Raw genomic sequence first — 72,089 nt, 5'->3', positions numbered from 1 at the left:
TCCATTCAAAAAAAAATTCAAAATTTGATGAAACTATAGAAACATCAAACTATAGAAACATCAATATGTACTTTTTTATCCTTTCAATTGCCTTTAGCTATTCTAGTATTAAACTCTTGAGAGATTCGAGTCTCCATATGATTAGTATGTCTCTATGTTATTTTAAATCTCTATCTAATGATGACCAGCTATATCCTTTAATCTACTCCCTGTAGTTTAAATTAATTTTTAAAGAGAGAAACAGAAGAAATGCTTCTCCTTAAGATGGGATTTTTTTATTAATTACATCAATAATTAAAAAAAATATTGGAGAAGCATATGCATCTATATCAATATTTATAAGAATTAATTTAGCATAAAATTTTAATAATTTCGGACTGCACAATGCCCCTCTACTACACGACACTATACAACCCTTCGCATACAATCATTTCTCGTATTGCGGTACAAAAGATTATATAGCATACACATGAAAAATTTCATCCATAAACAAAAAAATTAGTATAACTTGAAAGAATTGGTACAAAATAAATAGCCAGTACCAAATGGCCCAAGAAATTTTGGATATGGGAGCACATTAATTGTAAAAATATTTAACAAAAATAGATTTAACTTATTAATATTAATTTAAAATATTCGATATAAAAGGAAAAAAAAAAGTCAAACAGAAATAAATAAAGCTTTTCCTGATCGCTAGAGTTTACTAATTACAGACTTACAGTGGACCACCTGTCTGCCGTCGATCTCGCCTTGGACATTGTACTTTTCGAGCTTAGTTTTCCCTCTCAGACAGCTTGATTGCCGCCTCCTGCCGACGACTTTTCCTTGGACTCTTTCCGACTGACGACTCCTTTCGCCTCTCTCTCTCTCTCTCTCTCTCTCTCTCTCTCCTCCCTTATTTTCTCCTAACCCTAAAGAAATTTACCGCATAATCGGACAAAGGGTAAAAAGATCTCCCTCGCAGACCTAAAAATCCCTCCTTTTTAGCTTCGGCTCACTCGAGTGGACGAGACCGCACGAAGCCGTGGCGGGAAGTTCGAAGTGTTCCCCCCAACGGTCCCCTCTTCGTTGCTTCCATGGACCGGATCGAATCCGTGAGTGTTTTTTTTTTTTGACTGTTGATTGATTTTCCGATCCGTTTTTGGTTGTTTCTTGCCTGAATAATTGGCGAGCATAGTTGATTTATTTGGAATTGTTTCTTGCCTGAATCATTGGCGGGCATAGTTAATTTATTTGGAACAGTGGCGCCTTTGGCCTTTTCAGTTGGTGGGATATAGGGATTCATCGATTTGGCATCGGTCTTCCAAAAGTTTTCTTGGTTTAAGTTAGATTTCTTAGATTTTATCTGAGATACAAAGGTAAGAATTGGGTACTTCATGATTTTGGTTCTGTTAAATATTCACCCGTAGTGGCTTTGTTCTAGCACTATAGCAATTAATGGACTATTTATGATCTTGGAACTTCTAAATTTGGCCTTTTGGAGTAAATTTTGCATTATTGATGGTGGTTTCAGGAGTTTTATATCGTTGAAATTTGGTACTGGCTTATGGAGTTTAGATTACGATGGTAAAGGTCAGGTTTTTAGTTGGAATATCTGTATCTTTTGGGCCGTTTTAGTTGGTTTAGCTGAAGGATCTCTCTATTTAACTTTGCACTTTACTTGTCTTTTCTTTTATTTTCTGGATTGGATTACTAATCTGAATGGGGAGTTCGGTTTCTTTTAGTTACATAAGCAGAGATATTTCCGTTTTCTTCTGGGTTTTGTTTCTTTTTTGTTTTTTTGTCTTTTCTTTTGTGTCAGTGGGGTTCGTACTTAAAACAAGGTTAATTGATTTAGGATCTCCGAACTTCCTGCATTTGGCATTTTGAATTAATATATGCATTATAGAGGGCAGCTTAATTACTTTTGTACCTTCAAATTTGGCATTGGCTTGTGGAATTTGTATTAGGATAGTAAAGAAGGGGTCTGTTGTTGCTTAAATTCACTGTTTTTGCTGTGTTGGTCCGTTTTTCTCATAATTGTTGTTTTTCTGCCGGATGAGACATGCATGTCTTTTTTTATTAAGGACTTGTTAGCATTTTAGTTTCTTTTATTCAGAAATTTGCATTAAAAGCATAACTATTTCCATTTTTGAATGAGACTAGTGGAGATTTTAGTTTTGTTTATTCTGGAATTGGCATTAAAATTAATTTATTTTCTTCTTTTTTTTATTGGAATTGTCGATGTTTGGAACTTCTTTTTAGTCAGAAGTGCAGTTACCGGTGGAGAATTCTGAGATCTGGGATGAAAGGGCAGGTACTTCAGCATATAGGTCTTTGTCATCAAGTAGAAGTTTTAAGGGGAATGGGAACATCGAGAATGACTCGGTTTTTTATGAAAAGTTTCTCCTTGATGATCTGGATTCTTACTGGGATGAGATAAACGACCGGCTCAGCATTTCAAGAATGGTGAGTGAGTCGGTCTTCAAGGGTATAATAAATGCTCTGGTTGAAGAAGCTGCTGAGAAAATTGATTCAAAGGAAGCAGAAATAGCTATCTTGAATGAGAGGTTGCAGTCTTGTAAGTCTGATGCAGCTATAAGCAACAGGTTAGCATCATTTGTGATGTTGCCAAAATCTTCTATTGAAATTGACAAAACAAAATCAGAGTTGCATCAGAGCTGTTTAGATGCAAGTGTAGATTTGAATTATCCAAAGCGTTTAGGCAGATTAAAGCTTGCAGCAGAAGAACAGCTTCATAGACTTCAGGAGGATCTTCAGGATTTAAGGACCTCGAACTCTCATGGTAGAATAACTGTAGGCTCCACGGATTCAGGAATGTTTAGTATATTTCCTATGATAAAGGCTGAGGAAAAATTGCTTGAAATAGATGAACAAATTGATGGTCTAAAAATAATGCTAGAATTAGGATTTGCACAAATTAATGACATATTCTGGTCGATGAAGGCTTCAATGTGGGAACAGCATTGGGTACATGAATTTCAGAGAGAAATCAGTAATTTCATGATTCAGTATTATATTAAGGGTCTACACGATGAGTTTGAAACAAAATTGTATGAGCAAAGAGGACTGGTTAATACCTTAATCAAGAACTCGCAGGAGAAATTTACAGAGCTAGCTAGCGTGTGTGAAGAACTTGATGCTATTTCTAAGTCATTATTCAGCTCAGATAACAGCCATGAAAGTTTCGAAGAATGGAGTGTTTCAAAAAGAAAGGAACTCTTTCCTGGAAAAGTGTTAGGAAATCATCATTTTCCATCTCATGCTGAGGAAAACGGAACCATCATCATGGAGAAATCTGGGGACTCTGGCACATTCATGATGGGGGTTGCTGATTTATCCCAACTGAAGCACATGACAAAAGAAGAACTGGTGTCTTTCTTCAAAACTGAAATGACCAAGTTGAGAAGACAACATGAATCAGCTTTGCAAGAGAAAACAGAAGAGTTGTTCAGACTCAAGAGGGAATTCCTCAAGGAAAAGGGTTCATCACATTTTAGAAAAGATAAGGAGTCTGAACTTTTAAAGAGAAAAATTCCAGAAGTCATTTTGAAACTCAATGGGATTCTCTTGGAGAAAGAGAAGCTGCCCCCAATCCGTGATGATCATGACGAAATATGTCATTTGAAGTACAGAATTGATTCCTTGTTTTTAGAAAATCAGGGCCTACAAAGTTTGCTTTTGGATAAAAATAGGGAGGTCAAACATCTATATTCACAGGTCTCCGACACAGCGAGCCAAATGTTGCTTCACTCGTCAGTGGAGGCTAACTTTCTGAAACAAATTATGAAATTCAAAGGGGATCTGGAAGACGTGAAGATGGAAACCAACATTAGAGATGAATTTTATAATGTTGTTTTAAGGGAGTTGATTTGTGAGCATCAATGCAGGATGGAGGATATAAAGATTGAGACCATTTGTCTGCAAGAGATTTACTCTGTTATAATTAAAGGAATTGCTTGGGATGTTATTTCTACCATAAATCCTGCTATATCAAAATATTATACAGAAAAGGCTTCTCTTGAAACAAGAATTTTGGAAAAAGACAAGGCATTAAGATTAGAAATTGAAGAGAAACAGAAGTTAAAGCAGACTATAGCATCGATATCCACAGTGATGAAGGAAAAGGAAAAATTAGCAGTAGATACTGGATCTACACTGATGCAGCAGAAGAAGCAGTTTGACCTAGTTCACCAGGAACTTAGTCTGCTCAGAGACCAGGTATGCAAGCAAGACGTATTGATATCAGATTTCAAGAAGAAATCACATTCAATGGAGAGTAGATTGAATGAGGCTTTGCAACAAATTCATCAATATGAGTTGGAGACAAACAAACTGAATGAAAAATTGAAGAGCGCAGCAGATGCCTTGGAGAAAGCAGGAAAGCAGAAAGCTGTGCTTCATGATATGGTTGAGGAGAAGCAAAAGTCACTATCATTATCTGACGCTAAGGGCAGAGAGCAAGCAAAGGAGTTGGAATGCATTATTGTTGCTGTGATGGAGTTATCAAAAGCAGCTGTAGACTTTGAAAGCATATTGGCAGAGAAAATCAAAAGCACTGAGTCTAGGTGCTTATTTACTGCTTTTGTTACTCAGCTTTTCTTATTCTAACTTGAATGCATCATAGTGTTTTGCCGGTTAAAGTAGAGTAAGTGGATTAAATTGGTCTTATTCTACTTAAGCCTGAAATAAGAGTAAACCTAAATGAATAACACATATGCAACAAGATTTTAACATGCATGTGTATCTTACATACATTATGGTATATATTCTGTGTCCTTGCACTGTTCTGTGTACATATAGATGAAATTTCATTCTTGGAGATCATTCTTGGATGCTCCAGAATTGATATGGGAGAGTGCTGGATTGCACTCAGAATAAAATGGTTTATGGGCGGTATTTAGCTTCTATTATTGTTCGATAGGTAGTTATATACAATAAAGGAAATCAGAATATGGTGTTATGCCCATTTTCTTGAAGTCATATTATGGCTGCATAATTGGAAGAACTAAGAGTTTGAGATTTCAATATTGAGTTTTACCCAGTAATTGCTTGTGAAGTCCTTTGTACAAATGGAGCTAATATCAGGAATTAGATTTGTGTTGTGTCTGACTTGGTCTGAGAAGAGAGTCTGACAGGTTATGATGCAAAATTTTGAAAATATTTGCATGTTTTAGGGGAAGGCATCCAGAAAAATTATTTTGTATTTTCAAAAAATAAGGTTTTGTATGCTAAGACTTCACTCTCTACTTCACTTCCTCTTTGAAAGTAAAAGCTGTTATAACCTGTGAGGCTTTAAACAATTCAGATCGGGCAACAACTGCACTTGGATTGAAACATCTCTGACTTTGATTTAATAATTCTATCTTGGTCTTTGCATCTCATGAACTGAATACCTTGTAAGTAATGTTATCTGCTTTTAACAGGTTAAAAATACTGAGTCATCAGTTCGAGCCACTAGTGAAACAGGCTATCCTTCTAGAGAAAAAGGAATCTTGGTTCAAACAAATGCTTGAAATCAGATGTTCTAACTTCCAAAAGGCTGAAGCTGAGGTATATGTATGAGATTTGCTTGCTGATTATGTTTTTATTCCTACAAGTTTGGCCCGACCTTTTCTAAGGTATAATTTGTTAAGTCTGTCTATCATTAATGTTTTCCTAACTTATAAAACACCATTAATAATAAAATCACCATAATTAGCAAGCCTTTTCATATGTATGCGCGGCTGGGATAATTTTTTTTCTGGTATTCACCCTAATTTTTGGGCCAAATCAACTGCCATTTAAAGTTTATTCTCACTTCATGCTAAACCAGCATCATGTTCTATGTGATGTATGTGATTTTTTGCTTACATAATTCTACTCAGATTTTTGGTCTCTTCCAACACTGGAGAAATGAATCTCTACATTATCCACAACTTTTTTATTAGAAAATTTAATAATCATATTCTGAATGTTATTCTTTTATAGAGCCAAATTTTACTGCATCTATTTTTCATCATGAAGCCTCATCTCAATAAAATTTATCACTTAAATTGTATTTATATACTGTTTGTTAGTTCTTTAGACCTTTAGATTCCGTTTCCCTAGAAAAGCATAACCATAACCAACAAACAATATTTCAATGATTCAGTTTTGGCCTTGGGAAAACTTTGGTGTCCATTCATATTAAGGGCTAAATATGCTAGGATGCCTAATCTTCAACTTCTAGCTATGTTATCTTGATCTTTTCTACTGCTGGAGCTCAAGTCTTTTATTCTGCGTGTTCTCCTAGTTTTTCCATTTTCTTTAGCAATTTAGAAGAACAAAGCTTGATCGAACCTAGTCCTAATCATGCATGGCTTGAAATAAATTTCAAGCTTGAAATTCTGGATAAATTTGACTCTTTCTTATCTTGACAAGCTTGATCATGCCAGATTTCAATCTGAACTGAGCAAGAGTCTTCTCGAAGCATCTTGATTAATCTGTGGCTCTTTAATTGAGCCAAACTTGCTTCAAGGTCAAATTAAACCCTTAATTTAGATGTTAGGGGTTTGGTACCAGCTATTAGATTGATTAAAGGAAAATATATGTAAATTTTTATATCTTCACATCTTATAAGGCAGTTCGTCTTTTATAATTACATTTTTTTAAGTTTCAATCAATGTCGGAGTAACCGATACCGGGCATTGTACTGGTTTTCCGGCAGCACACTCTGTACAGGCCATGCCGGGCCGGTACTGACAGAGGGCACGATACCGTGGAAGAGAGAAAGAGAGAGAGAGAGAGAGAGAGAGAGAGAGAAGGGGAAGAGAGGGAGGGAGGTCAGAGGAGGGTGTTCGAAACAGGGAAAGCGGCCGCGGCCTAGCTTCCCTCCGTCGGTATCTCAACCTCTCCCTCTCCCTCCCCCTTCCTCCCCCATTTGCTCTCTTTCTTTTTCAACTCCGGCAATGGGTCTCGTTTCTATTGTCGGAACCATACTAGTGGCGGTATGGCTCGGATCAGCCGGAACCGCCCGGTTCGGGATGGTTCCGCCAACTTTGGTTTCAATGCTTTTGGATTATGGATTCCCCTTTATCTTTCTGAAGTAGGAAATAAACGGTGTCTTGTTTCTTGCATTACAAATATAGCATTGGAAAATAGTCTTTAGAGCTGACAAGAAGAATCCGTTTTGACATCCTTAGTTTTAAATCATGTTTCTTTGTATTTGTTTCTTTCATATTTAAAAAAATAAGTATTTTGGAAGATAATGTTATGAAATAAAATTAAAAAGGAAACTTCAATGTATGAGTAAACAAATACTCATTCTAGAATTTCCACTTTTTGAAGGGATCCTTAAATTATCAAGGCACAAGAAAACTTACTCTTACAAAAGTGATAGTTTCTCAACGAACATGGAAAATCATAAATTAGCTTGATTTCTGCTCCATTTAAATTTTAAACACAGTAATAATTATTAAATTTTGACATGCCTCGTCGTCAAGACATTTATACCAGGAATTTAGCCATTGCAATTTATAATTTGTCTCACTTATACAAGTTGCTTATTGATATTTTATTTGGACATAGGTTGATCTTCTAGGGGATGAGGTTGATGCTCTTCTGGGTCTTCTGGGAAAGATTTACATAGCACTTGATCATTACTCTCCAGTATTGCAACATTATCCTGGAGTAAGATTTTTTTCATTTTCATTTTGCTTTTGGTTATTTTTTAGCATGTTCTACAACTTAATCTTGTTAAGAATGATTGATTTTCAGCAGATATTTGGGTATAACCAAAAGGTTTGGTAGATTTTTTTTTTGTTACTCTCTTTTTAATCTCTCAGAAAGCTAATGACATTTACATTGCATGCAACTAGACTTCATAAGCTTATAGTGGCACCTATATTACTTCATACACGATGTTTGCAACTTTGGTTTCCTTTAGGGTTATCATACTACGCATGTTGTAGCAAAATGTTTGGGTGGCTTATATAAAGCAATATGATTTATATGTTGCATATTCTCATTGTACTTATTTTGTGCTTTTAGGAAGGCATGCTAAGTCATTAAAAGTCTCACAACTTTAAAAACAGGAAAGGGCCAAAAGAAAATTCTTGTGTAGTGAGGAGGGTGTTTTACTATGCCATAAAATGTGTGGATTGATCAGCTTCTTAATTGCAAAGTCCTTTTAATATGACCATCACCCATAGATCTTCTCTTTTTTCACCTCTTCAGAAATTCTAGTGCTTAATTTATGATTAGAATCTTAGAATCGTCAATTCGATAATGTGACTAATATGGTCTAGTATAAAACCATTTGCTTTTTATACATTTATACAGCTAGTGTTGTGTGTATCAAGTATTTGTTGAGCGAATACTTGTGGAGATGATGATGGGCTGATGAGGTTATGTCATTCCTATTGCTGGTTGGTGGTTCTTAAAGCTTTTTAATTATATTAAAATATTTCAAAGAGGAAAAAATATGATGTAAAAGAAAGAGTCTGGCTGAGGTAACTTGTGATCCATCCATCAACAGTTCTTTCTCTGAACCAATGATTTGAAACTTAAATGTATTTCTTGAAGTAGCCAAGTCCAAGACCAGTATCAGTTATGAAGAAAGTGTGATTGATGATTTAGTAATGCTTGAAGCAGAGCCAGCTAATACAGGAACTTCAGGAGATACGTTGGCAAGTATGCCTTATTAAAAATAGTATAGCTTTACATAGCTTTTGTTCTGATTCCTATGTTTATTATTTATGTGCACTCAACTTTCAACTAAAATACACCATTTTGCATACTGTGATATTCATAGAGTGCTCCTATGAAAGGTGTTATTCACAGGCCTACAGGGAAACAAAGCTTAAAGGGATTTTTCAGATTTTGATCGGACTGGATCTTCTTTCTGTTGGAGCTTCTCCACTAGATTTTTGTATTTTTCATAGAATGGAACGCTAGTGGCATGGAAATTGAAGAACATGGGATGGTCGCTAAATCCACTAGAAGGCTAGCATTAAATGAATTCATGCAGCTGAGGACATTGTTGCAGGAGATAGGCTTTGTGATCAATGGTCCCAACAAGATCTTTTCTCGTTTTCGAGCTGCAGAGCTTCATGAATGAACAAAGAACATTGCGGTAAATTGTCGTTTATAGTGAAAGGATAGCTCCAGGGCGTTCAGCGCATGAGGCTCCCTCGACTACAGGGATTGAGGAGAGTCAGATGTACGCAACCTTACCCCTATGTGTAGAGAGGTTGTTTCCATGTTTTGAACCCGAGACAACTAGGTCAAAGTGGAGTAACCTTATTGTTGCACCAAGACCAACTCTGAGGTAAGAGAACGAAGGAATGTTACTCATGTAAAAACTACATATTAGTTGGTTGACATCTTAACCAAGTCACCTGTGCAGAGTTGGAACTAGGCATGGAATGAAAAAGTACACACATACATATCTATGTATATATTTATATATCCATATGTGTGCATGTGCATGTATGCATGCAAGTGTTTTATAATGTTTTACAGCTTGAGATAGAGTGAGAGTGGGTGGTGGAAATATAATTTACCTACTGCAGAGTGTTGAAACCTTATTTAATAAATATATTTATGCTTTGTGACAAGGTTAATACGTTTATTTTGAAATTTCAATTTAATGAGCCTTATTATTTTGGGCCTATTTATGTTGCCCATATTGTGTGTAACAATCTATAGGTGTGACCTCCACGAAGAGTTGTTTAAGTCCCTTCTTCTTCATGATTAGAGCACCATATTTATCTTAAAGAAAAAGAATTAAAAAGGAGGGCAAAACATATGCCTCTGATTTAGTAGGTCTCCCTCCTTTCTCTATCTTCCCTTTGTGACCATTCTTTCTCTCTTATCTGTCCTTAGCTCATGGCTTTTTGGCTCTTCTTTATTACTTCTGTTCTATATATCTCATTGTCAAGGCATAGGGCTATTGCTTTTGGTGGGCATATGTTGAATTTACATTCACATGTACCATTGTTCGAGGTCTAAAGGCTAAGGCTACAACAATTATAATTATACATTATTTAAATGCTTCCTAGGAATTTTCCTCCTATCATTTTCTACAATCATTGCTCTCTTATCTTGCTCTTGAATCTCCTTCCATGTCAATAAACTATCGTGTAAATTTAAATCATGTCAATTTTTGAATATAGTAGCATAAAGATTGTGTATTGTTAATCTTATAGATCATTTCACAGGCATGAATATCTTTTAGTGTAACATGTTATGATATTGTCAAATTGAGACACAATAGGAAACTACATGATCCTTAAAATTATAGATATTTTTGCAAGTGAAGATTGTTGGAAACATGCTTTTGATGCTGAATATATTTTGAAAAAAAAAACCATTTGCTTTTGAGTGTATATCATATCTTTAACATGATATGATACAGTATCTTCATGTTTTTCTTTTTCCAAATTGTAGATATTTTTGCATGAAGATCATTGAAATATGCTAGTTATTTTATTCACCATTATTATCTTTCACATTCTGGCAGGTGATGGAAATTTTAAAATTGGTTCAAAGAGAATTAAAAGGAGAAAATATTTAGAATAGTTGATCTATTGCCGTGCCAGGTAAACTACCAACGCGATTCATCATGTATTTGTGCTTAAGTGTGAGATTGTAAAACATCTTTCAATAGCCCATGGCACATTAAGCACAGAACTCAAAATTGACTGGATTGCATGATTCAATAGCCTACTTTAGATGTCATTTAACAAATGCTGCCAGTCTTGAGATATCTTTTGCTATTCATTCTTTTGCTTTCAGTTTAGACAGATCCTATGGATTTTCCAGCAAGCATAGGATGCAGTTTCTACATTTCCTAGTGGGCATCTGTCAAGAGCCATATTATTTGTGTTAATATCTCAAGGAAGCAGTCATTACCATGTCAAGGAATCAGAACTGGCAATGACCAAGCTAAGCTATTCTCGGTGCAATGGTAGCTGTATGCTCAGGTAGATGCTTGAAGTCGCTTGTGAGTGCTTTTTGGTGTTGGCTTCACAATCATTTGCTGACCAACTGCAATTAAAAGTTTGGAGAAAATAAAAGGAAGCTGTCGATTTCTTTCCATCTTACGTAGAATCATGGATGTCATACAATGCAAGCTCAATTGTATATGATGTAAATGCTGGTATGTATTTTCTCTTTTCAGGAAATTATTTGTTTATTTACACGAATAGCTTGTGGAAATTGCTTGTAATCCATTTGAGGGCTTCATGCATATGGAAGCAATATTCAGAAACAGTCATTGGCCGATCACTATCTTGTATCATCCTCTCATTTAGCAATTGAGAAGATCTAGTTGATGCAAGACCCTTTTCACATATTACAATATAAATTTAATTTTAGTCTACAGATGGAGGATTAGATTTTAAATTCATGATTTCTTCCTCATTGTTTTAGCTGGAGCTGATTGTATACTGGGACATTCAGTGGTAACAAGACAATGTAAAGAGAAATGTTGGTCAACTTTCCATAGGAAAGTAGATTACCGACTGCAGCTATTACAGGGTATTGATTCCAATTCAAGATCGCATAACATTTAGACAAATCTATGGACTAGCTTTATGATGGTATCGGTCCCTCCAGGAAAGTATGAGCTTAGTTTGGTGAATCATAAACAAGAGCTTTCTGGATTACTATTTTCTTGTGCGATAAAGATTAAAGATATTTCATTATATTCCTTTTGATACCAAAAAAAAATTAAAGATATTAGCACCTGATTTAATCATTTAATCCCACATGGCAATGCTAGTTATATTGCATCAACTTATTGAATAAACTATAAAAACTCTGTCCTTAAATCTCATGTGCATATATTACTCAAGCTAGTTTTCTATATGCCTCATTTGAGGCTTTCGGTTCCCTCTTCCTGCAACCAAAATGCTTTGGAAAAATTAGTTGATTTTTTCTTAGCTCAACCAAGCCCCATTTGATAAGTGTAAAATTTGGGCTTTCAAAGGAAGACCAGATAGCGGTAATACGCTTATTAGGGGTGACTGCCAATGGCTAAGCATTCCTTAAAAAGGAAGAAGCCATGACTACATACTACATGCCCCATAGACAGGCTTTGTGTTCTTTTTACAGTATATACTGATACCATAGTATAACTGATAAGTTCTACTTACTATTTGGATAAAAAGATAAATCTACTCTTGTTTTTTGTTACTTTTTTTTGTCAATGAAAGGCTTTTGGGGTATTTTTACTAGTTGTGTGAGGATAGAATAAGGGGATAATAGGATTCTAGGGACCCTAAGGAATTTTTAATCCCTGATTATCCCAAAGCTTACCGAATTTTTGGGGGATCACTAGTTCCATGCCATAATTTGGTCTGTTTGATATTTATCCCTGAGATAAGGCAGGTACACCTCCTAGCATATGTAAGAAGCGGGATAAACTAAGACTTCGGCTTAGCTTTGGAGCCACATGAGAGATGGGCTTTAGGCACTTGTGGCCTAAGCCCTGGAATAAATGCCACCATTTAATCGCTTGGAATTGCTGACCCTCACAACTTGGTCAAACTGAGGATACTCTGGTATTGGAGTTATCCATATATTTTATCCCACCTTTGCTATTGAAGCAACCAAAACAATCTTCTTTTTCTTTCTTTCTTTCTTTCTTTCTTTCTTTTTTTGGCTAAAGCGGATGTATCATATAAGATAAGTACGGACACATCCAAGAAAATCAAAAGATAACACATCTTGGAGTGCTCCGGATAAGTTCTCCTTCTCCAGCCAAAGAGTCTCTCCAGAATGACCAAAACAACCTTTTATTAGCAAAAATAAACCATAAAGAGGATCACATTTTTGTCTTTTAAGCTAACAATAATTATATCTTATGTCACTTGTACTATGGTACAATGCAATTACGACTTGAGAATAAGGATAGTTACGAAAGTTATCCCACCTTATCTTGCCTTGCATTGGAATTATGACACCCAACAAGAATTACTACAAGCTATTCTTGCATTGCCTGTCTTGTTGCATGACTAGACCTAAAAGCCACAATAGGTTGTGTATTACTTTACAAAAAAATAAGAAAATGAAATATTTAGTCAGGTATTTTTACGGATACCTTATTCTAAAAATTAGGGTTGGAAGTAGGCCAAGTAAGAACTATGTCATGTTTCACCTGGGCCCAACTAAGTTATTTTTCGAGTCATGTGGCTGATCAATTTAGGTTACATTGGGCCCATGAAAAACACAGGGACTCAACAAGCCATTCAGGTTAGATTATTGGGTCCAAATGGTCCGCTTGGATTAGCAATTTTTTATCGTTCAAAAAATATAATTGATAGTAAAAAAAAATAAAAGTTTTCAAATAAAATTTAAGCCATGTCAAACCTAATAAGTTTTTCGGTCGCTACTTCCTTCACCCGAGCTCATGAACGGCTCGAACTCGGAAGTTGGGGGTAGTGTTGGGGGAAAAAGTAGATTACTCGGCACATATGGTCGGAACACCCAAATCTGGCAGCAAGCACAATCTCGACGAGCGTGACCTTGGCACGCACGATCTCGACGAGTGTGACCTCGCCAAGCTTGGTCTCGGCCAGGCGAGGCTAGTTGACCTCGAGACCGAGAAAGACCTAGTCAAAAGCTAAGGCCAACTCCAACTTCATCAAAAACCAAGCTGACCTCTACGTCGTAATGCCTACATAAAGGAGTCATCAAGTCCGCCATATCCAGGATCAAATCCCGTAGTCTTCGCCGTAACGACTGCCAATATTTGAATCCTCACAATCTCAACCGATCGTTAGCCAGCCTGAAATCTTGCATCGTCTAAGGTAATATATTTAATCCAAGATCTGCGCAATCGCAATCAAGGATGAGTAACTACCGCACCCCCTCCTATAAAGAGGGAGGAGCGCTGGCGAGGCAGGGGGGATCTATCTCTCTCGGCCTCTCTTCCTCTACGAAAATACTGATCTGTTGCTCCATAAAATCATCCACAAATCCTCTCTGACTTAAGCATCGGAGGGCCTTCGTCGGTCACCTCGGCCCAGGCTTCTTGCAGATCTGCCTGAGATGGCCGTTTGCCGCCGCCTGTGTTGGAGAGCTCCACCTCCTGGTTCGAGATCCATCGGTCGTCCGCCACCATCCTCACCAAAAAGCTCCTCCTCCTGGTCCGGCGGTCGCCCCCGGGTCCAATTTTCAGCAACATAATGAATCTTTTTTAACATAATTCAAGAAAATAAACATTCTTAACTTACAGGGTTATATTTAGTCGGGTAGGGAATTACAATCCGTTCACAACCCTACCGAACAAGTAAATGACCAAACTAACCTTATACATTTTATTAATTCCATCTCTCTCCCTCCCCCTCGCTGGGCTCTACATAAACCCTCTTCTCCTCCCCCGTCCCCCCGCGCTCCCTTTCTCTCCTTCTGCCATTTATTCCCCCCTCCCTCCAGAATTCAAACCAGCCGCCAAAATCCCCGCGCTTCTTCCCATCAAAACAAAGGAAGCGCAGCGAGTCTCCGAAGAGAAGCCCAGCAGAAAAGGCAATCGAAGATATAAGAGCCGAGCGAGAGGGAGGAAGGAAGGAAGGAAGGAAGCGGAGAGGTGCGATGGCGAAGGACGAGGAGGAGTTCCGAAGCGAGATCGAGGAGAGGCTGATCAACGAGGAGTACAAGATCTGGAAGAAGAACACGCCGTTCCTGTACGATCTGGTGATCACCCACGCGCTGGAGTGGCCATCGCTCACCGTCCAGTGGCTCCCCGAACGGGACGAGCCCCCCGGGAAGGACTACTCCGTGCAGAAGATGATCCTCGGGACTCACACCTCCGACAACGAGCCCAACCATTTGATGATCGCCCAGGTCCAGCTCCTCCTCGAGGACGCCGAGAACGACGCCCGCCAGTACGACGACGAGCACGGCGAGATCGGTGGCTTCGGCTGCGCCAGTGGAAAGGTGATTTTTTTTTTTCTCTACCTTTCTTCGATCAGTGTTATGTTCTCGCAGTGATTGATTGTTTTCTGATGCTTTTGGACTCGAGGGTTTGGTCGATTTGGATTCCCGGAGTTTTTTTTCTTGTAGAGAAAAATTGTTCCTTTTTTTCCTTTTGATTTAGTATTTCTTTTTAGATTTAGAGTAGCGTTTGCATTATTTTAAGTGTTGGGTTTGGATTAGATATTAGAAGAGATTGGATTCTTTTCTTTCATGTTTCGCGTTTTAGGTTTTCAGATGGGATGGAATCGGATTTTTTTTTCATTAATTATTTTTTTATTTTCATTAAACATTTTTTCTTTTATTAATTCATTATTGTGCTTGGTTATATCATAACAAGTAGTCAAAAATAACTGATCGAAAATCCTTGCATACAAAGTCACGAACCTATATGGGAGCTTCCATTTTTTACTCATTTTCAGGAATGTGCTTTCAGAGATTAGGTTTTTGGCAGTTCTTGCTGATTGATAGGGTATTGACTGTTCTGATATGGCAGAATCTCCTGTATGATGCACAAAGTGCCAGTAATGCTTCTGATGTAATTTTCAAACTTGTTTTTATTATGCAGGTGCAAATAATTCAGCAGATAAATCATGATGGAGAGGTCAACCGAGCTCGTTATATGCCTCAAAATTCTTTTATAATTGCAACAAAGACAGTTAGTGCAGAGGTTTATGTTTTTGATTACAGCAAGCATCCATCAAAGCCTCCTATAGATGGTGTATGCAATCCTGATTTGAGGTTGAGGGGTCACATTTCTGAAGGATATGGTCTATCTTGGAGCCCTTTAAACCAAGGCCATTTGCTGAGTGGTTCTGATGATTCTCAAATATGCCTTTGGGACATTCATGTGACACCTAAAAATAAGGTTCTTGATGCTGTTCAGATTTTTAAGGTTAGATTCTTACACATATACTAAATTGAGTTTTGCTAATAGTATACATGTTTTATCCTTTGATTGCTTGTATCACATCTTTTTATCTGCCTTAAAATTTTTCAGTTACACTTTGCTACTAATGATATAATTCAGAGGCAAATCATAAAGAAGGTTAAGTGTAACTTGAAGAGATGGAGCATATAACTGATTAGGGTGGCCTACTGCACAAGGCTTTTACCATTGTGGGATTTGGGGATGGTCAGATGTAATGCTACCTTACCCTTATGTGTGGAGAGACTGTTTTCATGTTTCAAACCTATGACGTCCATGTCACAATGGAGCAACCTTGCCATTGTGCTGATGCTTGCAATAGATTATGGCAAGAAATTAAGTAATTGATTCTTAGGGCTGCAAGTGTGGATGATACGTGAACAACGAAAATTATTGGTATTTGTAGAAGTCCAAGAGTCAACTGAGAATAGGATCTTGCTTTATTTGTTGTTTGATGATTATTGACATAAGCTTGAAAAGATAGTAAATGCATAAGGATTGCCAATGGTGTTTGCTAGAATTGGGCACTTACAGTTAGAAGTTAAATGGGCTGAATTTTGGTGAGATGATTCAAAATATGGGATGAATCTGGTGTTCCAGTTTATTCTAGGTCCGAGCCAAAATTCTTACTTTTAAAAGGTTTATGTTAATAAAGGGGTGATGATGGAAATTACGAATGATTTGGACAAATGGGGCATCTCATAACAAGTTTTCGTCTTTATATTTATTTGATTAATAGTCTATTTTTTTGAGCAATCTCATAGTCTATTGTCTTAGAACATTATTATATACTTGATCTTAATAGCCAAAAGCTCATGACTAGGGCCCATATCAACTCAAAAACATCATTGGTGTACCCACTTCCTAGGTTCTTTCTTTAAAACTTTTTGTGGGCTCCACTTTCTTACTCTTGCATTTGACTTTACTCCCATGCCCAATCCTGACTCAGGTAAATAAGACTTCAGCTATTCTTTTAGTTTGCTTGGCATTGCTGTGCTGTTAAAAAGATGTAGCAACTAGGATTTTAAGTTTTTCATATCATGTGAGGATGGAGAAAGATGTACACAATAGGTTTTGAAATTTATGGTTCACATAATGAGAATTTAAAATCATCTAGTTTGTAAATGGTACTTAATAAAACTTGTTTTTTGTCATTTTCTGCCCAACCACTTATTTTAGCTAAATTTGTGATACAATCAAATGTGCTCCCTAGTGAGCATATTTTTTTTATAAAACTATGTATAGAACCCTTAAGAGATTGAATTTTATGTGGTAAATAATCCTGCCTGATAGTTGTTAGCTCAGTTAGTTGGCAGCCCTCTCCGAAGGGCTTGCCCTTGGGGAGGTCCAATGTTCAAAGATTGGTGGTGGCACATTACCACTATATCTTGCAAATGTATAAACCTGATTATTGTAATTGAGCAATATATCATCCTCTATCATGATTTTTCATCTTCACAAATGCAAAGTGATACCGCTTGGATCAATTTGCAATCCAATGGAAGTGGGAGAAAAGACAAGATAAATTTTTTGTGCAAGGAGGAAGATAACTTTCATTCAAATACTTGGATGCCTTCTCATTACAATTCATGACTATTTATAGGCAAGTCATGGGTAACATGAAAAGACAAAAGAAAATAAAAGGTCAAGAGTCACTTTAATATGGGTAACTCACACAATAAAAGACATCAAAGCCAAAACTAAATTTTCTTAGGGAATTTAAAAGGTCAAAAGACACCTGCCTCTTAAAATACCTATAACTTTCCAACCATAACTCGGATTTTAATGTTCTTAGGCTTGTTGGAAAGAAGAGAAAGAGACCTGAAACTTTTATGTTAATAACTTTTCTAAATTCGGCCATTTAATACTCTGAAAATGGCATGCAAGCTGTATGATGTCCATGCACCTGCATCATACTCCCCCGGTTGAAGCTCAACTCGTCCTCGAGTTGTCCAATGCCTTTTCTTTATCATGATATGGAATTAGATCAGAAATATTGAAGGTAGCAGAAACTCCATAATCACCAGGAAGTTCAATTTGATAGGCATTTTCTCCAATACGCTTAAGAACTCGAAATGGTCCATCGGCACGATCTTGTAATTTGCTATATCTTCCATGGGGGAATCGTTCTTTACGAAGATGAATCCATACAAGGTCGCCTTCTTTAAATGATGCCGAGCGTCGATACTTATCAGCTCTCTCCTTAAACTTTTGATTGCTCTTCTCAATCTTGGATCGAACTTGCTCATGCATCTTTTTGATTTCATTAGCCCTTGCTTTTGCATCACCGCTAAATCGAACAACATGAGGAAGGGCAGCTAGATCAAGGGGGCCATTAGGATTGCACCCATAGACGATCTCAAGGGACTAGCACCGGTAGTAGAACTATTTGAGCGGTTGTATGCAAACTCCGCTTGAGGAAGAATTAAGTCCCATTGCTTCTTGTTGTTGCCCAAATAACTTCGAATAAGATTGTCAAGGCTTCGATTTACCACTTCCGTTTGACCATCGGTTTGTGGATGATGAGAAGAACTGAACTGAAGTTTGGTGCCCAATTTCGCCCATAAAGTCCGCCAAAAGTGTCCTATAAATTTTGGATCTCGGTCCGAAGTGAAAGTCTTTGGGATGCCATGAAGTTTGACAATCTCTCGAAAATAAAGATCAGCAATTTTAGATGCATCATAGGTCTTCTCGCAAGGTACAAAATGTGTCATTTTAGAGAATCGATCAACAACCACCATGATCGAATCCTTTCCACGTTGAGTGCGAGGAAGACCAAGAACGAAATCAATACTTACATCCTCCCATGGAGCTTGAGGTACAGGAAGAAGAGTATAAAGGCCGGTGTTTTGAGCTCGGCTTTTGGCAATATGGCATGTTCGACATAAGTTAACATGTCTCTCTACATCCTTTCTCATCTTCGGCCAAAAGAAATTTTTTTTGACAAGGATTAAAGTCTTGTCTCGGCCAAAGTGTCCTCCAAGTTCTCCATTGTGGGCTTCTTTGATGATTGCTTGGCGAAGAGAGCAATTAGGAATACATAATTGGTTACCTTTAAATAAGTAACCTTCTTGAATTGAATAATCTTCATGAGGAGCATTACTGCATCGAGCCCAAATCTCGCCAAAATAATCATCATTAGAATAGAGATTTTTGATGAAATCAAAACCGATTACCTTAATCTCCAAGGTTGACAACAAAGCATGTCTTCGACTAAGAGCATCCGCAACTTGATTGAGACTTCCGGCTTTATGACGGATGGTGAAGGTAAAAGATTGCAAAAATTCAATCCACTAGGCATGCCTTGCACTAAGCTTGTGTTGAGTATTGAGGAATCGCAAGGCTTCATGATCGGAGTAGAGAACAAATTCCTTAGTCACAAGATAGTGCCGCCAATGACGAAGAGCCTCAACAATAGCATAAAATTCTTTATCATATGTTGAATAGTTCTTTCGCCCATCTCCAAGTTTGGCGCTAAAGAAGGCAATAGGGCGTCCTTCTTGATTAAGCACCGCGCCAATGCCCACATTAGAGGCATCACAATCCACCTTGAAAACTTTTTCAAAATCCGGCAAGGCAAGGATAGGAGCCGTTGTCATTAATACCTTAAGCTTCTCAAAACTTTCTTGAGCCTCCATAGTCCATTGATAGGATCCATCTTTCAAACAATTTGTGATGGGGGCCATAATAGAACTGAAATGTCGTATAAACCTTCGATAAAATGTGGCCAACCCATGAAAGCTTCGGATCTCGTGAATGGTACGAGGTACCGGCCAACTAGAGATAGCTTCAATCTTCTTAGGATCAACTTTGATGCCGTTGGAGGTGACCATATAACCCAAAAATATTAAGCTATCGGTCAAGAAGTCGCATTTGCGAAGGTTGACATAGAGCTTCTCCTTTCGCAACATCATAAAGATTTGTCTAAGATGCTCCAAGTGTTGCTCTTGATCCCTGCTATAGACCAAAATGTCGTCAAAGTAAACAACGACAAATTTACCTATATAAGGTTTGAAGATTTGATTCATGAGGCGCATGAATGTGCTTGGTGCATTAGAGAGCCCAAATGGCATCACAAGCCATTCATATAGTCCATCTCTTGTCTTGAATGCCGTCTTCCATTCGTCATCCGGTCTCATGCAAATTTGATGATAGCCACTTTGAAGATCAAGCTTGGAGAAGATGCAAGCGCCGGCAAGTTGATCTAACATGTCGTCTAGCCGAGGGATAGGAAAACAGTATTTGATGGTGATCTTGTTAACAGCTCGGCTATCAATACACATGCGCCATGTTCCATCCTTTTTGGGGATAAGTAAGGCAGGAACCGCACATGGACTCATGCTTTCACGTACCAAACCTTTGGCCACCAACTCGTTCACTTGTCTTTGCAATTCTTCATGCTCCTTGGGACTCATTTTATATGTCGCCTTGTTTGGTAAAGTTGCACCTGGCATAAGATCAATGCAATGTTGAATTTCTCTCATTGGTGGAAGACCAGAAGGAATTTCATCGGGAGTCACATTTCGGAATTCCTGCAAAAAAGAAGTAATCTTGGGTGGCAACAAATTGCCTTCCGGGTTAGATTCCACCACTATGAGAGCATATGCTTGGGAGGCTTCTCGAAATTCAACTTCAAATTCTGCCATGGACAAAAAGGTATTTTTCTCTCCCTTAATGGGTTTGGGTGTGTTGTCCATTTTTGAAGGCCCAAGGATTATTTTGACACTATCCTTGAAGAATGCATAAGTATTTTTGTATCCATCATGAACAACCCTTCTATCAAATAACCATGGTCTCCCCAAAAGTAAATGGCAAGCGTCTATAGGAACCACGTCGCACCATATTTCATCACGGTAATTTTTTTCAATTGAAAATTGAACAAGGCAACGTTGGAAAATTTTTACCTCATTTCCTTTCTTAAGCCAAGAAAGAGAATATGGGTGGTGGTGAGGTTCTGTCTTGAGTTTCAACTTTTCCACCATCTCCATTGAGACACAATTCTCGCAACTTCCTCCATCGATAATGACATTGCAAATTTTTCCATTAGCCGTACATCGAGTATGAAAGATGTTGTGCCGGAGCTAGAGATGGGCACTGGGCCGGGCCGCCCATGGCCCGGCACGGCACGGCACGAAGCGGGCCGTGCCTGGCACGGCCCGCCAGCTACAGTGACGGGCCGTGCCTGGCACAGCCCCTTTGATAGGGCCGTGCTGGGCTAGCGAATCCTGGCCAGCGGGCCGTGCCAGGCACGGCCCGCTTCGGGCCTGGGCCGGCACGGCCCGGTCTAGGCACGCGGGCCAAGCACGGCACGGCCCGCGTGCCAGCACGGCACGGCCCATAAGGGCCTGGGCCGGGCTGGCACGCGGGCCTGGCACGGTCCGGGCCTGGGCCCGGCTCGGCCCGATAAAATTTTTTTAATACATTAATAAATTATGAACACTAAGAAATCTTGATTTATGAATATAAAGCCACCTTAATGGTGGGGGGTTTGGCATAGACCCCTACCAGTTTATTAATTTCAATCAAAATGGTACATGAAGGGAGGTTTGGACCTTGGTCTGACCTCTAGATTCTAGAATACAATAAGAAACTAAGAAAGGGCCGAGGTTTGGACCTTGGTCTGACCTCCAGAATACAATAAAAATGTACAATTATAAAAAATTAAGAAATCTTACTAATCATCAGTGATTCAGTGAATCAGTATTCACTCTTCAGTCTTCAGTCTTCAGTAGTGTTTGTATCATCATCATCAGAGGATGTTGTATTATGTCCACCTTTATCTTGAAGTCTTGCCTCAGCATCCAGCCAATCCTTGAAGCAGAGAAGCATCTCCACCGTTTCGCCCGTCATCCTACTTCTCTTTTCGTCAAGAACACGCCGACCTGCACTAAAAGCGGATTCCGATGCTACCGTGGACATCGGCACAGCTAAAATATCGCGTGCAATTGCAGACATAACAGGATATTGATTTCTAACACTCTTCCACCAAGATAATACATCTAGATTCTCTATTTGATTTTCATCATATGCAGACTGAAGATCATTTCGTAAATAAAATTCTAGTTCACTACTTAAAGATGAAGAAGATGAAGAGGAACTTGAAGCATGTGTGTGTCTTCTCTGTGCAATGAATGAAAAAATAGATGACGAACGAGAACTACTAGAAGGAGGAATAGAGGTTTGTATTTGTGTTCTAGATCCACGAATTTTTTCATCATATATAGCATAAATATCATAAAGAAGTTGTCTTACCTCATCTTTAGCAGATTCAGCATCTTGATTCATATTTTCAGCGTATGCATCAAGTAAAATTAGCACGCCATTTAATTTAACTCTAGGATCAAATACAGCAGCTAAGTTATGCATAGGACATATCCTGTCCCAATACTCATTCCATTTAGATTCCATTAGGTGAATAATAGGCATTAAAACATCATCATATCTATGTTCTGCAAATTTTTGACTAATTATATATGCTTGTTGTAAAAATGAACATGAAGTAGGGTAATAAATACCAGAAAGAACATTGGTAGCATTATAAAAACTAAGCAAAAAATCTTCCAAAATTTTTCCTTTATTCCAATCAGTTTCAGTCAATGTAAATCCTAATCCACGATCATTAATATATGCACTTAATAAATTTTTATATGGGTATGCATCATGTATCATGCTATATGTGGAGTTCCAACGAGTAATTACATCAAGTTTAAATTTTTTAAAACGTTTACCATGATTTATGCATAATTCCTTAAATTCTTGAAGTCTTGATCTAGAAGCATGAATAAAAGAAACTGCATTTCTAATTTTTGAAATCACATCTTGAATCATGCCCATGCCAGCTTGAACAGAAAGATTTAAGATATGACATGCACATCTAATATGCAGTAAATTTCCATCTAATATGGGATGCAATGAGTCTCTTAATAATACAACAGCAGAATTATTATTAGATGCATTATCAAAAGTAATAGACATAATTTTATCATTAATATTATATGAACATGCAGTTTGATAAATTATATTTGAAATTTGTTGCCCAGAATGTGGAAAATCAAAAGCACGAAAAGCAAGAATACGTTTATTTAATTGCCAATCATTATCAATATAATGAGCAGTAATGGCAATAAAAGAATTACTACCTACAGATGCTGACCAAATATCAGAAGTTAATGAAATTTTTACATTTAAAGTAGAAAGTGTTTCAATTAAATTTTGTTTCATTGCTAAAAAATTGGTCATAGCTACTCTTCTAAATGTACGCCTACTAGTTCTTTTGTAAGCAGGTTGTAGGTTTAATTGAACATATTCTTCAAAATTAAAAGATTCACATAAACTAAAAGGTAATTCATCCTTAACTATCCATTTTACAAGTGCTTTTCTTTGATTTTCATGATTATATGCAAAATTACCTACAAGTAATCCCCCTTGTATATTAAGGCTACTTTGAGTTTGAGCATGAGAATCATGCATCCTATGACTCTCTTGATGTCTTTTTAAATGCCCTGTTCCCCCACTACTACTACAACTATAAAGTTTGGCACATTTTTTACATTTAGCTTTCCAGACTCCCTCAACCATAACTCTATCAAATTCATTCCATACAGTACTAGTCCTCTTACGAGAAGAGGTTTGACCTTCACTCGGTTCACCAGTTCTAGAGGAACTAGGAACAGGGGGTTGGGGATTAGTTTCTTCCCCCTCAGAAACAGGAATGCCAAACTGACTTTCCTCAAAAGATGACATATCTATGATTAATTCAAAAAATAAAAACTAACCGCAAGGAGGAATTGAGTAGAGGGTCGGAGGGCAGAGGCAGCGCCGAGATTCCGAGCTTCCTCTTGTGCTCTCAACAGAAGCGACCTTCTCTTCTCAACAGGAACCTCCTCTTGTGTAGCACTTGAACAAACTAAAAATTAAATTGCTAGAAGAGCACTTTAGAAGAGAGAAATAATAGCAGTAGAGAAGGAGAGAATGAGAGGTTTGGTGTGGTGAGAATGAGGGAGGAATGGGCTATTTATAGAAGCCCAAAAAATTTTTTTTCCCAAAATACCCCTCAATTCAGCCGTTATAGGACTGTTGGGAGGGGCAAAACCGTCTTTTTCCCGAAAATAGCCGTTGGAAACGGCTATTTTCTTCCCCCCTCTCCAAACGGGCCGTGCCAGGCACGGCCCGTCTGGAGCCGTTACGGGCCGTGCCAGGCACGGCCCGTTTAGAGACGTTGCGGGCCGTGCCTGGCACGGCCCGTGCCGTGCCGTGCCCGGCCCGGCCCACCAATAGAGGGGCCGGGGGCCGGGCCGGGCTTGCCTTCCGTGCCTCACGGGCCGTGCCAGGCACGGCCCGTTTAGAGTTTTGGCCCGGGGGGCCTGGGCCGGGCCGGCCCGGCACGGCCCGTTGCCCAACTCTGGCCGGAGCCATATATGATCATCTTTGCTTCGTATTGAATTCAGGGTTCGACGGACCACAAGCTTCACCATGATCGCTATATGTGATGTCTTTTTCAATTTCATCATATATAAAATCTGACTCATTTTCTTCACATCACCTTCTTCGGCAAGAGAAACCACTCTTCTATTTGGACACTCAGAAGCAATATGCCCATAGCCAGAACACTTGAAACATTGAGGTCGAGATGATGTTGGCCGAGAAGAAGATGAAGCATCCTTTTTCACCGTTGTGGTTGGCTTGGATGTAGAAGACGAATGAGATTGCGATGCACTCCCCCGGTTAGGAATGCCCTCACGCTTGAAATTTCGGCCTCCAGGAGCATTTGTTAAACCCTTTTCTCGCCGTTGAAGTTGGCGTTCCACCTTAGTAGCAAGTTTAATAACATCATTAAGAAAAATAAAAGAATGGAGGTGTACCATATCATGGATGTCACGCCTCAATCCGCTAAGGTAACGAGCTATTGTTTGCTCTTCGGCCTCTGCTACACCACAACGAACCATAAGATTGTCGAACTCTTCAGTGTACTCCTCCATGGTTCGCATCCCTTGAGTGAATTGATACATAGTGAGGAATGCATCTTGAAGGTAATTTTCGGAAAGGTACTTTTTGCGAAGCTCTTTCTTCATTTTCTCCCAAGTACGAATCTTGGTTTTGTCCTCCTTTGCTCTTTGCAACTTGAGGCGCTCCCACCAGATTGATGCATGTTTTCGAAGCTTGATGGCTACAATCTTCACTTTAAGCTCATCGAGGACCTCTTTGTAGTCAAAGATTCGCTCAACAGTGTTAAGCCAATCTAGAAAGATGTCAGGTTGCATTTTTTTCTTCAAACTCAGGAATGTCTACCCTGATGTCTGGAAATCGAAATTGATGACGATGTTGGTGAGATGAAGAAGAGTTGCTCCTTCTACCACGACGTAAACTTTGGTCACGGAAGGTGTTGCGATCTTCTTCAGTGGTGCCGCCCTCCTCTTCACTCGGGTTTTGCTCATAACGAGCCAACCTTTCGGTAAGATTTTGGACTTGCCGCCGCAACTCATCATTCTCTATGTCGCGAAGATCTCGCTCTCTACGAGATTCTTCATCGCTAGAAGGACCTAGGTTGCCTCGGCTCGCCATGGTTGGTTGAAGCTTGCGTCAACACCACCACGAGAAATGCGATAGGTTTCCTCTCAAAACGTCAAGAGATGATAACCTCGCTCTGATACCACTTGATACCGCTTGGATCAATTTGCAATCCAATGGAAGTGGGAGAAAAGACAAGATAAATTTCTTGTGCAAGGAGGAAGATAACTTTCATTCAAATACTTAGATGCCTTCTCATTACAATTCATGACTATTTATAGGCAAGTCATGGGTAACATGAAAAGACAAAAGAAAATGAAAGGTCAAGAGTCACCTTAATATGGGTAACTCACACAATAAAAGACATCAAAGCCAAAACTAAATTCTCTTAGGAAATTTAAAAGGTTAAAAGACACCTGCCTCTTAAAATACCTATAACTTTCCAACCATAACTCGGATTTTAATGTTCTTAGGCTTGTTGGAAAGAAGAGAAAGAGACCTAAAACTTTTATGTTAATAACTTTTCTAAATTCGACCATTTAATACTCTGAAAATGGCTTGCAAGTTGTATGACGTCCATGCACCTGCATCACAAAGGCTCTTGTGCGTGGGCAAATAGCAATAGAGGTAGAAGGCATCACATGTTTCCTCATATTCTTTTATCTGTACTTTGTTATACTGAGTATTTTATAGTCACCATCGATTCTTGAGGTGTCACTTATTTTGGTATAATACCTTTGAAGTGGTGTTACTCTTTTGAATAATTTTGAATTTTGAACTCATGATGTTCTGGAAAATAGGTTCATGTAGGTGTTGTCGAAGATGTTGCTTGGCATTTGAGGCATGAATACCTGTTTGGTTCTGTTGGTGATGATCGTTATTTGCGTATATGGGATCTTCGTACACCAACAGCTAACAAGCCAATTCAGTCAGTGGTTGCTCATCAAGGTGAGGTGAGTGTCTTGATTTATAACAATGTTACCCCCTCTGACATAACTAATCAACATTGTGTTTTTCATATCCCTTCATTGTAAATGCCAGTTTCTAGTAGATTATGTTATTCTGCTGCTAGTGGTGCCTCCTTCTGGTTATCAGCATCAAGATTTTGCTAGTCAATTAGAAATCACTATGATCATGCAACTTCCCTCCTTTTCATAAATAACTAAGCATATAACTCTATCCCCTCTTTTCGTTATGCCTCTGAGGTATCTAGTGAGACATTTTATGTTGAAAGAGATTTTGTTGAAATTGGATAAATCAGTCATCCTTCTCCATTGGTCTATACTCAACATGGAATGACTTTGTAGATATCTGAATGAACTGATGCTGATTGAATACCTTTATATATAGGTTTCAGTTGTAGGAGTTGTTAAAGAAGAATGTGTTACAAATGTCATTGATCTTCTGCTCTCTTCTATTCCTGCTGGAATAACTAGAAAGCTTCATAGTTTTCCGTAATTTTCTTAAACACCTTGTTTGGCACCATAATCTACTCCAGCACATACTTGGGATGGTTCCATCAATATGTAATGACTTGATTGCTTAATCATTACTGGATTAGTTTTACTTTCTCTAGGCTTTAAGTATTCTCCTCTTCAAGACAGGTAGATGAGCAATGACAAAAAATATTTTTTTAACTTTATTTAAACCATATAGCAAGCTGATATCAATATCTGGAATAATGAATGTTTCTTATGTCTTGGTTATTAAGTGTATAAATTTGAGGATATTAAGGCTCACAGCACTTCTAGAAGGAATGTTTTTTGTTCATTGACAATTTTTAATGAAACCAGCTGAAAAGTAATTATCAATTGTGTTAATTCATCCACAACCAGGCTGGTGGAAGAAATGGAAGTATAGGGCAATTTTAGGTTTTGTAACTCCCCATTCTCCCCCTCAAGGATGTGCTTGCCATTGCTTCTGCTTCCTGAAAGGTGATTCTCAAAAATGTCTTTCATCTAAAAGTTGAAAAATAGTTTTTTAAGCACCCCTAAACGTGCCATGGTAACATTCTAAAAGTTGCAAAATAGTTTTTGCAAGCATCACTAATTTGCCTTCAGCTGTAAGGCAGCCTTGATTGTTTAGGAGCCCTAATTTGCCTCCTTCCTAGGCAATGTAAATCGTGAATCCAAAATGCTTTCTGAAGGATAAACATATTGTCAAAAATATGCTTAATGAATAACCTCCTTGTGTTTTATCTTCATGCAAGTTGAACTTTCAAGCTCACAAATTATATATGTCCACTCTGTATCATTAAAATATATTGGTGCAGTCTGTGCTTGACTAGCAACCTTTGTCTGCCTCGCGTTTAAAGGTTTTGTACCTTTTTATTTTCCCTGTTTACATTTCTTTTGGACCAAGGAATTACTAATGACCAAATAACATCCAATTGCACTCCCATCAACATATTGGATATTGAGAAGTTGAAATCTCTGAAGGGGTTGATGTCCTACTTGTTTGCTTAATCTATTGTCCTGTTGTAAGACCATGCAAAGTTATCCCTTCTCTTTTTGTGAATTCAAAGTTTGCATGCACATATAGCCTTTAAAGAAATCAATTACAATAATACAATGTTATGATTATCATAGTCTTCAATAGTCAGATAAGTACAATATTTCAAATATGTTTACTATCATCTAATTGAACAATCGTGACTGTACTTATTGTTATCATATATTGTTGTACTGAGTTATCAACAGGTGACTCATAAAAGAGTAGATAATGGAATAAGCTAGACTGCTCTAGTGGTAGTGAACATTGCTTTATGCACGAAAACTTAGACCTCTAAAAACATGCCTTATCCCATCTCAGCAGGGTGAGCTTTAGGGATCAATTTATGAATCAATACTATTTTTTTAAAAAAATAAAGTATTCATCTCAACCTAAATCACTATTCATGGTTAGTGTTGGAAACCTGCAAAATTGTCCCTCTTGAGATCTTTCTTTCGAATGGTCTTTTCTGATAATATAAAAGCATTTCACATAATTCTATTTTGGAGAAAAGATGTGGGGCCTTTAACATTGTTCCCTGTCACTATCTGTTTATTTTGCAATACTTATTTCACTCTCCTTGTGTTGATATTATCTAACACTTTGTTGCATCAGATATTATGTTATATTCTTTTTTTTATAATTATTTATGTGGCGATAACTGCAAGACATACAAATCAATGACCCTGACTTCCAAACCATGATTCCATGCAGGTTAATTGCTTAGCGTTCAATCCCTTTAATGAGTGGGTTGTAGCAACAGGTTCAACTGATAAAACTGTTAAGTTATTTGACCTCCGCAAGCTCAGTACTTCTCTTCACACCTTTGACAGTCACAAGTAAATAAAGTTTTATATTGTATAATTACTCCATTCATTGATTTGCTGTATATCTCAATTTGATGATAGAAATAAATGCTCTTGTCATTTGCAACTTTGCTTGATGATTAGGGAGCAGGTTTTCCAAGTTGGGTGGAGTCCAACGAATGAGACTATCTTAGCTTCTTGTTGTCTTGGTAGAAGGCTTATGGTGTGGGACCTTAGCAGGTATTCTCACAGGACTTTGCTATAAATGTTATCCATCTCAGCTATTTTAAGTGTTATATACTATTCGATAAACTTTCATCGGCTTAAGAATCATATGAGTAAGAGAGCTGATGGAGAAAATGCTGTTTTACCCCAGAACTGTCTCAAACTGCCAGAAATTGTTGTTTTGCCTTTTCTTTTCTGTCAGGATGACAATGCATGGCTAAACTCTATCTTGTTTTTGTGTCTTTTCTAATGTTTAGGAGCTCTATGGTCTCCAAGAGTCTTAGGTCAGTAGGGATGCCCTAGAGCTTCTAAATATCAGTCTTATATTCACTTTTACTGTTTTACAAAAAGCTAATATAAGTTTGAGGTCTGTCTTGGAGTGTTTATTTCTCTTTTTCTGGTGGAGTGCTGATTCTTAACAAGCACTGTGGTGTCGGCTCCACTGGAGTTTGACATACTTCAGTGTTCCTTCCAAGGAAGCTGACAGGCAATTCTTCCACAAGTCACGTTGTTGATTTTGTGCAAGAGTTCATATGACATGCTGATCAATCACTACTCATCTCTTCCTCATTCTCTATCAGTGAACTATTTTAGATATTCCTCTGCATATTTTGCTCTATTGCTTTTTCATCCCCTTAGCAAGTCAAAAGAGATCTTTCTGGTCCCTTGTGTGGTCAGACCAAAGTTTTTCTTGTGTCCTGGTAACAAGCAAACCACCCCTTCCATGACCCTTGGGGTCTTCCACTTCCACCTATACCAAGCCCAAAGAAATTTTCAGGTTCTTTTGTGTGGTTGGACCGAGGTTTCTCTTGTCCTGGATCCAAGCAAACCTTGCTTCTGTAACTCTGACGTTGAATTCCGTGTGTCTCTGATTTCACATGTTTCTTCACACCCAGAAAGTGGCATGCTGCTGAAAATTTTTTTGGCTCTTTGGATTGACTTGCAAAGATTTTTATCTTATTGAGAGGTCAGAATGTGGCACACTAAATGGTGGGATGCAAGGTGGATGTCTGTTTTGACTTCCACTGTTTTAGATTTAATGAAGCCTGAAAAATGTAGAAAATGGGAGTTTTTTTGTGCTTTTATAGCAATCAAAATATTCTTTCAGGTTCATTTAGTAAAAGCTACCATCCTGGCACTAAAATAGCTTTTTAGGTTGCTCCTTTGTAACTATATATGCCTTTCCCGATATTAGGTTACAAATAAAATTACACCAGTGGGCTATGGCAGAGTTTATTTAGCCTGTGAGTGGATCTGCTTCGTGGTTCTCTGTTGTTTTTTATATGCATTTTCAGCTTTATTTTGGGCTCTTCTTTTTCACCTTCCTTCTTTGCTCTACTTGATTCTGTCCATCCATCAAAGCAAAATTTTCTTTATTCATGTAAATGTTGTCAGGTCATGTAGATAGTAGTTACATGTTTAATTGCTGTAACATGGTACCTCATTCATTTGACTTTACCGTGCTCATATTGAAGTAATTTTTGTTACAGGATTGATGAGGAGCAAACGCCAGAAGACGCAGAGGATGGCCCACCAGAGCTACTTTTTATTCATGGAGGCCACACTAGCAGGATCTCCGATTTCTCTTGGAATCCTTGCGAGGACTGGGTCATTGCTAGTGTTGCTGAAGATAACATTCTTCAAATATGGCAGATGGCAGAGAATATCTACCATGATGAAGATGATTTGCCTGGTGATGAACCACAAAGAGCACGTTAACCATCAAATTTCTCGATTCAAAAGCACTAATACATAGAAGGATAAAAAGATGTAGGATGCCGATAAAGACGTGGTTAGGCTTATTTATACTTTTGGTGACTTCTGTGAGATATACTGATCTTGCAGTCTGCACATCGCTCTTTTTGTTTCTCCAATGACTAATTTTATCCATTATCCATGTCGAATTGTTTATCTGTTATCAACTTAGCTGTTGCATTGTTGACACTGATACAAGAACACTTGATAAGGAAGAAAGCAATCATTCAGGAAATCTTCTCAGGGTCTTCAAAAGTATGGATCCATAAAACCTACGGATCCAAAATTTTGCCCCCCAGGAGTCCTTGGATGAGAAGTATGAACTAGTTCGAAATGCAGAGATGGATGACTATGGTGAAATGAATTATTCCAATTGGCAGACATTGGCATTCATGTGTTGTGCTATGGTTGCGTCATCTGTTTCCTTCTAGGTTCATAAGTTTGTAGTTTAATTTGCTTCTTCCATGATTAAAATCATAACAATGAGTAATAACTAAGCTAAAAATTATTTGTAGCATAATGACACTTGTGGCATGCCATCATTAGCATCATCTTGGCCTATTGTTTTGATTGTGTAGAAAAACAAAAAAGAAACATGTCTTGTTGACAAAGCAAGCTTTCGCAGCATCCAACTAGTGTCACGGTTCATTTAGAAAACATTTGAATATCATAGAATGGATATTTACACTACTGCCAAAGAACCACAATTTTAACTACAAACATTTCTACAGATAATATTAATAGATTTTAGTTTGAAGAAATGCTCAAACTATTGAACGTATCAACCCTGTAGTCTAAAATCTAAGCCTCGCATTGGTAGCTTATGACAAAAAAAAGGGAGAATAAAAAAAGGACAAGTCTGTCAGGTGCGCCAGCGCCGGGTACCGTTCCTTTGTTTTTATGGCGAAAAATCCCCCAGATCGCGTTGGAATAACGAGAATGCCCCCAGGCGAGGACACCGACCAGTCTTCGTCCAGGCTGTTTCCTCGTCCTTTTGTGGCCAAAGGATGGACCGCCTCTCGGCGGGGGACACGCAAGCTTCCATGGGAGCACCGACGAGGGCAGTTTCGTCACATAAAAATATCATCCTCATCCCCTCGCAGCTTCGAGGTCTTGGCGCCACGTCTTCATCCCTAAATCTTTAATTGTGAACCGACCAAAATGTCTTCTCCTTGGGGCGAAGAATCCATCCCCATCCATCTAAGACCACAATTTACAGCTAGTCAATTAGAAGGATGTTGGGATGAATAGAGCATAGAAATATTGGCCACCTCGATCTCGAGCCAGACTTGACTTCGAACATAAACCGTAGAAAATGACTTCGGCCCCGATCGAAGAGCTGATCAGCTGACAGCTGAGGAGCCAATCAATTCAGAAGAATAATCAACATATGTCGATAAGGACTAACAATCCTAACAACCGATAGCCTTACAACCCGTAGTCGTGGCAGCACCACGGCCTGCGCCCCACCAGCACTGCATGCCGCCCACACAGACTAGCTCTCATATCATGTCTGTATTACTGGTCGTTACCTAGCCATCAGTGTACGCCACATCAACCCAAGTAACGACAAATCCGACTCCTCTAGATAAAAGAAAAATTTAGAGAACCTCATGTATGCATGCCATATTACTCATAGAGAACAAAACTCTATTGGGCTCCTTTCCTTCTATGTTGTTGCCTCTCTATTCTGATTTAGATATCGGAGGATCTTCTGTCAAAAACTTTTTGGCAAGTGAACTTCTGGCAGGCCACCAGCACCCGACGCCTCAACCAGGCTGCTCAACTCAACTCCAATAGACCGCAGGGTCATCTAAGTCGCGTTCCGACCTCGGTCTGGATCCTGTGCAATAATTGGTATTAGAGAAAGGGTCCTGCCCAGCTACATCGACATCTAATGAAGGGAGAGACAACTCGCATGAGGTCACGAGGAGCCCATGGTGCATCGCACGTATCGCAATGTCGCGCTCTGACCTCCCTAGGGTTGTTACAGAGCCCGAAATCTGCTCTGCCAAAAGAACCCATTGTACCTGTGGACAATGAGTAGTTCTACCTGCTCATTCAACAGGTGCAGGCGTTGACCGCAACGGTCTAAGGTCTACAATAGGCAGTGGCATGACCAAAGCCGGCCCAGTTATAATCCGACCAGCCCAGCCACCACCGTCAGTCACGAGCGCACCGTATGCACCTAGTCAGCCACCGCTCTCAACACCAAAATTTGGAGTGATCTCGCCAGAGTTGGTGTACTCGGCGAAGTACTCTAGGCCGGAATGGGAAACGATGTACTCTAAGCTCCCATTCTGGTAGAGACTTTGTACAGAGCCTCTCGCCCGTTTCTCTTGCGGAGTCCCCTCCCCAGCAGGATACCGACCTCGATAGGAGAATCGAAGAAATAGGAATCGCCATTCATCAGGCAAATCTTGAAGGAACCGATCCCACCTCAATTCAAGATACCTTAAGTAGAGCTGTACGACGACACTTCGGATCTTCTGAATCACCTTGAGAGCTTCAAGGCTCTCATGATGCTGTATAGATCCACCGAAGCTATGTTTTGCAAGGCCTTCCTTGCAACTCTTCGCAAGGCGGCTTGGTTCCGGTTCTCGAAACTTCGGCTCGAGTCCATCTACTCCTTCGAGTAGCTCATCCGCCTCTTTGTGATGCACTTCGTCTCTAGCAAAAAGCGGCATTGTGGCTCAGACGCGCTGCTCGATGTCAAGTAGAAGGAGAAAGAGACCCTCAAGAACTATATTAGTCACTTCAATGCGGCGATGCTGAAGGTTTGCGACCTGAATGAGTCGGTCGTGATGTTAGCGATGAAGAGCAGCCTATGGCCATCGTGCTTTCTCTTCTCCTTGGAGAAGCGCTTCTCCTCCGACTTTACCGAGATACAAGCATGGGCAGACAAGTATAACAATGTGAAGGAAGCCATAGCCTCCCTAGGGAATTTGTTGGTGGGATACCTCCTCAAGGAGGCCAGAGAGGGCATGAGGAACAAAGAGAGCCAAGGATTGTCTCACATCTGCACGGGAGGGGCTCGTGATGACCTAGGAGCCTTTTTTGAAAGTTTGTTTGAGAGGTATACGCCTCTCACTATCCTGAGGACCCAGATCTTCATGGAGATCGAAGGCTGAGGCTACTTGCACCCTCCACGTCAGATGAAGGGCCTGGCGACCAAGAGAGACTAGAAGAAGTACTACCATTTCTACTGGGATCACGGCCACGATACCAAAGAGTCCATCCAGCTTAAGGATGAAATCGAGACACTCATTCAATGCGGGTTGCTCGATTGGTATGTGTGCACTCGGCAGGATCGAAGAGCGCCCGCTTCAACCTCCGATCCACCGCCCCCGAAGCCAATTAACAATCGTTTGACTGCAGGAGTCATTAACCCCATCGCTGGCAGTCCCGCCGAGGTCCCAAGCACCTCGTGCGAGCGAGCTCCGCTAGAGGAAGATCGAAGCATCTCGACCAAGAGAGCTCGGAAAGCTGAGCCCAAACTAGGAAGGCCCATACTAAGTAATTGAAGCAGAGCAACCAGGGACATACCGGTTGGAACACCCCGACGACACCCCAATACCACGGACTTGGAACTCCGTCTATCTTATTATCAGTATGGCTCATTGTAGTTCGAACTTATTTCCAATAAAAAATTTTCTTATTGTGTTTGTCTTTTAGATCGGAAGACTATGGCAATCATATTTAACTTAGGACACTCCGAGGAAGCCTAGGGCCTCCTCAAGATCGAGCCCACTCGGGATTTCTCTAGGATCTTAGTTTAGAGATTTCTCTAGGATCATACTCTAGAGATGAGAATGTCAGCCCCCACGTCGAAGGCTTGGTGTGCCGACCAACCTCTTCAGGTTGAAAATGGCCCACGAAGAAGGTTGGCCCCCACACCGAAAGCTTAGCACGCCGACTGACCTCTTTAGATTAAAGATGGCCCAAGCAGAAGAATGCCCCCCGTGCCGAAGGCTTGGCATGCCGACCGACCTCTTTAGATCGAAGACGGCCCAAGTAGAAGATCGACCCCCGCATCAAAGGCTTGGCATGTCGACCAACCTCTTTAGGTCGAAAATGTCCCAAGTAGAAGACTGGCCCCCACATCGAAGGCTTGGCATGTTAACCGATCTCTTCAAGTCGAAAATGACCTAAGCAGGAGACCGACCCTTGCACCGAAGGCTTGGCGTGCTGGAAGACATCTTCAGGTCCAAAATGGTCCGAGCAAGAGATTGGCCTTCACACTGAAGGCTTGGCGTGTCAATCGACCTCCTCAGGTCGAAGATGCTCTGAGCAAAAGATCAACCCCTACATTGAAGGCTTGGCATGTCGTCGACCTCTTTAGGTCGAAAATGGTCCGAGTAGGAGATCGACCCCCGTGCCAAAGGCTCGGCATGCCAATCGACCTCCTCAAGTCGAAAATGGCCCGAGCAAGATACTGGCCCCTGCACCGAAGGCTTGGCATGCCAACTGACCTCCTCAATTCGCAAATGGCCCAAGCAGGAGACTGGCCCCCGCGCCAAGGCATGGTGTGCTAACTGATCTCCCCAAGTCGAAAATGGTCCAAGCAGGAGACCGGCCCTTGCGCTGAAGGTTTGGCATACTGACCGACCTTCTCAAGTCGAAAATAGCCTGAGCAGGAGACTGGCCACTGCGTCGAAGGCTTGGCATACCAACCGACCTCTTCAAGTCAAAAATGGCCCAAGCAGAAGACTAGCCTCTGTGCCGAAGGCTTAGTGTGCCGATCGATCTCTTCAAGTCGAAAACGATATGAGCAGAAGACCAAGCCCACTTGGAATCCCTCTAGGACCATAGTCCATGGATGCCTCTGGGCTATAATCCAGAGATGAAAGGAGATATCCCGGGCCAACCTAGGACCTCCTTCAACCAAGCTTACTCAGAATTCCTCGAGAGCTGAACTCCAAAAAGATCGACCGAGGAGCTCGAGATAAGCTAAAGCTCCACAAGAAAAAGGGTTTAGTGTGACAATCCGAACTCAAACCAAGAAATGAACAAACACAAGTAAAGGCCGAAGTCAGGTACTTTAGAAATTTCTTTACTTTTAATTATCTTTTAGTATATACATTGACCTCAGCAGAAGTCGAGCTAAAAGAGTTACAAGAGAAGATCAAAGCTTGGGGCGATGACATGAACTCAGACAAAAACTAAAGTCAGGTACTTTGAAATTTTTTACTTTCATTAAAGTTATGAATCTTTACACTGACCTCCACAGAGGCCGAACAAAATAAAAAGTACAAAGATCTTGGTCTATTCAAGCAAAAAGAAGAAAAAACAAAAAAGGCACATGCGGAACCTCACTCCTGCCCTTCGTTGCTTTCGCCATCGCCATCGCCCCTACCATCTCTCCCATCATCGACGTCAGTACCTTTGCCGCCTCCTCCACCATCGTTGTCGTCATCGAGACCGGAGAAATCCATCCTCAGGAAGAGCCACTGAGCTTGTGCTCGACATGCCTCAAAGCCTTTTCCGAAGGCATTGGGTGCGTTCTCCAAAGTCTCCTCTCGAAACTCCTCCGAGGTGCGATACTCCTCATCTGCCTTTGTGACCTTTCTCTCGGCACGGATGACCTGCTTCCTGGCTTTGGCAGCCTGCCGATCGGCCTCATTGGCCTACTGCTCGGCCTCATGGGCCCTTTGCTCGACCTGGGCCAACTTCACAGAAAGCTTCGTTGCCCTCTGATCGGCGGCTTTGGGGGCCTCCCAAGCTGCAAATAGTTGGGCCTCCTTCATTTTTGCCTCGATTTGCGCGGCCAAGGCATGGGTTTCTGTCGACCTAATCTCATCCTCGACCGACTTGGCCTTCGCCTCAACCAGCTCGGCTCGCTCTTCGGCAGCTTCCTACTTTCCCTCGAGCACCGAGCAACGCTTCGAGAACCTCGTAACCATTCGATGCACCTCGCTGATCGCATGGGCATGTTGGAAAAGAGAACAATAGTTAATAGCTGAATTAAAGGACATTATGAAAGTTTGCAAGTTAGAGATCTACTCGGATGACCGTTGTAAAAGCCTCATCGAAAAACTCGGTGATGCCAACAAAGTGCATAGTCTCCTTATCGGCCGGGAGCCACATGATGTGGACGAAGTCCATCACCACCATGGGATTCGCCAGAGCCAAATCTGACTCTCACACAAACCAACCCCGGGAGTAAACCATGAGGGCACAGTCCAGAGCTGAAGGGCACTCCTTGCATGCGGACAATCTCGAATCAGAGCGAGCCAAGTCGCAAGCCTCGAGGGACGATTGGAGTGGAGACATGATAGTAGTAGAGGTTTGTGCCAGGCCGACCCCCTTCTTAGGGGCTGACATGATTGGTGACACAGCGTTGGCCTTGGCATTGGACCTCGCAGTCTCCCCCTAAGGTGCGAGCAGCTTGGGGGATACCTCGAGAATCGGAGCTTCGACGACAACCTTGGTGGCAGCCTCAGCGATAGTAGCCAAGGAGGACTCCCCCCTCGGCCTTTTCTTCTGGGGAACCTCGACCTCGGTAGCCATGCCCTAACCTCTTTTTTATTCTTCTCCTTTGACGAATCAACGTGAGGTCAGTCTTTATGGCAGCGAGAATAACAAAACTAGGGAGCATGTCCGAAAAGAATGCAACAAGGCAAGAAAATAGAGCAAGAGTTCAAGAGGAGCTTACCTAGGGCCGGAGGAATAGAAGGACATTTGGCTAGACAGAAACACCTGTCTCTTTGAAGGTAGGAGGACATCCCTGAGGGTTGCGATGGATAGAGCCCTCCTTAGAGATCATCAACACTACCATGGAGACTTCATCCGGGACGGCTAGGAACATCTAGGACATCCGCTTCGTTGTTGCAGCGCCCAGACTCACTGTTGTCTCTTGGCAGCTCCCACCCTCCAACAATTTCAAGATAAATTTTGATGGCAGTGTGTTGGCAGATGGAGATATAAAAGGTATCGGTTTTGTGATCAGGGATCACAACTCCAGATTGATTGTCACATGAGGGGTTGCACCTGTGACATGACAGCAATTGGGGTGGAGCTCAAGACAGCTTGGGAGGACATCACCTTTGTGAGGATATTCTAGAGGCTGACAACATTTTTTTAGAATGGAACTCAACGATGCTGGTCGAGTGGATTCGGGATGAGGAGTGGAGGGGTGATGGCCACCCACTACTTAGGGATATCCACAGGATAGTGCGAGATTATGACTCATTTCAGGTTGCTTATGTGTATTGGGAGACAAACAAGTTGCAGATTGAGTTGCCTCCTTCATTGCTCATTACTCGAAAGAGGCCTTTTGAATTTGTTTTTATAGTTGCTCATATGGCCGCATTGTACCCAAAAAATAATAATTAAAAAAAAATAAAACGCTATAAATACCGCTGCCCGATAACCTTGGATTTACGGAATCTCAGGTTTTGCCTTTTCGGCTTTCGCTTCCCAAAGGACGACGGACTCCTTTCACCCTTCCGCTTCCTCCTCGTCGAAGAACCCTAGGTACTTTATACCCACAAAAAAAAAAAAAAAAAAAAAAAAACTAGGTATCTATAGTTGCCCTTCGTCCCCCGCCCTCTTCTATTCTCTCTCTCTCTCTCTTACTGCCGCGTTTCTTCTATGCCCTTTCCTGCGAAGTTTTCGTGATTCAATTGAGCTTGTTGTAGAATTAGGGATTTCGATTTGGTCCCACGGGGAAATTCTAGCTTTGTTGTACTTAATTATTCGTAATCTAGGGTTTTGAAGCTGTATATTATTGGTAGTCTTCGATTATTTGGTTTGCATCGGAATTCTTCATTTTGCTACAATTTATTGGTAAGTGTTTGTTCGAAAAGATATAGCTGTTCCATTCTGGGGATCTCTCAGTTTTGATAAAATATCTATATTGGTGGGATTTTTGTATGTTTAGGAGAGTATTTTGCGTGTAATTTGATCAAAATAGGTGTTAATTCTTCGCAGAGCCTTCTGAGTTGGAGGAAGAGTATATTTGGAAGCTTTTACGTTCTGAATTGCGATTGGGATCTGTTGACTCTTCGGATATGTAGGCAGAAGATTTTGAGCAGTTGACGCAGATCTTGACAGTTGGAGTCAAGACCTCTTGGTGTTCCGTGAATTGCTTGATTGCTGATCTCTGCTGGGAGATTCTTGAGAATTTGTTTGTGCTGTTTGGGAATTGCTAGTTCGATTGGGGGTGGCTTCACTAAATCAACCACGGCTCTAAGCAAAGAATACCGTCTTATTATTAGAAGGAGAAGAGAATGCTTGCAAGGTTTCCCTAAGTTTTTGCTTGCTTCCCCTTCTTTCCATGGTGGACGGGGTGCCCTACCATCTGCTGGTGGGCATCCTTCAGATCTGACATTCCTCGCTGGCGGTGGTCCTGAAGCTTGATCAAGCTTTAGTTTTGTAGATTTTCTAAGTTAATAGTGTAATTGAGCATCGTAAAAGTATGGTATCAGTCACTCAGATTGAAGGGGAATACCCATTTCCGAAGCAGAATGCCGGCTCGGAACAGTCCAAATGTCACAAAATGCCTTTCGCAGGTTTTCCTTTTCCCCTTGTTGCTTTATGTTTCATCCATGTGTTTTCCCCTTTACATTATTGTTAACGTGTCCACTTAATTGGAAGATACATTATTCACATTGGAAATGCATGTTGGCTTTTGGTTTCTTTTTATTGTCTTATTAGGTTAGCCACAGAGTTCTTTTAATGCAATTTATTGTATGCTCATTAGCATGATGTGCTTATGTATAGAAGCTAAAAGGTTAATCTGCACCTATTTGAATATTTTTTTGGCAGAATCTTGCTTTTGTTTCTTTACTTTTTTCCCCTTTAATCAGAACATTTTCTTCCATATATTTGGTGTTAGATCTGTATCTTTGTTCTTTGCTTGTTCCTTATAATATAATGTTATTTGGTTCAGAAAATAGCCAGATAAAAGTAAATTATCTACTAACATGAGGAATGGTGTTAGAAGCCTAAAATTCTATGAACAGGGAACATGCTCAAGTCACATGATAGGAGAACGTAACAAACCTCAACTGTGTTTCTCTATTCAAACATGTGGCTGGTATTTGAGCAATCTTGTTTTCATAAATAAATATATGATGAACGGAGCTTATTTTTCAGTTTTCTTGCTTTTTGACTGTATTCAATTATAGAAATGGATAAAAAAATTTCTCTTCATCATCAATCTTCTAGATTTTTTATGCCACTGTTGCTCTTTTTCATTAGTTGTCGTGGCTTTAGGGAACTAATTATGATGCATATGCCAGGCAATTGGCTAATGCTAAAGCTTTTACATATATGATAAACTTTTAAAAAATTATGGATTATGCGCTAATATCCCTTCTTGATAAAATTGTTTAAGATCTATTTAGCATATAACATTCTTAATCTATATAAGTTGAAGTTTTACCATGACCAACAAGTGACCATAACTTTGGATTTTGGAGGATGTGGGACTCTTCGTATGCATTGAATCATGGAAATCCCAACTTGAGGAAGAGTTTCGTCTTGGGCCGCTTCCTTCTCAGAGTCCAGTAGTGTTAGGATCCCTTTTTATAGAAGTTTGGCATGGTTTACACCTCTATGGAGGAACTCTTATTATGATTACAATGGAAATTAAAAAGCTGGGAGACTAGTTGCTTTTATAGTGTTAGGATTAGGGTTGGGCTAAAAGCATTGGAGCGCCTACATGTTATTTCATTTAATGATTGATACAAATGACTTTGGATGATTTAACTGTATGGAAGATATTTTTACTTATAGTTAAAAGGAAAATATAAGAGTGTGTTTGGTAGGGGTTTTAACCATGGAGTAAGCCATTTATTCCATGGTATTCCTACCAAACACCAAAATTGGGGCGAGGAATAGGCTTATACGCGGTAAACCCTTGTCAAAAGACATAATCCTATTCTCAGGGCGTACTGTACCGTACCGGTTCGGTACCGATATCCGGTATGGATGGCGTACGGATACTCAGTATGCCAAAAAAAAATTTGTACCATATCGTGCCAACATTGTGCTAGTATGGCATCGGTAGGAGGTCCGGTACCGAGACGGCGAACCTCCTATTAGCTATTACTCTAATTTTTGGGGCCTTCTTATCCACATGATTAGCATTTTACCCCTCTCTCCTTTGATTCCTCTCCCTTCCTCAAATCCCTCCCTCGTGCTTAGCATCGATGCTTCTCCTTTGTAGGGTCTCTTCTGGCTACCGGCAAAGCCCATTTGTCTCAATGACGATCAAATCCATTCCTTCGATTAGGTTATTAGAGTTTCTTAGACATCAAGGGTGGAACTGCTCTTCGACATTCCTTTCCCTTTATTCTCTTCTGTCGGCTGCTTGACGCGCCACTAGGTTGTCTGTCCCATTGTCGAGAATCTTTGTACCTACTTCCAGTTGACTGTCTTGTTTTGGTCTTTGTTCCATCGCCAAGGTATGGTTCTCTTTCCCTCAACTTGATATATTCGTTTTTTTGATGAATGTTGATGAACGATTGAAATATTGGGTTGATGATTGCAAATTCTTTGTTCCTTAATTGAGTGATCCAAGTGTTGATTTTTTTGAATGTCATCCTATGCCCATGATATGCTCCATAGAGGTTCTAATAGGGCTTAGGATGGATGATGCTTGGTGATGGATTAGTTTTCCCATGTTTCTTGTCCATTTTAGATGGATTTGCACAAGGCAACACTCTTAGATAGTTAACCATTTTTTGTTTAGAAAGTATTAGCCAAAGTTGTCTATCTCAGGGGCTTGGGCACCATGCGATGGATAAATTGGAGGGCGTGCATGGTGGGCATCGTAATACTACCACATTTCAATATACATTCATATGTGGCTATTTCTAAATAAACAATATATGAGCATTCGGGTCATTACTACATTCTACAAGTTCAGGAGGTAGTGGGAAGGAGAGGCTGCAGTTGGCAGGTGGTTGCACCCACGTTCAACCTTGCCTCATTATACTTGGCCATTTTTCACAAATGATGGAAGGGCAATTTTGTCCAAACAACAAAAAAACACTGCATCTCCCCTCAACGTATTACACTAACCAAACAACATATACCATACTTAATTATCCAACCAAACGCATAAAATTCTATTTCTCTAAGCAAACAACATACCCTATACTTATCCATCCAACCAAACACACAAAAATCTTATTCCAAGATATAGTCTTATCTCTGCAAACATACCCGAATAACCTTCCATTAATCCTTTAAAATTTGTCCCGCAACCAAACACAACCTAAGTCTCCAGGACATATTGTCAGCAATCAATGACCACATCAAGTGGGCATTATTACTCTTGATATCTTGAATCATGCCTTTCTATCAATTTTATTATATTTTCTAAATTCTAATTATATCTTCGCTCCACCACACATCCCATACTATGTAAACTAATATTCTAAGGATATTTTAGGTTCATTTAAATGAGTAGTGGAATGGAATAGGAATTTCGACTTTGGTCTCAATCCAATCTTTGTTATAGCAATAAACAAAAGAATCATATATTTTTTTTATCACAATTCCTTCAGTTGAACGAACAGGTGTTCCACTCATAATTGAGAGCGGTGCTCATTTCCATAAGAATAGTAATGAATGATATTTTTGGTAATGAACTAATTAACAACATTTGAGGTATAAAATAGCAACAAATAATATCTTTGACATAAATTAATAATAGATGATTATAATATAAAACAAAAAATAATTTGATTAATATTTAATTAAAATTATTATTTTATTAGAAAATGGTGAAATCATCAAGTAGCATTCAATGTAATATTTATATACTGGCAAGTGAGCATTGTGCAATGCATGTTAAAGGAAAAATTATTAAAAACAAAAATATGAATCTAAATAGGAAATTAAAATATATGAGAGTTAAAAACAATTAAAATAATAAATTTAGTATAAAATATTAAATAAAAATGTATGAAAAATCTATATCTTTCACAAAGCATTAAACAAAATGGAATGGAGGAAAATAATTCATGAGGGCTGAGTCCAAGTTTAGGATTAAAGCTTAGTTGAGTTGAGTTATGAAAAATAGAGTAACAACATACCTCACTAAACTGCCAAAGAATATAAAATAAAGCATAAGAAAATATTTTACTTAAAAATTATAAAATATGAATAAATGTACGATCAAAAAATTATAAGAATATAAATAAATAAAATAATTATAATTATAGAATTAAATTTAAACTATCAAATTAAACAAATATCATATACAGGTAAAACAAAAAAAAATTAACACAAAAATAGAAAGTACAAAATCTAGAATATAATAAAATATAAGTCATAATAAACAAAGAAGATACCCAAAAAGAAATAGAAAAATATTAAATAAAGTGGAAAATATAAAGTAAAAAAGAAAGTTGTTGCTTAAAAGTTTGTCATATGGATATATAATATACTAGTCCCTTAGAAGAATTACAATGATCATTTTTGTAAGGTTTAGTTCTATTCCTTAGTCAACGTTATTTAGAAAATTTATATAAAATTGATTACATTCTAATATGTAACTAGCTAAATTAAATATTAGAATTTAATCTCTGTTCCTTTTTCATTCATTGGTTTGTTTCATGCCTAAACAATAGATTAGGAATCCTGATTCCAATTCCTTGACTTCCACTCCATTTGTTTAGTTGCTTTACCTTTCTCTATCTTCATGCCTCCCGTGATGATGACATGGCCAATGTCACCTTCCTAACCCTTTTTGTAGGAAATAGTCATCTTTCTACTTATATCCATCTTACATGCTAGTCTTGGTTTTTCTCTAGTAGAAAAGAGAAGAAAAGAAAGTTGAGAATTTCCCATTGTTTGGTTGCAACAAGAAAATCAAGGCGAAAGTTGTTAAGATCTTTTCTTGCTTGGCTAGGATAAGTCTTGTCTTAACTAAATTTTCTACAGGAGACTTGGTTTGCATTTCTTTCTTAAAATTGCTACCCAAGGTTCGTCATACCGGGTACAAACCAGCTAGCTCTTCTCCGTCGGAGCCGGAGAAGAAGAAGAGAAGGAGAGAGAGCGCGGGGAAGAGAGGGATAGAGGAGACCCGTGGTCACCATCGGAGAGCCACGAAGGGGCGGCGGAGCTCCTGGGGGGGCGGGGGAACCCTTGGCCGCGTCCCCTGTTTTGAAAGAAACGGGGAACGCGGCCACGGTCTCGACCTCCGCGAGGGTTCTGCCGCCCCTCCCCGGCCTCCGCCGCCCCTCTCCGACCTCCGCCGCCCCTCCACGGCTCTCCGATGGCGGCTACAAGTCTCCCTCCCTCTCTTCCCCGCGCACTCTCTCCTTCTCTTTGTCTTCTTCGTCTCCGGCACAGAACCGGTCCGTACCGGTTTCCACTGTTTCTGTGTACCGGTTACAGGCCGGACCGGTTCGAACCGGCCGGTTCGTCAGACCTTGTTGCTACCTCTTAGGAAGGAAAAATTTTGGCCCCAAATTTTTTTTCCTAAATTTTCCTCTTGATTTCTTTCAATTATCAAACATTGGAAAAGAAGATTCGACCATAACTTTCTTTTCTTTCACTTTCTCAGCAGCTAAATAGAGTCTAAATGTTTTCATCCTTTTATCCACTATTTTAGTCTTCTTCTCTATCAGAGTAGTTTGGAGAAATCATAGTTGATGGTATGTTGGAGGGGTAGCAGGATCAAAAGGCTCTCCAATCATATATATATTCTTTCTTCTTCTGCCTTCCCTCCTCTAATGATTCACATTACACTTCACCTTACAAGATATCATATGAGAAAGTATCTTAGCAACCAACCATTCCCTTGTTTTCCCACTTCCATAGATGGGAAAAACACAAACCCAACTGTCAGCCCGAGAACTGGGTCTAGGTCTAGTTCAGCAGGGAAAACAGAAGTGTACACAGCCATTGCTGGGCTGTTGCAGGCTATTCCAGCAAGCAGATCTGCTAATCGGTTTCCCTTTTTGAACTTGTGAGTGGCTTTCCAATCAGTCAAATTGTGAAGCATTCTTTGAATACCAGCATATATGGATGCATAAAGGCGGGGGAAAACATCACCTTTGTATGTAGAAATTTCCATCTTTAACCCATTTCTCATAAAAATTCATACAGATTCTTGGACAAGATGTTAACAATTTGCTATTTTGTGTAAAATCTCAAAATAACACGTCCTTTAAAAATCATGGAGGGGTCATCCTAGTTGTTTCACTGGTTTAGTAAAGTTTAGCTCTTGTTGGAATAAAACTTTGAGCTGGCATGCTAAGCACCTAAAACTTAGTCTAATTTTGTGTTTGATGTTGAGTTGTTTTCCTCTCTATTTTCATCTACAAGCAATATTAACTAAATACAATTTTTTCAATTTTTTGGACGATTTTCAGGTATTACAACACATGTTTACCAGCTTGGTAGTCCTGCTGAAGGGAATGGTGGCCTTGGGGGCTTTTCATACACTGCTGAAGATAGACAAAGTTTGCTGGATGCCCTTCTTCTTTCTCAGGTAAATCACCTTGATGAATTTTCTGTCTATTTTTGACTTTATTAAAAACTATCTTTTGAATCTATCAATTGTTACCTTTCAGTGGGAAGATCATGCATGGAAGGGTCAGCTCAAGTATGATGTTACTTCTTGTGAAATAAAGGTGCTTTTTCTGATGCTAATTAATGCAACTATGTTTTTGTTTTAATGGTCTTCCAGAATTACTACAAGCCCCAATATATGATGCCTCTGCAGGTCATTGGCGGTGGAAAGAATTTCATCACTCAGTTGAATGAGAATTGGAATTCTAATTTCCTAACAGAATTTGAGAACAATGTCCTCCAACCTTTGGAGTCTATCAGGTCGAGTTATATGAAAACTCACAAGGAGGATATACTTTTTTGCATCGCACATGGAGAAAAGGAAAGCTCTGAGATTATTTTTTCGACTGTGGTACCAAAAGATGGAATACTGGTTTTAGTTAATGTAAGTAATTAGGCTATATTTGTATGATGTACTTGTAAACTAGCTGTTCAAGATTCTTTATGATTCTGTCATTGAGTTTAATCTTCTTTTGTAAGGCAAATCCTGTTGAGTATGGTCATGTTTTCTTAATACCATACAAGATCCATCAATTGTCCCTGTCTCTGGACAAGAAGATGTTTGGATTGATCACACGGATTGCTGTTGAAGTAAATAATTGCTCTTTCCGTATTTTCTTCGACCACAGTGCTTCTACTTGTTCAGATCAGATATATTTTCAGGTAATGATTTTGCTGACTGTTATTGTGTTTTGCTGGGCTTTAGCTTGTTATCAAGATTTTCTTCTGTATGTACAGTTCAGCAAAATTTTGACCCTTAAAAACTGGCTTAGGTATGTAAGGTCGAGTTCTCATTGTGTTGATTTATGTTGTATGTTTAATAGGATTTTGCTTGGAAGTTTACATTGTAAAGGCCAGTTTTAGACTGGGATTGGTTGAGCCTTATTTTAGATATATGGCTTATGCTTGGAATAGGACTGGATGCCATATTATAGAATTCAGGTTAGGCCTGGCTGCCCCAGTTCTTCAGTCCAGACTCATGCAACTTAACCAGCTTGACACTTTTGATCCCCAGCCTGACAGAAGTTGTGAGTAGTATGTAACATGCTGAGGTTGGTTTAGATATGGGTTAACCCAACCTGAGTATCACCCCCAGTATATTGTCATTGACCATGACCTAGAATGGTGTCTTATATGTTTACAAGCATCACTAGCTAAAAAGGATTGATCGGTCATGCCTCAGTTTGTCCAATGCATTAATCTGGCCAGGGTTTGGAGCACATATCCTAGCTTCTATTGTTAGTCTGTGTTGTGAGTTGAACATTATATACTAAATTGTCATATGCAAAGAGGTCTCTCACATATGAGATACTGTATGCGTTTCTTAAATCCTTGTGATAATGTTATAAGAAAAAAGTGGTTTGAATCTACTTAATATTATTATTAGTATTATTATTTATTTGAGAAGTAGGACGGGAGAAATCCTAGCCAAGATCCGAGTGACGGGGGGTCTGTTTTTAGATACCTTTTTAATTTTTTCAGTTTATTAAAATGCAATAAGATTATTGGCATTTCTTTCATAAGAAAATGTTCTTGAATCTCAATATGATTAGGAAAAGTTTTTAGCTGTTCCAGCATTCTTATTGTCTACAGAATTCTTGAAATAGTTATAAAGGAATTCCTGATCAGTTGTTAATTCTAATACCATTCTTATCATGACTACACTTTGCAAATTTTCTAGTCATTTTCATAATTTCTTAACAATTTCTATGTAATAATCCTTTTATATTTTCGCTTATAACTCTAATGTGTTTCTGTTTTTCACATTGTCTCTTGAATTACATTATTTTCTTGACTTCAAAGAAGAAGAGATATAAAACTGCTTTCACAGTACCATTTGGTCATTATGAATGGAATGTAATGCCCTTTGGATTAAAAAATGCCCCTTCTGAATTTCAGAAAATTATGAATGAAATTTTTAATGACATACCATATATAATTGTATATATAGATGATGTTTTGATATTTTCGCAAAACTTTGCCAGTCATATTAAACATCTTAAACACTTCAAAATGGTAGCCCATAAAAATGGTTTAGTAATATCACAAAGAAAAATGAACTTATTCCAAACCAAAGTAAGGTTTTTAGGACATTATATTTCCCAAGGAAAAATAATTCCAATAGAAAGAAGTATTGAATTTGCATCAAAATTTCCTGATGAAATAATTGATAATAAGCAACTTCAAAGATTCCTAGGAAGTTTAAACTATATATCTGATTATTATAAGAATTTAGCAGAAGATACTGCTATTCTATATGGAAGGCTCAATAAAAGTCCGACTCCGTGGAGTGATTCGCACACCAAGCAGGTAAAGAAAATTAAGTCAAAGGTAAAAAGTTTACCCTGCTTAACATTAGCTAATCCTAATTGGTTTAAAATCGTCGAAACCGATGCATCAGATATCGGATTCGGAGGAATTTTAAAGCAATTAGACCCTGGTAATAAAAAAGAAATTCTTGTCAGATTTGTTTCTGGAAAATGGAATCCAACTCAAAAGAAGTATTCTACTATCAAGAAAGAAATGCTTTCAATAGTTAAATGTATATTAAAATTTCAAAGTGATCTGTTAAATCAACAGTTCCTGTTGAGGATAGACTGCACAGCAGCAAAACAGATCATAGAAAAAGATGTTAAAAATTTAGTATCCAAGCAAATCTTTGCTGGATGGCAGGCACAGTTGTCTGTTTTTGATTTTAATATTGAATACATTAAATCCGAAGAAAATTCTCTTCCAGATTTCTTAACACGTGAATTTTTACAGGGATGATTCCTCTTAGAGGAGCATATGCTCGAGGAATAAATTCTTCTCGAGGAATCAGGGGACGCAGTGCCAATGCACTTCCCATGAATACAGCAAATTTTCTGTTTCATAAACAGCCAGAAAGGGTACCACAGATGGTGGACCTAGCAACCTACTTGGGACAACAAAAACAAAAGCAGGTTGAACAGCAAAATGCTGCAAGAGAAAATCTCTCTTCTTCATCATCATCTAAACCAACAATGAAAGAGGTGCTTCAAGAAAGTACTATTGACACCTCATTCTTGCAAAATAATTGCGAGACTATTATAATGTACCTGAGTCCAAGTGATATCGAACAAATGGAAGACCCATGGTGCATTCGTCAAAAATATTTTGATGAGCAAGGATATCCTTCGATGCAAGACAAAGACAGACAGATAATGGAGAAATTATTGCTCCTTACTGAATCTGTGGAAATTAATCATAATTTCCATAATAATAATATAATTAATTATATCAATTATAGTAAATGTACTATTTGCAGGATCATGCAGCCACAAGAATGGGGATTAGATCCCAACAGGCCAATAATGATAACCAAGTATGGTTATGAAATTATGGCGACCTACTGGGACTACGTCGAGGCTTTCACTAACTTATTTTTTTATGAAAATTTCAAGAGAAAGCACTCTTGGTTTTTACAGGTACATCCTGATGTTCTAGCCAAACCCATTCCGGGTTGGTTCAACAAATGGTGGACTTTCTTCGGCCCTGATCTAAAAATATTACCTAAAGAATTATTAGATCTTTTTGAAGAATGGGTGGACAATCATCCCGTCATCAACAAAATGACCGATGATCAAATATGCACTACTACTTGTCCTATGATCTATTTCATAGAGAACAGAATCCCCTGGATCTGAAAGTGGACCCTATCTACTGGATTTGACTCCAATAATATTCCAGTACTAAAAAGAAATGCTCTTTACAAATGGTGGGTAGGAATGCCCAAAGACAAATTAGATGGCATAATAACTACCATCAAAGGAAATATTCATCTTTATAAGGAGAAAAAAGTATTTGGATCTCCTCAACAATCTAGCACTGATGATGACAACTTATTTATGTCCATGAAACATAAATTAAGTAGGAGATATCCTAATATATCTGAAGAAGAAGTAAAGGCAAAATGCCTAGAGAAAATCAAGAAGGAATTCTTCGAAGCATTTGATGATAAATCTATGAAGTCTGCCTCTTCCCAACAATCTTCATCAAATACTCCCGAAAAAACACAAGTAATACTTATGATTGCTTAGCAGGAGAAGCACAAGATCCAAATGAAGATCTTGAAGTTCAGAATACTCCTACTCCAATGGAGGAAGTATGGCAAACTATTCTCACCCGAAGACCTGGACAAAAGGGAGCAGTCAAATCTATCCCAAAAACAGATAAAGGAAAGACTGTGGTCACATCAAGCTCAGGATAAAACCATCCTGTGAAGAAATAGCTTCACCGACATCTTTATGTATACAGTGAACAAATGAGTGGTTCACTGACAGCTTTATATCCTGTCACCTTTTACTTTCCAGCTATGAATGGTTTTGTAAATCTGTGTGCACCCCTGGTTTTGTAAATCTGTATGCACCCCTGGTTTTGTAAATCTGTGTGCACCCCTGGTTTTGTAAATCTGGTTTCTGGTTTGTTTTCCTCCTATAAAAAGCCCCCTTGAGGTGTGTTCAAGGCAGGCGAAAAATATCGAATGAAGAATTACTTTCTTTCATCTCATCTGTCTTAGTCTTCCTCCTCTTCCCTCTGAAGAGGAGGAACCAACTTTGAGGGAAGAGGAGGAAGACTAACTTTGAGGGAAGAGGAGGAAGACTAAGACAGATGAGATGAAAGAAAGTAATTCTTCATTCGATATTTTTCGCCTGCCTTGAACACACCTCAAGGGGGCTTTTTATAGGAGGAAAACAAACCAGAAACCAGATTTACAAAACCAGGGGTGCACACAGATTTACAAAACCAGGGGTGCACACAGATTTACAAAACCAGGGGTGCACACAGATTTACAAAACCATTCATAGCTGGAAAGTAAAAGGTGACAGGATATAAAGTTGTCAGTGAACCACTCATTTGTTCACTGTATACATAAAGATGTCGGTGAAGCTATTTCTTCACAGGATGGTTTTATCCTGAGCTTGATGTGACCGCAGTCTTTCCTTTATCTGTTTTTGGGACAGATTTGACTGCTCCCTTTTGTCCAGGTCTTCGGGTGAGAATAGTTTGCCATACTTCCTCCATTGGAGTAGGAGTATTCTGAACTTCAAGATCTTCATTTGGATCTTGTGCTTCTCCTGCTAAGCAATCATAAGTATTACTTGTGTTTTCGGGAGTATTTGATGAAGATTGTTGGGAAGAGGCAGACTTCATAGATTTATCATCAAATGCTTCGAAGAATTCCTTCTTGATTTTCTCTAGGCATTTTGCCTTTACTTCTTCTTCAGATATATTAGGATATCTCCTACTTAATTTATGTTTCATGGACATAAATAAGTTGTCATCATCAGTGCTAGATTGTTGAGGAGATCCAAATACTTTTTTCTCCTTATAAAGATGAATATTTCCTTTGATGGTAGTTATTATGCCATCTAATTTGTCTTTGGGCATTCCTACCCACCATTTGTAAAGAGCATTTCTTTTTAGTACTGGAATATTATTAGAGTCAAATCCAGTAGATAGGGTCCACTTCCAGATCCAGGGGATTCTGTTCTCTATGAAATAGATCATAGGACAAGTAGTAGTGCATATTTGATCATCGGTCATTTTGTTGATGACGGGATGATTGTCCACCCATTCTTCAAAAAGATCTAATAATTCTTTAGGTAATATTTTTAGATCAGGGCCGAAGAAAGTCCACCATTTGTTGAACCAACCCGGAATGGGTTTGGCTAGAACATCAGGATGTACCTGTAAAAACCAAGAGTGCTTTCTCTTGAAATTTTCATAAAAAAATAAGTTAGTGAAAGCCTCGACGTAGTCCCAGTAGGTCGCCATAATTTCATAACCATACTTGGTTATCATTATTGGCCTGTTGGGATCTAATCCCCATTCTTGTGGCTGCATGATCCTGCAAATAGTACATTTACTATAATTGATATAATTAATTATATTATTATTATGGAAATTGTGATTAATTTCCACAGATTCAGTAAGGAGCAATAATTTCTCCATTATCTGTCTGTCTTTGTCTTGCATCGAAGGATATCCTTGCTCATCAAAATATTTTTGACGAATGCACCATGGGTCTTCCATTTGTTCGATATCACTTGGACTCAGGTACATTATAATAGTCTCGCAATTATTTTGCAAGAATGAGGTGTCAATAGTACTTTCTTGAAGCACCTCTTTCATTGTTGGTTTAGATGATGATGAAGAAGAGAGATTTTCTCTTGCAGCATTTTGCTGTTCAACCTGCTTTTGTTTTTGTTGTCCCAAGTAGGTTGCTAGGTCCACCATCTGTGGTACCCTTTCTGGCTGTTTATGAAACAGAAAATTTGCTGTATTCATGGGAAGTGCATTGGCACTGCGTCCCCTGATTCCTCGAGAAGAATTTATTCCTCGAGCATATGCTCCTCTAAGAGGAATCATCCCTGTAAAAATTCACGTGTTAAGAAATCTGGAAGAGAATTTTCTTCGGATTTAATGTATTCAATATTAAAATCAAAAACAGACAACTGTGCCTGCCATCCAGCAAAGATTTGCTTGGATACTAAATTTTTAACATCTTTTTCTATGATCTGTTTTGCTGCTGTGCAGTCTATCCTCAACAGGAACTGTTGATTTAACAGATCACTTTGAAATTTTAATATACATTTAACTATTGAAAGCATTTCTTTCTTGATAGTAGAATACTTCTTTTGAGTTGGATTCCATTTTCCAGAAACAAATCTGACAAGAATTTCTTTTTTATTACCAGGGTCTAATTGCTTTAAAATTCCTCCGAATCCGATATCTGATGCATCGGTTTCGACGATTTTAAACCAATTAGGATTAGCTAATGTTAAGCAGGGTAAACTTTTTACCTTTGACTTAATTTTCTTTACCTGCTTGGTGTGCGAATCACTCCACGGAGTCGGACTTTTATTGAGCCTTCCATATAGAATAGCAGTATCTCCTGCTAGATTCTTATAATAATCAGATATATAGTTTAAACTTCCTAGGAATCTTTGAAGTTGCTTATTATCAATTATTTCATCAGGAAATTTTGATGCAAATTCAATACTTCTTTCTATTGGAATTATTTTTCCTTGGGAAATATAATGTCCTAAAAACCTTACTTTGGTTTGGAATAAGTTCATTTTTCTTTGTGATATTACTAAACCATTTTTATGGGCTACCATTTTGAAGTGTTTAAGATGTTTAATATGACTGGCAAAGTTTTGCGAAAATATCAAAACATCATCTATATATACAATTATATATGGTGTGTCATTAAAAATTTCATTCATAATTTTCTGAAATTCAGAAGGGGCATTTTTTAATCCAAAGGGCATTACATTCCATTCATAATGACCAAATGGTACTGTGAAAGCAGTTTTATATCTATCAGATTCTTTGATCTGAATTTGCCAGTATCCTGATTTTAGATCAAATTTTGAAAAGATAATTGCTTCATTCAGTCTTTCTAACAAATCTCTTTTATTTGGTAATGGATATCTTATCCATTTTAACACTTTATTTAAGGGCTTATAATTGATTACTAATCTTGGATTTCCTCTTTCTTTCTCTGCATTTTTATTGACATAGAAAGCAGTACAACTCCAAGGAGAAGAAGATTTTCTTATTAGTCCTCTTTTTAGAAGCATTTCTATTTCAGTTTTACATAATTTTAAATATTCTTGGTTCATCTGAGTTGGCCTAGCCTTAGTAGGAATATTTTGTTCCTTAAATGATTCCTCATAGGGTAAACTGACTTGATGTTTTTTTCTATCCCAAAAGGCATTGAGTAGTTCATTACAGATTTCATTTTTAAACTGATTCTCTATTTCATTAATCTTAATTCGATTATATGGTTTCTTTAGATCTTCTTCTATATTGTATATTGTCATTTCCTTTTTTAAGAAGTTTAGCTGATTTTCCTTTTTTATAAGGATATCTTTAATTTCATTTATCATTTTGGTATGTGGATCTGTTATAAACAGAAATACTAACTGCTTTCCTTCCTTCTGGGCATAAATTCCAGAATTATCTATTTTTGTTATTGGCATAATATCATTTAGGAAAGGAGTTCCCAAAATTATATCTTGTGTTAAATTTTTAACTAACATAAAAGATGTTTCAATACAAACATCTTGATTACAGATATGTGCTTTAGGTATTTTATACCTGATTGGTAACTTATTTCCTCCAGCTGCAGTTAATGACTGTACTGTCTTTTGAAAATAAGTTGTTGGAATTAATCCTTCCTGGATGCAGTTTAGATCTGCGCCGCTATCTATTAATGCTTTGGCATTTTCTAGTACAAAACTCTTGTTTATTACTAGATTTATTTTTATATACCATTTTTGGTATGTTATCTGGTTTAATATATTTAAATAATCAGGAAGATCATCTGTTTCCTGTTTTATATCCTTACCTTTTATAAAGGATGTCTGAGACTCTTCTCTTGCATTTTCTAGGCTAGATATTCTAGTATTAAACCGTTCATTTTCATTTTTTAACATAGATATTTCTATTTTTAGCTGTTTTATTTCATATTTTAAATCTTGTAAAGAAACAGGTTTTTCTTTTATCTTATAACTATTGAATCTATTTATAACTTCTTGAAACTGATATCCTTTATTAGGTAATATTAATCTTGACGATTCTCTGTTATTTGGGTTCTTTTCTATTAGAAATTCTAATAACTGTTTTTTTATATTGTGATCAGTAATTTGATCTATAACTTTTAATATCTCTTCTTGACTGTTTGTCAGTACATTTAATGATCTCATTCCTACAAAAGATTTCCAACACCACCAATAGTAAACACGAACATAGACCAGATAATTCAAATGACTGATGGGTCTGTAGAAATCATGTTTAATAATTCTACAAGAAAGGTCAAAATTCCTGAAATTGGCAGGTCAATGTCAAGTAGAAGTTTCGATACAAGGCCTTCTACTTCCAGAACTAGAAACAATGAGACAAATGTTGTAGAAGAAATAAATATAAGTAAAAATAATATTCCCTATGGAATTTATAAGAGTAAGGAATCTCCTACTCGATCAGAAATGAGTTTCCATATTTAATGGATTATAGTCAAGGAAGCTACATAAGAAGAAAACTCAATGAAGAGTTTCAATCAGAAGGTAATAAACCCTTTAGAATATGGTATTTGGGAAAATTTTCTCCGCTAGAATTAAGATATTATAAAAATAAATATTATGAGGAACTGGAATACTATCAAAAGATAGAATATTTTACTCCTTGGTTTTTAAAATTTTATACAAATGAGAAAAACCAAGAAATATTAGTTCTCCAAAAAACATGGACAACGGTACAGGATGAGATAATAAACTCACCCTTTCCTCCGCAACAAATGATAAAACTTCAGTCAACTGAAGCAATGGCCTATTCCAACTTAAGTAAGATGGAACATGCTCATATAACAATCAGAGAATTAAACACTCTAATAAGAGCTCAAAATTATACAAATGCATACTTATATTGCATAGGAACAGAATTGTTACAATTAGAAAAGAAATTAAATGCAGTACATAAAGACCTGGAGAGAGATATAAAAATTTTAGAAAAATTAAAAGAAAATCCTAAACAAGAAGATAAGGAATCAATAACTCCTGTAATCCAACCACCTCCAGAAGTAAAAAACTTCAGACTAGAAAAACCCAATGCAGAGTTCATAAAGGTTTTAGAAGAAAAACTAAAAGGAATACATATAGGGGTAGTTAATAGGAATTCTAGGACTAACTCTGATAGCGAACAATCAGACGAAAGTAGTTCGGAAGAAATAGGCAATAAAATTGCACAAACCCTTAAAATAGATTCAGATGAACAATTATCTGAAAAAGATATCTCAGACTTAGAGGAATTTGAAGAACAGATGAATGAACTAAAAATCAATCCGATAAAATATGAACCTAGACCATTAGAAAAATATTATTACAAAAGGCCCTCTCCATTAGATGTCTTACATGAGGAGAGAGAACCATTTCAGAATTCTTATTCTGGAAAACACATCTATGAATGGAATATAGATGGAATGTCTGATAAACAGATTTTAGATGTAATACATAGAATAATGATGTATTCAACAATTTGCCAACAGAATGGTAACACTGATCATGAAATTGTTAAATTCATAATAGCTGGATTTATAGGTCAGTTAAAAGGATGGTGGCAGGCATATTTAAATGACAACCAAAGGAATGAAATTATGGGACATATAAAAACCATAAAGGTAGAGCCAGATAGGCCAACTAGCAGTGGTACAATAGGTATAGACACTGAACAAGATGCGGTATATACTTTGTGTGTAACCATAATCCAACATTTTGTAGGATTAGAATTAAAAGACGGAGATTCAATGAGAACTCTATTACTTAATCTAAAATGCCCTACTTTAACGCATTTTAGATGGTATAAGGATACCTTTATGACCAGAGTATTTCAAGTAAATGATCCTAACTCTGAATTATGGAAATCTAAATTTATAGATGGATTGCCATATTTATTTGCGGCAAGAATAAAGAAAACTTTAAGAGATAGACAGGGTGGAATAAATATAAATTATGAACAATACACCTATGGACAAATTATAGGAGTATGTGTTCAAGAAGGATTAAATATATGTAATGATTTAAAACTTAAAAAACAAATAAAAAAGCAAGCACAAACAGAAAAACACCAACTAGGTGATTTCTGTCACCAATTTGCATATGACATGCAAGAAAACCCAGAAGGGTCAAATAGAAAGAAAAGAAGGTACAAAAAATATGTACATAAAACACCTCGTAAAGAGTATAAGGCATATAAGCAAAGAAGATACTATAAAAAGAAGCAACAACAGCAAGAAAAACATGCTATTAAGAGAAAAAAGAAAAAGAGAGTTATCAAAGAAGAACCTAAATGTTATAGGTGTGGTAGATTTGGGCATTATGCAAATAGATGCTCAATGCGAAGGAAAATTAATTCCTTACAAATAGATGATAATCTGAAAACCCAGTTAATGAAACTTATGATAAACTCATCTTCAGAAGAAGACAGTAATTATTCAAGCTCATCAGAGGATGAGATAAATGAAGTAATAACTTCATCAGAAGATCAAACAAAGTCAGATAAATGTCAATGTAATACAGTACAATGTGACAAAGATTATTGGAAATCTTTTGTAGGAATGAGATCATTAAATGTACTGACAAACAGTCAAGAAGAGATATTAAAAGTTATAGATCAAATTACTGATCACAATATAAAAAAACAGTTATTAGAATTTCTAATAGAAAAGAACCCAAATAACAGAGAATCGTCAAGATTAATATTACCTAATAAAGGATATCAGTTTCAAGAAGTTATGAATAGATTCAATAGTTATAAGATAAAAGAAAAACCTGTTTCTTTACAAGATTTAAAATATGAAATAAAACAGCTAAAAATAGAAATATCTATGTTAAAAAATGAAAATGAACGGTTTAATACTAGAATATCTAGCCTAGAAAATGCAAGAGAAGAGTCTCAGACATCCTTTATAAAAGGTAAGGATATAAAACAGGAAACAGTTGATCTTCCTGATTATTTAAATATATTAAACCAGATAACATACCAAAAATGGTATATAAAAATAAATCTAGTAATAAACAAGAGTTTTGTACTAGAAAATGCCAAAGCATTAATAGATAGCGGCGCAGATCTAAACTGCATCCAGGAAGGATTAATTCCAACAACTTATTTTCAAAAGACAGTACAGTCATTAACTGCAGCTGGAGGAAATAAGTTACCAATCAGGTATAAAATACCTAAAGCACATATCTGTAATCAAGATGTTTGTATTGAAACATCTTTTATGTTAGTTAAAAATTTAACACAAGATATAATTTTGGGAACTCCTTTCCTAAATGATATTATGCCAATAACAAAAATAGATAATTCTGGAATTTATGCCCAGAAGGAAGGAAAGCAGTTAGTATTTCTGTTTATAACAGATCCACATACCAAAATGATAAATGAAATTAAAGATATCCTTATAAAAAAGGAAAATCAGCTAAACTTCTTAAAAAAGGAAATGACAATATACAATATAGAAGAAGATCTAAAGAAACCATATAATCGAATTAAGATTAATGAAATAGAGAATCAGTTTAAAAATGAAATCTGTAATGAACTACCCAATGCCTTTTGGGATAGAAAAAAACATCAAGTCAGTTTACCCTATGAGGAATCATTTAAGGAACAAAATATTCCTACTAAGGCTAGGCCAACTCAGATGAACCAAGAATATTTAAAATTATGTAAAACTGAAATAGAAATGCTTCTAAAAAGAGGACTAATAAGAAAATCTTCTTCTCCTTGGAGTTGTACTGCTTTCTATGTCAATAAAAATGCAGAGAAAGAAAGAGGAAATCCAAGATTAGTAATCAATTATAAGCCCTTAAATAAAGTGTTAAAATGGATAAGATATCCATTACCAAATAAAAGAGATTTGTTAGAAAGACTGAATGAAGCAATTATCTTTTCAAAATTTGATCTAAAATCAGGATACTGGCAAATTCAGATCAAAGAATCTGATAGATATAAAACTGCTTTCACAGTACCATTTGGTCATTATGAATGGAATGTAATGCCCTTTGGATTAAAAAATGCCCCTTCTGAATTTCAGAAAATTATGAATGAAATTTTTAATGACATACCATATATAATTGTATATATAGATGATGTTTTGATATTTTCGCAAAACTTTGCCAGTCATATTAAACATCTTAAACACTTCAAAATGGTAGCCCATAAAAATGGTTTAGTAATATCACAAAGAAAAATGAACTTATTCCAAACCAAAGTAAGGTTTTTAGGACATTATATTTTCCAAGGAAAAATAATTCAAATAGAAAGAAAAGAAGGTACAAAAAATATGTACATAAAACACCTCGTAAAGAGTATAAGGCATATAAGCAAAGAAGATACTTTAAAAAGAAGCAACAACAGCAAGAAAAACATGCTATTAAGAGAAAAAAGAAAAAGAGAGTTATCAAAGAAGAACCTAAATGTTATAGGTGTGGTAGATTTGGGCATTATGCAAATAGATGCTCAATGCGAAGGAAAATTAATTCCTTACAAATAGATGATAATCTGAAAACCCAGTTAATGAAACTTATGATAAACTCATCTTCAGAAGAAGACAGTAATTATTCAAGCTCATCAGAGGATGAGATAAATGAAGTAATAACTTCATCAGAAGATCAAACAAAGTCAGATAAATGTCAATGTAATACAGTACAATGTGACAAAGATTATTGGAAATCTTTTGTAGGAATGAGATCATTAAATGTACTGACAAACAGTCAAGAAGAGATATTAAAAGTTATAGATCAAATTACTGATCACAATATAAAAAAACAGTTATTAGAATTTCTGATAGAAAAGAACCCAAATAACAGAGAATCGTCAAGATTAATATTACCTAATAAAGGATATCAGTTTCAAGAAGTTATGAATAGATTCAATAGTTATAAGATAAAAGAAAAACCTGTTTCTTTACAAGATTTAAAATATGAAATAAAACAGCTAAAAATAGAAATATCTATGTTAAAAAATGAAAATGAACGGTCTAATACTAGAATATCTAGCCTAGAAAATGCAAGAGAAGAGTCTCAGACATCCTTTATAAAAGGTAAGGATATAAAACAGGAAACAGATGATCTTCCTGATTATTTAAATATATTAAACCAGATAACATACTAAAAATGGTATATAAAAATAAATCTAGTAATAAACAAGAGTTTTGTACTAGAAAATGCCAAAGCATTAATAGATAGCGGCGCAGATCTAAACTGCATCCAGGAAGGATTAATTCCAACAACTTATTTTCAAAAGACAGTACAGTCATTAACTGCAGCTGAAAGAAATAAGTTACCAATCAGGTATAAAATACCTAAAGCACATATCTGTAATCAAGATGTTTGTATTGAAACATCTTTTATGTTAGTTAAAAATTTAACACAAGATATAATTTTGGGAACTCCTTTCCTAAATAATATTATACCTTCATATGCTGAGGAGGAAGACTAACTTTGAGGGAAGAGGAGGAAGACTAACTTTGAGGGAAGAGGAGGAAGACTAAGACAGATGAGATGAAAGAAAGTAATTCTTCATTCGATATTTTTCGCCTGCCTTGAACACACCTCAAGGGGGCTTTTTATAGGAGGAAAACAAACCAGAAACCAGATTTACAAAACCAGGGGTGCACACAGATTTACAAAACCAGGGGTGCACACAGATTTACAAAACCAGGGGTGCACACAGATTTACAAAACCATTCATAGCTGGAAAGTAAAAGGTGACAGGATATAAAGCTGTCAGTGAACCACTCATTTGTTCACTGTATACATAAAGATGTCGGTGAAGCTATTTCTTCACAGGATGGTTTTATCCTGAGCTTGATGTGACCACAGTCTTTCCTTTATCTGTTTTTGGGACAGATTTGACTGCTCCCTTTTGTCCAGGTCTTCGGGTGAGAATAGTTTGCCATACTTCCTCCATTGGAGTAGGAGTATTCTGAACTTCAAGATCTTCATTTGGATCTTGTGCTTCTCCTGCTAAGCAATCATAAGTATTACTTGTGTTTTCGGGAGTATTTGATGAAGATTGTTGGGAAGAGGCAGACTTCATAGATTTATCATCAAATGCTTTGAAGAATTCCTTCTTGATTTTCTCTAGGCATTTTGCCTTTACTTCTTCTTCAGATATATTAGGATATCTCCTACTTAATTTATGTTTCATGGACATAAATAAGTTGTCATCATCAGTGCTAGATTGTTGAGGAGATCCAAATACTTTTTTCTCCTTATAAAGATGAATATTTCCTTTGATGGTAGTTATTATGCCATCTAATTTGTCTTTGGGCATTCCTACCCACCATTTGTAAAGAGCATTTCTTTTTAGTACTGGAATATTATTGGAGTCAAATCCAGTAGATAGGGTCCACTTCCAGATCCAGGGGATTCTGTTCTCTATGAAATAGATCATAGGACAAGTAGTAGTGCATATTTGATCATCGGTCATTTTGTTGATGACGGGATGATTGTCCACCCATTCTTCAAAAAGATCTAATAATTCTTTAGGTAATATTTTTAGATCAGGGCCGAAGAAAGTCCACCATTTGTTGAACCAATCCGGAATGGGTTTGGCTAGAACATCAGGATGTACCTGTAAAAACCAAGAGTGCTTTCTCTTGAAATTTTCATAAAAAAATAAGTTAGTGAAAGCCTCGACGTAGTCCCAGTAGGTCGCCATAATTTCATAACCATACTTGGTTATCATTATTGGCCTGTTGGGATCTAATCCCCATTCTTGTGGCTGCATGATCCTGCAAATAGTACATTTACTATAATTGATATTATTATTTATATTATTATTATGGAAATTGTGATTAATTTCCACAGATTCAGTAAGGAGCAATAATTTCTCCATTATCTGTCTGTCTTTGTCTTGCATCGAAGGATATCCTTGCTCATCAAAATATTTTTGACGAATGCACCATGGGTCTTCCATTTGTTCGATATCACTTGGACTCAGGTACATTATAATAGTCTCGCAATTATTTTGCAAGAATGAGGTGTCAATAGTACTTTCTTGAAGCACCTCTTTCATTGTTGGTTTAGATGATGATGAAGAAGAGAGATTTTCTCTTGCAGCATTTTGCTGTTCAACCTGCTTTTGTTTTTGTTGTCCCAAGTAGGTTGCTAGGTCCACCATCTGTGGTACCCTTTCTGGCTGTTTATGAAACAGAAAATTTGCTGTATTCATGGGAAGTGCATTGGCACTGCGTCCCCTGATTCCTCGAGAAGAATTTCTTCCTCGAGCATATGCTCCTCTAAGAGGAATCATCCCTGTAAAAATTCACGTGTTAAGAAATCTGGAAGAGAATTTTCTTCGGATTTAATGTATTCAATATTAAAATCAAAAACAGACAACTGTGCCTGCCATCCAGCAAAGATTTGCTTGGATACTAAATTTTTAACATCTTTTTCTATGATCTGTTTTGCTGCTGTGCAGTCTATCCTCAACAGGAACTGTTGATTTAACAGATCACTTTGAAATTTTAATATACATTTAACTATTGAAAGCATTTCTTTCTTGATAGTAGAATACTTCTTTTGAGTTGGATTCCATTTTCCAGAAACAAATCTGACAAGAATTTCTTTTTTATTACGAGGGTCTAATTGCTTTAAAATTCCTCCGAATTCGATATCTGATGCATCGGTTTCGACGATTTTAAACCAATTAGGATTAGCTAATGTTAAGCAGGGTAAACTTTTTACCTTTGACTTAATTTTCTTTACCTGCTTGGTGTGCGAATCACTCCACGGAGTCGGACTTTTATTGAGCCTTCCATATAGAATAGCAGTATCTTCTGCTAGATTCTTATAATAATCAGATATATAGTTTAAACTTCCTAGGAATCTTTGAAGTTGCTTATTATCAATTATTTCATCAGGAAATTTTGATGCAAATTCAATACTTCTTTCTATTGGAATTATTTTTTCTTGGGAAATATAATGTCCTAAAAACCTTACTTTGGTTTGGAATAAGTTCATTTTTCTTTGTGATATTACTAAACCATTTTTATGGGCTACCATTTTGAAGTGTTTAAGATGTTTAATATGACTGGCAAAGTTTTGCGAAAATATCAAAACATCATCTATATATACAATTATATATGGTATGTCATTAAAAATTTCATTCATAATTTTCTGAAATTCAGAAGGGGCATTTTTTAATCCAAAGGGCATTACATTCCATTCATAATGACCAAATGGTACTGTGAAAGCAGTTTTATATCTATCAGATTCTTTGATCTGAATTTGCCAGTATCCTGATTTTAGATCAAATTTTGAAAAGATAATTGCTTCATTCAGTCTTTCTAACAAATCTCTTTTATTTGGTAATGGATATCTTATCCATTTTAACACTTTATTTAAGGGCTTATAATTGATTACTAATCTTGGATTTCCTCTTTCTTTCTCTGCATTTTTATTGACATAGAAAGCAGTACAACTCCAAGGAGAAGAAGATTTTCTTATTAGTCCTCTTTTTAGAAGCATTTCTATTTCAGTTTTACATAATTTTAAATATTCTTGGTTCATCTGAGTTGGCCGAGCCTTAGTAGGAATATTTTGTTCCTTAAATGATTCCTCATAGGGTAAACTGACTTGATGTTTTTTTCTATCCCAAAAGGCATTGGGTAGTTCATTACAGATTTCATTTTTAAACTGATTCTCTATTTCATTAATCTTAATTCGATTATATGGTTTCTTTAGATCTTCTTCTATATTGTATATTGTCATTTCCTTTTTTAAGAAGTTTAGCTGATTTTCCTTTTTTATAAGGATATCTTTAATTTCATTTATCATTTTGGTATGTGGATCTGTTATAAACAGAAATACTAACTGCTTTCCTTCCTTCGGGGCATAAATTCCAGAATTATCTATTTTTGTTATTGGCATAATATCATTTAGGAAAGGAGTTCCCAAAATTATATCTTGTGTTAAATTTTTAACTAACATAAAAGATGTTTCAATACAAACATCTTGATTACAGATATGTGCTTTAGGTATTTTATACCTGATTGGTAACTTATTTCCTCCAGCTGCAGTTAATGACTGTACTGTCTTTTGAAAATAAGTTGTTGGAATTAATCCTTCCTGGATGCAGTTTAGATCTGCGCCGCTATCTATTAATGCTTTGGCATTTTCTAGTACAAAACTCTTGTTTATTACTAGATTTATTTTTATATACCATTTTTGGTATGTTATCTGGTTTTGATATATTTAAATAATCAGGAAGATCATCTGTTTCCTGTTTTATATCCTTACCTTTTATAAAGGATGTCTGAGACTCTTCTCTTGCATTTTCTAGGCTAGATATTCTAGTATTAAACCGTTCATTTTCATTTTTTAACATAGATATTTCTATTTTTAGCTGTTTTATTTCATATTTTAAATCTTGTAAAGAAACAGGTTTTTCTTTTATCTTATAACTATTGAATCTATTCATAACTTCTTGAAACTGATATCCTTTATTAGGTAATATTAATCTTGACGATTCTCTGTTATTTGGGTTCTTTTCTATCAGAAATTCTAATAACTGTTTTTTTATATTGTGATCAGTAATTTGATCTATAACTTTTAATATCTCTTCTTGACTGTTTGTCAGTACATTTAATGATCTCATTCCTACAAAAGATTTCCAATAATCTTTGTCACATTGTACTGTATTACATTGACATTTATCTGACTTTGTTTGATCTTCTGATGAAGTTATTACTTCATTTATCTCATCCTCTGATGAGCTTGAATAATTACTGTCTTCTTCTGAAGATGAGTTTATCATAAGTTTCATTAACTGGGTTTTCAGATTATCATCTATTTGTAAGGAATTAATTTTTCTTCGCATTGAGCATCTATTTGCATAATGCCCAAATCTACCACACCTATAACATTTAGGTTCTTCTCTTGAATTACATTATTTTCTTGACTTCATATTTTGCTGAATTGAAATGAAGCTTGGCCAATGCATGAGTTCATCCTGCTAAGTAGCTTAGCTTTCTGTAATGGCTGATATGCATCAAAACATGCTGAAGAAGCCATAAGAGTTTTGACATCTGATGTAGAGGGTATGCCGTATGCAACAATGAACGGAAAACCAGATTTGTGAAATATGCAAATATTTTTGGGTGATATGTACTAATTCAACAAAATATATTCTTGATTATTTATATTACTATGAGTCCTTATGGGTGTCTTGATAATAATGGTCTTTCCTTGAGAGACCTATCAATGCCATCCTATTTGACAAAGTTTCTTTTATACACTACATTCCACAATGTAATATGGAATATGGTATTTTTCTAATTTTATTATTATACCAAGTGATATTTTGCCCCATTGCTATTCAACAATATGCAAGTATCATTTATGTGGCTGCTATGCCTCCTTGGTATGGGTGAAAGGTTTTTATCACTTTTAGATGTCCTTGTAGGGGTTCTCACTTAGATGGTTTTATTGCACTACACCCTATCTCTTTTTTTATTGTTTTTTGCATATCAAAATTAATTATCCCTATTTGCAAATTGACCAAGATAATGTCAATTTTAATTGGAAAACCCCTTCTTTTAGCTTGTTGTCTTCCTAATTAACCTTTAACCATGGTTAACTTAACCAAAGTTAGTAGACGACAATTCTACCTGTAGTTATTCTCAACCAAGGTCCCCAAACTATAGTATACATGACCTCTCCAATTGAATGATTGTGCACTCATCCTACCTATGCGGTCATTGCTAGCATGGGGGCAACCTTGAGGTGTTCCAAGTTCAAGCCTTTTGGGATGGACCCATACAAGCGGTTGTGACTCAAATCCAGGTGCTCCATGTACACTGTTGAGGTCAACATGCTCCACATGTGACCTCGGAGGCGATTGTACAAGAGGTCTTGCTCCAGCACCATGAAGTAGAACTGTGGTTTGAAGGTGTCCTGGATCTCCCCCCCTCTCAACAATGTTCCTACACCGGTTCAACAAAACATGGCTCCCAATGATCGCCAATGGGATTTGGTTGGTGATCCAGTTCCTGTCCAAGTACAGCAAGAAGAGATCCAGTTTTGGGCAAGGGCATGGTTGGGCATGTAGAGATCTTGAAGTTGGGTGGAATCTGGTCGGATTTGGTTGTTGCTGCGATTGAAGTTGTTGGCGATGTTGAGAACAATGAGGTGGGTGAGGTGACCAATGTCAGCTGAGAGAGGGGCGAAGGTTCAGTTTTTCAACATGGTCAAGGATGCAGAGGAAGGGAGGTGCGGCAGAGGTGATGGGGTCGAAGATCTACTTCTAGTTGGCGAGGATGAGGGTGGTGAGGCGTTCAAGGAAGTAGATCTCCAAGAATGCAAGGCTAGACATGAGTTCACTGAGCAATTGGCACGGGAGATAATAAGGTCCTCGGATTTGCCTTGAAGGATGAGGTCAACAATGTGGCCATTGGCGCGGTCACAATTGATGTTGTGTTGTCGAGAGCAATAGTTGAGGCTAGTCCAGGAGAAGATTGTGAGGTAGCACTCTGGGAGGGCGAGGTGTAAAGCCAAGAGGGTAACACGATTTGACAATGGAGTGGATGGAGAGAGAGGAAGAGAAGAGAGAAGGAACTATTGGAAACTTCACCTAGTTGATGGAGGAGTCACCATTGATAACGGGCGACACCCTTGTACATTTGGTCCATATTGGAGCCCTCGAGCAAGTTAAGGTTGGAGCGGAATTGGCAACTGTCCTTCTTGAGGACAACTACCTTGTAGCTGGCTTGGGCGAGGATGCTAGCAATTACTCTATTTTTAGAGACAAAGCAGATGACCATGATGTTGCTGCGAATGGGGATGCTTCTTGTGGATGTTGAGGAGAGAGGCTGGTACATGAGGGTAATAGTGAGGGTGTCTTTGGGACTTCATGTGGACCAAGACACGATGGTGGGCCAGACAGGTGGTCTTCATTATTGTGGTCAATGTTTGACTAAGCATTCGACATGTTCAGCAAGTTTAGTATTAGGCCTATGGTAGTCTAATACATTCCAAGCTTGATGGACAATCAATTAAAGCTGGACCACTGAGGGGGTAGGAATATTTTTATCGCCTAATTTACAACAATCCCATGAAACACCTTAAAAATGGTTGCCCACAATCTATTAGAGTAAATTTACATGTTTGTTGCAGTTTAAATTTACTTAATTAGTAAAATAGGGAGGAGGGGAGGTGTTACGTGTAATTCAACTAAAATCTTGGGTGTGGTATGAATTTTTTTTAAAGTAATCTTTATATTCATGTAAAATGTTGTGTTTTATAGTTTATAGTTATTTCTGAGCTCTGACATTGATAGTGCTTTTTATATATGTTGTATTCACCCTTGTGCCCTATCATTTTTAAAAAGCTTTGCCACATCTATTAAGTTTTTAATACCACCCTTAGAAAAAATATGAGGGGTGAAAGTGGACTAGATAATATCAGTCGGATCCGTTTTCATATCCGAATCTATCCGGATATAGATAGCAATTTGGGCATCCGACTAATATCCTTTTCAATATCCATATCCATCAAAGAAAATTGAATATGGATATGAATATATAACTACCCGATCAGTATCCAAATATCTGATTTTATTTGTTATCTTAGTTAATTTGAGAGTAAATTATAAAAATCTTCCTGTGATTAGGGGTAAATTACATTTACACCCAATAGTATGAAAAACCTACGCTTACCCCTCTGAGGTTTATTTTTAACCTATAACTTAACAAAATGTTAGTCAAACCGTTAACTTTTAATGAGACCTAAGTGCCATGTCAGAATTTTTTTAAAATGACCAAAATAACCTTACAAAAATTCTTTGAAGGGTTACATTTATTAGACTTACACAATATTCTGTAAAACCTACCGTTACACCCAGTTAAATTGACAGCGTTAGTGAAACCATTTATCTATTGAAAAAGTCAAAATTACCCCTATAAAAAAATATGGCTCTTTTTTTACTTTTTCGACTCTCCGATCTTCTCGAAGTCTTCCATCTTTAAGAGTCTTTTTCTCTTTGAGATTGAGTGGCTAGGGTTTCCTTCTCGCTTTGCCACCTAATGAGTGTCCCTTTCTAATGAGCGACCGACGACAAGCTTCCTTCCCAACCTCCGATGATGAGCATCCTTAATTTCCAACCAGTATTCGGCAACGAGCGTTCTTTTTGACCAGGTTTTGTTCTTGTTTTTCCGCTCACCACATCACAGAGATTGGGGATGCCAGTGTATCATTTACTGATTCTGAGTTCTACTTGTCCAATACCATAAATATGATTGCTTAACATTGTTGTTGTGGATGAAGATTCCTAAATCTGCATATAGAGTTATGATATCTCTGACAGCCTATCATCACAACGATCCAAATTAGTACGTGCATGAGAATTTTTCTTTTTGGAGTATGCATCAGTTGTGGTTCCATGGCCTGGCTTGGGCCATGATCAGGCTGGCTCAAGCGACAACTCTTGATACTAGTTTCTTGCAGCAAAAAATTTTAGAGGCATCCACTTGCCTGAGAAATCTAGATGACTTTCCCCTCGGCATATAGCTCTTTTCTGATGATTCATCAAAATCAAGCTCCAAACCCATGGCGCCTCATGGCTTCTCCTTGAGTGGAGGTTATATCACTTAAGGGTAACTTAGTCATTTTCTAAATTTTTTCTAATATGGCATTTAGGTCCTATTTAAGTTAACGATTTGGCTAACATTCTGTTAAGTTATTGGTTAAAGTATTGGAGAAAAATAAACCTTAGGGGGGTAGGTTTTTTAAACTATTGGATGTAAGTATAATTTACTTATAATCTCAGAGTTTTTTTTGTAATTTACTCAGTATTCATGGTCAATTTTGACTTTTTACATGAGGTAAATGGATTTACTAACACCGTTAATTTAACTAGGTGTAAGTAAAAGTTTAACAAACTATTGGGTACAAGTGTAATAAAGTAAACTTTAAGGAGACTTTTGTAATTTATTCTTAATTTTATATAGCACTCACAAACTTTTAAGAAAAATATATGACCATATTAACGTGCTATTAACTTGATTTACCATCCACTTAGTAATATCTTTGGTTCTATGATCATAAAGTTTAATTGTCTGACTCATCCATATTTACATCCATATTTCCAATATCCGATTTATATCCGTATTCATTTAAAATAAATATGAATAGGAATTTTTGCATCCAACTAATATCCATATCCGTATATGTATTTGCCAAACAAAACAAATATAGATATGGATATACTGGTATATGATGCGTATCCGATCTAGTTTCAGTCCTAAAAAAGATTCAAAAAACTATGCATATCTTCTGCTAACTTATGGTTACAACACTGTTAAACAGCGAGATGTATGGATTTTTCAGCTAAGTTTGCAGGAAATATAATAACAAACCAGTCAGCTAACATTGTCTTTCCAATTCTGGTGCAGGCTAGTTACTTTGTGAACCCTTTACCTGTGGAGGTTCTTCCGACTGTCCCTGTATACGGCGATGCGCTAACAACAGGGATATGTATCTGTGAGGTTGCAGATTATCCTCTTAAAACCTTAGTTTTCATGAGCAATAACTTGAAAGCACTAGCTGATATGGTAGCAGAAATCTGTTCCACCTTGCATAAGCATAATGCTGCATTTAATCTGCTGATATCCGATTGTGGCACAAAAACGTTCTTGTTTCCTCAGGTAAGCATGGTTTCTGAGTATATGACATACTATTTTCTGTCCGCTTCTTTTTATTTTGGCTACTCTTACATTACCTTCCTTCAGTCAGCCTGACATGCTTCAATTTGATTGACTGAAGACAAGGTAAAACCAAATGATTACTGCCTGTTACTGAGTTAGAAAAATGCTTTTTAAAGAAGCGTTTTCATCTACCGGAGAAAAGTTTGTTACAATGAATGAGATGTAGGTAATCTCTCGTTCTTTAGATAGAGAAACTATATCTCAACATTGTCACTATGGAGTGCTTGAAAGGAATATCTCTCATGGAATTACTAGACTGTTATATTACCATGAAAAGGTCTAGTTAAATAGCTTGAACACTTCAAGTTCTTGCATTAAACCTTTGGTGGACCAATGGCAATAGCTGTTATCTTGGTGATACCACCTATCTGTCAGGGGATGGTGCATCAGCTAAATAGAGATTGTTGAACCTGTTATAATCTTCTGAAGTAGCTGGTTGTTCCACGCATAGAAGATAGATTACAGGAGTTCCTGTAAGTTAGCAGTCTAATTTTTATCAGATGGCTTCATTGTAGTCACCAGAAGCTCCATATGCTCTAGCTTCTGAAATCAGGCGTTGTTTTATATGATCCTAATCAGATAATAACTAATATTTGTTTCTTTTTGTTGAATAATAACATAGCTGTTTGTGTCTAAACAGGCCCATAAAGTGCTGATGGGGTGCCACCTTTCTGCTTGGGAATGTGGGGGCTATTTTGTTTACGGCACAAAATCTGATTTTGATTGTGTGTCTGAGGTGGAAATAATAAAGAGTATGGCTTCCATTTCGCTGGACAACAGCAGCTTCCAAGCCCTGAAGCAGCTTTGCTGCAATATTGCAAAAAAACTGATTTTTCAAGACGAATAGCCTTTCAGTTTGGAGCAGTCAGTACTTATGTAAGATGGTTTGATGTGTTGCTTGTTTAGTGGCAGTACTTGTGCACGGCTTATTGTTAAAAATTTCTGTGAATTCTGCAACCTGTAGTCTTGTGCAATTACAAACAATATGCATGTACTATTGCCTCTGAATTCCATTCTTTTGTCCAGATGTTATGATTGAAAGTTTAGGTTTACGTTTACCTGTGAGATGGTATGGCATCCCTCTTTTCTTGCAGGGGCTCGAGATGCATGCTCGGGTCTTAATTAGGTTCTTAACTGGTATGCTTGGTTAATTTCCGCTCAGAAAGATTGAGCCATGGAGTTGGTCTAGAAACTGGTTGAGATTTTGTGAACCTCAGGTGTGTGATTTTGGATACCTAAGTGAACAATAAACTATTTGCTACCATGAGTAAGATTGAAGAAACCAAATGACTTGTTTCCTGCTTCTCTCTTTCCTTATCTCTATTCACTCTACACTTTGTATAATTAACTTTACTTTTAATTTTCTGTTATCTCGATGAAATTTCAGTGGGCTTGTTTTGTGTCCTTCCTATTTTCTCAAACAAGAAAGACTGAAGAAATGATGTGAGCGCAATCAGGTGAGAGTAGAATGCCATTGTGTACATGACTGCTGCTTTAACTTTGGAACTTTTTGTTACTTCTCTGATGGATGGCTATGGCTATGATTTCATCAACCCATGGAATGCATTATATTATATTGTTTTACCCCTTTTCTGATTTCTTTTTTTCTGAATTGATCCTCTGCCAACTTGTGGATTGCCATTTCGTTACAAAGTGACCTGAAAGTTACCCATTTAAGTGAGTGTGTTCATGTAAATCTGTGTTTGCAACTTACTAAGCGAAGGCCATGTCTTGAATTGTCATTACAACTACTAACCCTAGGGTATTGTCTTGATCTTCTTGCCGCTGGTGACCTTTTCTCCAAGTGAAAAGAAGGCCTTAGCCAGTGACCTCTCCAGAACTACTAGAGGAGGCGTAAGTGGAGTTGTGAGGATTCAAGGACCTTAGTCTTAATTTAGTTGTGAGATGAAATCTGCATCTCCGGCACAGGCTTTTCTCCATTCGTTAGGAGGATCGGGAATTGATGAATGAGAAATTGTTGAAGCAAGCGGTTGGCTCTTCCGGAGAGATTTTTATGGGTTGGAACACATGATCCATGAGGTCGGAGTCCTTCTCTCTTACCGTGGAGCTCCACTGCCTTCCATTGAAGAAAAGCCTTGTGATCTCAGCTGTGTATGGACCAAATCAAAGACCTCAAAGATCTCCTTTCTTTGAAGAATTGGTGGAAATTAGAAGCGAATTTACAGGTCCTTGGCTGAACGAAGGTGATTTTGACTTCACAAAGTCAATCTATGAGACTAGGCAAAGCCCAATGCATCAGAAATAATGAATCATTGCTTGACTGCATATCTTCACTTGATCTGATTGATTTAGAATTGAAAGGAAGGGATTTCATTTGGAGTAATGGAAGAGATCATCCAGCTTCTTTTCACTTGGAGCAAGATTGAACCTTTTCTTGCTCTCTCATGAATGGGAGGACATCTTCCCGGCTTCTTTTCAAAATGCTCTATCCAGCATGGCCTCCGATCATATTCGAATTGCTTCAGAGTGCAACTTCAGATTTCTAAAACCAAAAATTTTCAGGTTCAAAAATTGGTGGATTAAAGAAGCAGAACTAGATAATATTCTCTCAAAACTGGCAGAAAATTAGGGGATGTCACAACACAGCTGCAAAATGGGTGGAGAATTTGAGAAATTTGAGATTGACCCTCAAAGTTTGGTCTTCTTCTAAGAGCATCATGAGCCAAGATCTGAAGGATAAATTTTTGCATGATGTGGAGATCTTGAACAAAAAGGAAGAAGAGGTTGATCTCACCTCGTCCAAGTTGGAATCAAGGAGGATTTTAAAAGCTTCCTTGGATGAAATTTATGAAAAGAAGGAGCTGCAATGGCATTAAGAGTCCATGGTGAATTAGTCAAAGAAGGTGACCGGAAACATATCTTACTTTTATAAAGTTGCCTCAGGGAGGTAGAGAAGGAACTTCATTGCTTCTCTTTTAGATGATGGTGTCGAGCTTACTAGCCAGGAGGATATAGTCCTAAGATTCCATGATTTTTTTAAGGACCTCTTTGGACATTCATTCTCTCCTTCCATCTCAATTAATTGGAGCGTGTTGTATGGCAGGGACTTGCGACATTAGTGCTCTTATGGAGAATTTCAGTTTGGAGGAGATAAGGAAAGCAGTCTTTTCATTGAGAGGCTTAAAAGCACCTGGACCCAATGGATTTCCATTCCCATTTTTCAGAAATATTGGAATATTATACAGGATGATCTATTGGCTTTATTAGAGGACTTCCAAAAAGGTGCCCTAGATCTTTCAAGATTGAAATATGCATTCATTTCTCTAATTCCTAAAAAGGAGAACCTTCTCACAGCAAGGGATCTGAGATCGATAAGTCTTCCAAATAGTGTCCATAAAATCATCTCAAAGATCTTGGCAAATAGATTAGCAAGTGACCTCCCCCTACTAGTAGATGAGTCTCAATCTGCCTTTATTAAGGAGTATTTTATCATTGAAAATTTTTTATCTACTCACAAAATGCTTTTATCTGCACACAAGGGTACTCTTTGTAAATTGGATTCTGAAAAGCTTTTGACAAGGTCAACTGGGACTTCCTCATTATGTTACTATGGGCCACAAGTGGATTTGTTGGATTCACTCCCTCTTCTCAT

The 72,089-nt window shown here is 37.6% G+C and overlaps 3 protein-coding genes across 7 annotated transcripts; all 3 read left to right on the top strand.

The window, feature by feature from the left end:
- Positions 1–773: 773 nt before the first annotated feature.
- On the top strand, positions 774–11,346 carry LOC103710496 (WPP domain-associated protein). 3 transcript variants are annotated; one of them, XR_005514102.1, is made up of 7 exons: positions 774–1,094; positions 2,245–4,568; positions 5,427–5,553; positions 7,549–7,650; positions 8,790–9,289; positions 10,484–10,562; positions 10,759–11,346. XR_005514102.1 is itself a non-coding variant. In XM_039131957.1 (6 exons), the coding sequence occupies exons 2-5, from the start codon at positions 2,446–2,448 to the stop codon at positions 10,535–10,537; spliced, it is 2,406 nt and encodes an 801-aa protein (XP_038987885.1). In that variant the 5' UTR covers positions 774–1,094; positions 2,249–2,445; the 3' UTR covers positions 10,538–10,562; positions 10,759–11,346. The 3 variants fall into 3 exon arrangements, 2 of the variants coding, with proteins under 2 accessions (XP_038987885.1, XP_008794443.1); XM_039131957.1 differs by lacking the exon at positions 8,790–9,289 and having other exon boundaries at positions 2,249–4,568; XM_008796221.4 differs by lacking the exon at positions 8,790–9,289.
- Positions 11,347–14,360: 3,014 nt separating this feature from the next.
- Positions 14,361–30,886, top strand: LOC103710495 (WD-40 repeat-containing protein MSI1-like). Its single transcript, XM_008796218.4, has 6 exons — positions 14,361–14,904; positions 15,509–15,835; positions 26,176–26,328; positions 28,580–28,704; positions 28,816–28,911; positions 30,387–30,886. Exons 1-6 carry the CDS (start codon positions 14,560–14,562, stop codon positions 30,613–30,615), a joined length of 1,275 nt encoding a protein of 424 aa, XP_008794440.2. The 5' UTR covers positions 14,361–14,559; the 3' UTR covers positions 30,616–30,886.
- Positions 30,887–38,014: 7,128 nt separating this feature from the next.
- Positions 38,015–69,534, top strand: LOC103710494 (GDP-L-galactose phosphorylase 1-like). 3 transcript variants are annotated; one of them, XM_008796215.4, is made up of 8 exons: positions 38,015–38,127; positions 38,584–39,164; positions 44,988–45,106; positions 45,189–45,248; positions 45,341–45,571; positions 45,667–45,849; positions 68,165–68,416; positions 69,117–69,534. In XM_008796215.4, the coding sequence occupies exons 2-8, from the start codon at positions 39,071–39,073 to the stop codon at positions 69,321–69,323; spliced, it is 1,146 nt and encodes a 381-aa protein (XP_008794437.2). In that variant the 5' UTR covers positions 38,015–38,127; positions 38,584–39,070; the 3' UTR covers positions 69,324–69,534. The 3 variants fall into 3 exon arrangements, with proteins under 3 accessions (XP_008794437.2, XP_038987884.1, XP_008794438.2); XM_008796216.4 differs by lacking the exon at positions 38,015–38,127 and adding an exon at positions 38,200–38,439; XM_039131956.1 differs by lacking the exon at positions 45,667–45,849.
- The last annotated feature ends 2,555 nt before the right edge of the window (positions 69,535–72,089 follow it).

The sequence above is a fragment of the Phoenix dactylifera genome, chromosome 11 (assembly GCF_009389715.1).
Source record: "Phoenix dactylifera cultivar Barhee BC4 chromosome 11, palm_55x_up_171113_PBpolish2nd_filt_p, whole genome shotgun sequence".
NCBI classification, from domain to species: domain Eukaryota; kingdom Viridiplantae; phylum Streptophyta; class Magnoliopsida; order Arecales; family Arecaceae; genus Phoenix; species Phoenix dactylifera.
Note: the sequence above shows the minus strand (reverse complement) of the source record. Positions and strands in the feature narration are given on the sequence as shown.

Coding starts and splice junctions, on each gene's coding strand:
- LOC103710496 (XM_008796221.4), top strand. Junction 4,569..5,426: donor ATCAAAAGCACTGAGTCTAG/GTGCTTATTTAC, acceptor TGCTTTTAACAG/GTTAAAAATACTGAGTCATC. Junction 5,554..7,548: donor TCCAAAAGGCTGAAGCTGAG/GTATATGTATGA, acceptor ATTTGGACATAG/GTTGATCTTCTAGGGGATGA.
- LOC103710495 (XM_008796218.4), top strand. CDS start 14,560: ATGGCGAAGGACGAGGAGGAGTTCCGAAGCGAGATCGAGGAGAGGCTG. Junction 26,329..28,579: donor TGGTTGCTCATCAAGGTGAG/GTGAGTGTCTTG, acceptor GATTCCATGCAG/GTTAATTGCTTAGCGTTCAA. Junction 28,912..30,386: donor ATGGTGTGGGACCTTAGCAG/GTATTCTCACAG, acceptor TTTTTGTTACAG/GATTGATGAGGAGCAAACGC.
- LOC103710494 (XM_008796215.4), top strand. CDS start 39,071: ATGGTATCAGTCACTCAGATTGAAGGGGAATACCCATTTCCGAAGCAG. Junction 39,165..44,987: donor TCACAAAATGCCTTTCGCAG/GTTTTCCTTTTC, acceptor GACGATTTTCAG/GTATTACAACACATGTTTAC. Junction 45,249..45,340: donor TTACTTCTTGTGAAATAAAG/GTGCTTTTTCTG, acceptor ATGCCTCTGCAG/GTCATTGGCGGTGGAAAGAA.